A 60,882-nucleotide genomic window follows, 5' to 3' on the forward strand; every position below is an offset into this window, starting at 1 on the left:
GTTTAGCATTTCCAGTGCCTTGATCCTTACGTGATACACCAGAGGCCAAGGCAGAAGCCCTGAGTTCAAGGTCAAAGTCTAACTGTGGAAACAAGTAAAGAGGTAATTACCATGCAGTGTAATATAGACTTCAAGGGGCAGGGGCAGGTCTGCTAGGAAGCGTGGTCCCCTGCCTGGGATTTGCAGATGAGTGAAGAGTTCTCAGGGAAGGGAGCCAGATGGCAAGAGGAACATCAAGAGCTGAGCGATAGGTATGGCAGGGACTGGAGGGCCTCATAAATGCAAACAGACCCCACTGTGAGATCTAGCTGCACATGTGAGCACATTACAAAAACCCAGAAGTCGGGGTATAGAGCTGGAGAGTCAAGTCCAAGGAGGTGAATGCTGAAAGCCCAGAGCCCTCTGCAGGAGCCATGTCACAAAGCCAGTTGTGCTGGGCCCTCATTGGTCTCCTGAGTTTCCAAACAGAGCTCCCTTCCACCCAGCCGCATGCCTGGAAAGATCTCTCGCATGCCTGGAAAGATCTCTCGACACCAGGGGATCTCATTCAGAAGCTGGTGTGGGACCCAGTGCCAGCAGAGGAGACCCGAGAGGATGGACGCCTGCTGGAGGTCTTCAAGGAGCCGTATCTTTAGTGAGAAAAGGGCCTAGGGAACTTGCTTTCCCTACACTCCCTAGATGTCACATCATGATGAGTCATTGCCGTCTCCACGGTCTCATCAGACTGGATGATTAAGCCATTACTGGTGGTGTCATATCCAAGGAGGAGGGAGAAGCTTGGAACCCGATGAGATCAACAAGGAGCTGAATCAGTCCTCCATGAGGCCTTCCTACCATGACATCTTATTAGGAAGCTCAGAACTGTCCCTCGTCACGCCGTTAGGGCTGAGCTTGGTCATGACATTCATGAAGCTATGTCTCATCATATGTTTTAAATAGGGTGGCGATGTCATTCAACGGTACAGCACCCTTCCGATGGGGTGAAGCCATGGGCTCTATTATCAGCACCGCAAAAATGAAACACAAAGGCTTGATTACAGAAATCTACAAAATATTGTGACTATCTAGAGAAGTGTTTTGGGTGAAGAAGCTGTGCCGGTTAGAACACTTTCTGGTGACAGATGTGACTTCACATTCTTAAGAAGAGAGAGGAGAAAGAGGAGAGAGAGAGAGAGAGAGAGAGGAGTGGTAGAGGGGAGGGAGGAGAGAAGAGACTTACTAAGGAAGCTGAGCATGTTGAGAAACGTCTTCAGGAAAGGTTTGATCTAGCACTTTACTGCTGGTTTATCCAGCGTATTTTTTCTTCTGTCTCTCTATTCTTACCATCCTAGATGGCGATTCTACTCACAAACAGGCCTCTTTATTGTGTGTTTCCAAGATGATAACGATCAAATCCTAAGGCTCTATGTGTTCAATCAGGTGAGCAACAAGTCCACTTTCTTCATAGTGTGAGGTTTTAGTGAGTGACGAGGGTTGGGAATATTTACTAAGCCTCAAACCAATCATTGTAATCGGTAAAATGGAGTGTGCTAATTAGAGGAAGGGATTTAAGATCCTACTCCGGAAACAGAAGGCGTGCTATACCATCTAAACTATGCGACTAGGTGTTTCAGAGAACTGTAACAAAGAAAGAACAGCATGCTGGGGCTCTGGGGCACTGGGGTGCTGGGGTGCTGGGGCACTGGGGCTTTGGGGCAGTGGGAGAGGAACACCAGCCAGTGTCCCACTGGTAGCAGGTAAGGATGCTCCTGGGTCTCTGGCTTGTGCATCGTTGGGAGAAGCATATAGTTAACAAGGAGCACTTTTGGAAATCAGGTAAGGTAAGAGACACAGTGAGAGGTAGCTACCGGCTGGATGCTGGATATTTGGATTGAGACAGCAGTTTGGGTACAGATGACAGTGGTTCTAGTCAAGGGACTGGGAGAGGGAGAGACAAAGGCAGCAGTTTGAAGAAGCCTGGAACTAGAGAGCAGAAGAGAGTTATGAGTCACGCTGACAGAAGTTACCTTTTCAAAAATATATGTATAGATATGAGAAATAATCCTCCCTGTCAGCTTGACTAGTTTTAGAGTCAGCCTTAAAAGAGCACTTTCACGGGCTGAACAGATGACTCAGCGGTTAAGAGCATGGACTGCTCTTTCCAAGGTCCTGAGTTCAATTCCCACTAGCCAAGGGTGGCTCACAACCCATCTGTAACAGGATCTGATCCTTTCCTCTGGTGTGTGTGAAGTCAGCTACAGTGTACTCATATAAATAAAATAAGTAAATCTCATTTTTAGGAAAGAATATAGTCTATGGAAACATATTTAAAAATTAAATAACAATTTAAAAAAACATAGTGTTTCTGGTTAATGGAAGAGAGAAGACCAACTCTGAATTGGGGGTAGCATCATCCCATGAGCTGAGATCCTAGGCTAAATAAAAAAGAGAGAGAAAGAAACGAAGTAAATTAAATGCCAACACTCGAAGCGCAAGGCCCTGGGTTCGGTCCCCAGCTCCGAAAAAAAGAACCAAAAAAAAAAAAATGCCAACACTCATCGCTTTCCACATCCTGACACCATGAACTGTATCCCCTCAAACCATGAGCCAATGTTAAAACTTTTCTTCCTGAAGTAATTTCTATTAATTATTTTGTCACAGAATAGCTAATACAGTAGCAGAGTCTTGAGATACTTAAATGCAAGGGAATGGGTGGAAAATACAAGGGAGAGAATACAAGGTCCAGGAGAGAAATGGGATCTTGGATGATATGGGACTCTAGGAGCAACAAGCAGAGGTATCTAGCAAGCAGCTAGATCCACTAACTAATCCTTAAGGGGAACAAGGTACCTTTCCCACTGTGGTGACTGGGGCAATGTGGTGAGGAGAGGTAGGCATGTGTGGCTACCTTCAGTGAGCAAACAGATCTGGAAAACTGAGGGGGACCTGAGAGTCGCTGGGTTTTCCACTGTCTCTCTGAAGTGTTATCTCCTGGCAAGCAGATGAAAAGATCCCATGGAAGGTAGAAGACAGGCCCCAGGAAGAATGGAAGAAATGGTAGATTAGGAAAAGGGGACAAGCCTTGCTGTCTTGGGCCACATCATCTAGAAGGTATGTGGTCCGTTGCCATGACAACCTTAGCCCACCTTAAAATGGTGCAGACATCTAGAAAGCATAAAAAGGTCAGAGCATGGGGACATAGATCTTAGTTTCTGCTATGTCTTGAAGGTCTCCTCCAAAACTCTTCTTGAATGGGTGTGGGAAGAGCATTGAGAGATGAGACCTTGTAGGCTGTGAGAGTTCTACCCTTGTAGGTCGATGACGCTATTCATGAATGCGTTAGTTACTACAGGAGTAGGCTACTGAAAAAGCTGAGTTTGGAGCTGGAAAGGTTAATGGTACAGCCAGTGTTCTACATGCAAAACTCCCTGAGTTTAATTCCCAGTGCTGAATAGCAGTGCCCTCATTTGCTTTCTACTGCCGTGATAAAGTCCGTGGTCCAAGCAACTTGGGACATAAAGGGTGTGATTCATTTTACAATTCGGAGATCACAGTCCATCGCTGAGGGAAGTCGGGGCAGGGGCTCAAGATGGGAACCTTAGAGGCAGAAAAAGAAGCAGAGGCCATAGAAGGATGCAGCTTACCGGCTTGTCGAATGGCTCCTGCTTGTTTTTACAACCCAGGGTACCTCCCCAGGGGTGACACTTTCCATAGTGGCCGGAACCTTCCAATATCAACCGCCAGCCAAGAAAAGGCATTGTCTCAACCGGGATTCCCTCTTTGCAGGTGACGCTACCTGCTGTGGGGTTAACACCGAACTAACTTGCACAAACCGTATGGCTACTTGGATTCTCCCTCTGTGGTACTTTTATGCCTTTGAGCCATGCTACAGGGCAAAAGTTCCCACTCACATGCGGGTGTTAGGTTCATCAGTGCCAAGTTCTGGCCCCATTTCCTCCTAAAAGTTGTGTTTTCAGGAAGTTCCGACCCTCCAGTACTGTGAGCCAAATCGGCTTTGATATTTTATAAATGACCAAGGCTAAGATTTCTGTCATGGCCAAACAGAACACACAGGGCCAATCTGAAATGAAAAGTTATATGCTCCAAGTGAGCTGTGGTAACTCATGTGTGTATTATCAACACTCAGGTGGTGGAGGCAGGAGGATTGCTGCAAGTTTAAAGCCAGCCTGGGATACAAGTTTCAGGACTGCCTCTGTCTCAAACAAACAGAAATCGTTAAATAAGCAGTGTGATATGAAATAGTCGCCTCAATATCTCTGAGGGGAAAAAAAATACATCGGACCTGTAACTTTGACCTTTGACTCTTCCATCCCATGGTTCAGCCTGGAAACTTTCAGGCCCGGAAATGTTTTCAGAGGCGGACTTTGTTCCTGCTTTAGGTTCTCTCTCAGCCCTGTAAGTTAGTAAACTCAAGTCACAAGAAGTGCACCCCGAATAGTTCATCCCTAGGAAGTATAATGGAAACATATTTCTTGCTATCTACTGCCCATGGCTTTAAGTCACATGGCCACACTTAAGTGAATTTAGATCAGAGCTGAACTTCTGTTCTTCATCCCTCAAGCTTCAGGGCAAGGTCTCAGAGTCACATGTGGCTGTTGACAACCACATCACACAGTGAACAGACGTGTCCGCCACCACAAGACGTCCTATCAAAGCACCCTCTGAGAAGCTGGCCTGGGATCACACCAGGCCACCCATGATCTCCCAGTAGGCAGCACTACTTCTGTGCCTGCAAAGATCATCCTTTCGTGTTTAGTTTGCAAGGTGCTCCTTTGGAAGCAAGGGCCCTGTTTACTCTGGTAACAACGCTTGCTGTGACTTTATGGAAGGCATTGTTTGTCACATAGCACAGTGACTCCTCTCAAAGATTCCCAGAAAAAAAAACTCCCATTCTGGGTGTCAAACATAGCTCTGGGTCCCTTAAAGATTAGGTGACTTTCATGATGTAGTCACTGTATATCTAAAGCTGATCTCATTACAGTATTGTCCTTAGATGAACCTTGTTCCAGGTCTGGAGCCATCTTTCTGCCATCAAATAGGATACCACAGTTGCTCCCCTCTCCCTTTTCCTCCTCCTCCTCCTCCTCCTCCTCCTCCTCCTCCTCCTCCTCCTCCTCCTCTCCTTTTCTTTTTCTTCTTCCTCTCTCTCTCTCTCTCTCTCTCTCTCTCTCTCTCTCTCTCTCTTCCTCTCTCCTTCTCTCCAACCCTTGTGGATGCATAAGGGATGGGGGCCATTTTCTAAGCTCACTGCCCCAGGTATTCGTGTTTGGGTTGTGGTTTTTTTTTTTTTAATTTGTAAGTTTTTCCGGAAACAGAAATAAAACACATTCACATACATGCATGGCAATTTAGATCTAGGTTATATGGCTATCATTCTTAACTTCAATGTTGGACCCTCTGAAGCAGTGATACAAAGCAAATCCTTTCTGTCAAAGCACAAAACTCAGATTTCCACCCCAGGTACTGAAAACATGGAGTTTGATTTACACATGGCCTGTGCCTTAGAGCCCTTCACTCTAGGATCCTTTCAACCACCCAGGATGACACCCCAAACCATCACTTTCCATATGCAACAGATTAGTCACTGCCACGGTGACAGACTTTCAAATCTAATCATGTGATAGGGTAGGATTCAGGACGTGAACTATCCAATGGTTGGCGCTACTGGCTGACGGCAGGCAGACTGTTGCAATGAGCCTGATGGTGTCTAGAGTGCCTTCGGTGTGTTTTAGCTAATGGTGTCTTAACATGTATCTATTGTGTGCACGCCCATGGTATGGCACATGTCTGGTGATCAGATGACACCATAGGAGGTAGGACTCAGGTACCTCCTTCCACCATGTAAGACTCAAGGATGACTCAGAACATCAGGCTTGGCAGGAAGTGGTTTCCCCTTAACCCATCTTGCCAGCCCATTGTGTATCTTTTTCCTCAAACATTTAAAAGAACCATCATATTGTCTTGCCTCCGAACTACTAGAATCTTCTTACAAACTATTCTCTCCCACCTTTTGTGTAACATATATTTTGCATACGTCATATACAAATCCATAAATGAGTACTGGGCTTAATTATTTATTTAGTTACCTCTAACATAGTAAGAAACAAAGATGCAAAGAAAAATTGAATAGTATTCTATTCACAAGATCCCAAATCCAAATCTGTGCCTTCTTTCCCATCACAATCCCCCAAAGGGTGAAAGGCTCAATGTCTCGCTTCTTACTGTTCTCTTCCCATTTTAAATGCTGATTACGGCACCTTATATTTACACGATGCCTATCTTTTTGCTATGGTAAAGGCAGGAGGAAAAAAAAGCATTGTCTGCATCAACAAGTCTGTAATCTTTCTTGAGAAGACAAGTGTTGTCTAAATGATAGCTTGTGAAAGCAGGCGAGTGCACAGAGAGCTCTGAAGTGACCTGGCAGGCTCTAGAGACAGGCAGGGCAGGCAGGGGCAACCTGATTGGATGCTGGACACTTTGCAAGTGCTGCGATGGTCCAAGACTTTGCCAAGAGGGAGAGAAGAGATGGGTGTAGTCGATGCAGCAAGGAAGTCAAGTGTAGAGATCCTTCTGTAGACGGTGCACAACCTTTCAGGGGGGTGGATCATTCAGTGTGATGACAGACGGATGCTCAGGCAGAGCTGCTCCGGAACAGCAAAATGACGGGGCCAGGCAGAGGGAAATGGAAGATAAGGAAGGAACTGTGCTAGCCTTATGCCCTTGGCAATCTACCCTAGAGAGTCAGGGAGAAATTACATCCAGGTCTTGGTGGGAGAATCATAGTGAAAGACTGTAGTAGAGTCCTGATGGCACTGGTCCCTCGGCACGAGGAAGAGGCAGTTTTAAATCTTCATCTTTGGACTGTGTCTTAAGCTTTCCAAAGCCCTTGATTAGACACGATTCTTTAGGTCTCACATAAACTCTTCAGGGAGGTTTGCAAGATGACTCCGGGAGTAAAATCAATTTCCGAACAAGCCTGACCACTTGAGTTTGAGCCCTGGATCCTTAGCAGAAGGTAAGGACTGACTTCCGAAAATTGTCAACTTGTTCTCTGGTTATCACACATGCCATAGCATACATACACCTGCACGTTACCCCCTATACATGCGAGCGCGCGCACGCGCGCGCACACACACACACACACACACACACACACACACACACACACGTATAAATGACAAAGGATTAAGTCTGAGAATGTGGGTCACCAAGTCCCAGAGGACTCAAAACTCTTTCTCTGCCTACCCCACGCTGCCCTAAGCCTTCTGACATCTGGAACTGAGAGCCATTGTCGATGCCCCTGACATTTCTCCTGTCACCTCTGCCTTCTGGCATGTACAGCCATCAGGGTGGGAAGAGTGGGCTATTCTGAACTTTCTGACTTGGAGGAGGATTCTGTGCAAATTAGGGTAAACACTTGCCCTTGTGTCTCCATGAATGTCTCAGTCTTAGGAGTCTGGCCTCCTGTGTGGGCCTAATTTGGGTCAGTCTCACCGAAATACAATGACTAAGTGGGGGGCTGAGAGCCACAATGTCTCTGAGTGTTTCTCCTCACTGTTGGCCTGGCTGATGTTGTCGGGAGTCCAGATCTTCTTTAAAGTGTGTGGGGGAGATGAAGTTGGAGGTAAGCAGTTTGCACATGTGGAATAACAATGTAAAAATTTTGTAGACTGCAGCACAACAAGATTAAATACTTTCGCTTGGATAAAAGAATTTCCACCTTCAGCACTTACACGAAGGAGCACATGAACCCAACACAACAACCTCTTTTTGCAGCACGCCTCACAGATCTCTGCACCTCTCAGCACCGCTGGGAGCAGTGTCTCCTATTGTTCTCGGGAAGAGATCTTTCTGCAGCCTGACAGACATGTCCCGTCTATTTCAGTCATTAACTAGGTGAGCCATGTGTGTTCCTTCCTCCCGAACCGTGAAGCAGCTTTCTGTCATTAATTTGCTAGCAATGTCACAGTGACCAGGTTTCCCAAGTTCTAGACCCCATTGCTCTGCCTCTGACCAGCGCCAGCACATAATCTTTAGAGAGCATTTTCCAGGTCTCCTGAAGCCTCGGACTCATGGCTCACTCGGACCTTAGAGACAGAAGAGCTCAGAGAACCACCAGCACGTTAAGATTAACTTCACCTTGGAACCATTCTGACACGCGGGTCTGCCTGAAAAATCTGTTCTAACTTCCAAACTTCTACTCATTTCTGAAATGAACTTCTATGTAGTTCCTTCCTTTTAGAAGGTACCCTAGCATTCTACTTTACAGAGAAAGAGAGAAACCAGTGGAGATGAGCCTTGCACTCCCCTAACACCCAGAAAACAGCTCTCCCCATCTCTTTGTTCTGTTACAAAATTATTGTTACCCCATCCCTGAGCTCTGAATCCTCAACCCTCAGGAAACTACACCATAGCTCCCTGCCTTTTCTCTCACTGAGAGTTGAGAGATACAGACATTAAACTCATAGCACACGATTCTGAATTGCCCCTTTATTTTGAATTTTGTTTTCTCTGTTATTAAACAATTATCAACCCTTTGCATCCTTCGCATAAAGCCAAACTTATGGTTTTATTTCTCATCTTAGATTTTAAAATTTAGCACTAGGGGTTGAAGAGATGACCCAGCAGTTAAGAGTACTTTGTGCATACAGGCCGGACATCCCACATATGCCTGTCATTTCAGCCCCAAATCTGGAAGAGTGAGGAAAGAGGGCTGAGGCTGACTGGCTTCCAGTCTAGAGAAGGGATGAACCCCGGATTCAAAGAGAGACTCTGCCTCAAGGGAGAATGCAGGGAGCACTAAAGGGGACACTTGGCTTCTCTGCTGGCCCTTATGCAAATACATGACGTGTACACCCCCATGCACATGCAGACATACTCAGGTAGACACATACCCACAAAGTCATTAAGTAAACATAAATTTAATTTAAAAAGTTAACACAAGCATTAATTCCTTTCTCTCACTGTGTTTGCCAGAGTAAGGTAACAAAGTCACGGTACTCCATTCAATTCTTTAGGAATATCGTCTACTTTATCCTTCAGGAGAGCACTACGAATAATATTGTATAGAATTTTTTCATTAAATTCCTATGTAACCCTGTTGATGACTTTATGGGAAAATCTTTAACTATGAGCTTGATGGATACATTATCGTAATTACCTTAATCAAAGTGGATATTTCTCTTTGGATTTGTTTTTTTCTGAAATTTCTATGTGTTAGACTCAAGTTTAATGGTGTTTTCTCCTGCCCTAATCGCTCATCTCTAGGGACATCCTCGTAGGACTATTCTCCGTTTGAACCTATAATCCTTCCTGTCATTCATTCACCAACGCGGTGCTTCTGTCTCAGATTTGCTATGCCCCTGCAGGTAATAGACATGGGTGGATAAGTGTGAGCACACTCACACATGCATACAGACACGGTCTCACTTAGCCCAGCCAACACTGTCCTCTGAGCCATCCTCCTGCCTCCACCTCCTGCATGCTGTGTGCAGACTTTCCAATTCACCTACTCTGTCCCCCAATCCCCTTGACCATTACACTTCCATTTAGAGGTCACTCTTCCTCCTAAAGCACATTCTTGTGGGAGGTTCTAAACTTACTTGTCCTGTTTCCCTGGATCTACAGCTCCTCTCTTCACCAAGCGCTTACAGTGAATAGATTGCAGAGTGTTTTCTCAGGGCGCCTCGCGCCTGCTCAGGAGGCTAACGTTAGGCTTACTGTCGCTCCTGTTCATGTGATGTGTCATTTCCCCTGCTTTAACTCTTCCTGACCTTTGTTCTCTTCAGTTGGCTTCTGCTAAGTCTGTGACATTACTTTCCGTAATCGTCTTTTGCTGTTATCAGTATTTTGAATGTGTGGCTTGATGTCCTTCCTTGGGCCTTTGCTTCTTATTCTTCTTCTTATGAATAACAGATTGTAAACTTTGTTTTGATTTTATTTTTTGAGAGTTTCACATGTGACTACTATATCTGCATCATTTATATGCCTTCCTCTCCTCCTCCAACTCCTCTTGTGTCCTTCCTGGTCACTCTCAAATTCATGACTGGCCTATGTTAACTTTTATTTAATTTTTACATATAAATACATTCCACTGAGTCCGCTTAGTATTGTTCATAGATATATGTGTACATATATGTATGCATATGTATATGTGTATATGTGTGTAGGTGTACAGCATTATATGTGTCTAGGTATACAAGTGTATATGTTTGTGTGTTTGTAGTATATATGTATATGTGCATATATGTATAGGTGTGTATGTGTGTATGTGTATAGCTGTATACACATATATGTATTTGTATGTATATATCTGTATGTACATATATATGTATGTATATGTGTATAGGTGCGTAGGTATGTAGGTGTATGGGTATATGATATATGCATTTATGTATATACATGTATATATACATATATGCATATATGTATGTATATATGTACAAGTAAGTATATTATCTATGTATATACATACATATGTATTTATATCTGTATATATGTGTATACATGTTGGATCAGATCACCTATCAGGATGCTTGTCCCAGGAATAAGTGAATTCTTCCTCAGTCACCATAAATTGTTTATATCTCTTCATCTTGGAGTGGGGCCCAATGAGAATTCTCTCATCCATGTTGGCATGTATTAAGATTTCATGATTACAGCTTCTCTGTCATACATAAGAGACACAGCTTGCAGCAGACATCTGATCCTCTGCCTCCTATAGTCTTTGCTTGGTGTTTTTTTCTTAGATGTTGGCATTGTGTTGTATGTGTATCCATTGGAGCTGGGCACTCGAGCTGTTCTCCATGTTAACCAGTTCTGGCTTTCCATAGTGGTCTCTGTCTGCTGCAAAAAGATGTTTTTCTGATGAAGAGCGGCAGCCGCACTTCTTTGTGGGTATAAGGATGAGTACAGAGTGCACTTAGGAATCCTGCTAGTTTATAAACATGGCACTAGTGTGTGTGTTCACTGCTGGTGGGATTGCAAACTGGCATGGGCATTCTGGAAATCACTATGGCGAACTCTCAATCGCTAAGAGTGTCAACCACAGGATCCAACTGTAGCACCCTGCACCGTGTGCCCAACCAACATCCTCGTCCACGGTTTCTTGCTCAGCCATCCTCATTGCCATTTGGGAAACAACCTAAATGGTCTTCAACTGAGGGATGGGTCACAAGCATGTGCTGCATGTACGTGAGTGAGTGAGTCCTAGTCAACTGGAAAGAAAAACGAAGTAGGGAAATGTGCAGGTAAATGGATGGAACTAGAGGATATCGTATAGACTGAGGTGACCCAGAAAATAAAGGTAAGACTCGGTTTTGAAGACGCTACACACTTTGTACACAGGACTTTGAGGAATCAAACTGAAGCTGACCCTGAAGTCTCCTTCCTGGGGACAAGCTCTCATGGTACCCAGAGGTGCTATGCGAACCATCAAAGGAGAGAATCGAACAACAGTCCTACCCAGCTGTGACACCTACAAGCCACCCCAAAGGCCAACATGACAAGGGTGAAGTAGTTGCACTTGTACCTTAGCGTCACCAACAGCTAACTGGATTTAAGGTCCACTCACTAAGAAGGAAAGGTGTCTGGTGCTGTAAAGCCTACCTAACTATCCATGGCTAGGGAGGTCCTGGGGCTTTACTATTAAATCCTGCCTATGCTTCATTCCCTTCCAGCCCTATGGGCACAACGGTATCTTTTAAATGCCTTTGCATCTCAGTGTTGCCTGTGGTTTCCTCTCATTGTGTTGTTTTAAATAATTTCTTTCATGTATCCTTTCATGATGAATTCTCCTTTATCTGAATCTTATCTTCTGTTAATCCCAGAACTGCCATTTTTGTTCACACACATTTTTTATATGCCTAGAATGAATTTGTATTTCCTATATAGTAAAGCAAAATAAACAGATACATGTGTCCATGTACATCTACGCATGCACACGCGCATACACACACACACACACACACACACACACACTGCATAATGATCAAATCTTGTGATTACTGTTTTCATCTTAAAAATTAATCACCTTTTGCAAACAGTTTCAGAATTTTCTACTTATTTTAAAATGTATCCCAAGTCATTATAGACAGTGGCTACCCAATCAGGGTATTTAATGGGTTTTTCTTTCTAGCTTCTTAGGTTATTTTTAAGTTGCTTTCCTCTCTTAGGGATGATTTCATGTTTTATGCTTTGAACTGATAAGTAATGTGTGATGCTTTTATAATCTATGTCTGATAGCTTCTGCACTGCCAATCTCTCCCCTCTGATTCCTGGCATGGCTTATTTCTGCCGCATCTCCATGCATGGCCTTATTTCCCCTTTGCTCTTGCTGGTGTTTGTTTCTTTGTCAGTGTATTGTTTAATATCCTTCCACAAAGCACTGATGGGAGGTTCTCTGAGGGGCACAGTGAACCATCTCTTCACTCTAGAAGTGGGTTTTGTGTTCCAATCGGGCTGTAGGGAGAGCTAACATGTCTAGGTCCGTTTCAGTCACATCACTGTTCCTTGAACAGCGAAGCAGCAACAACCAGGCATGCAAACCCCTGCCAGGGCTAGCTTGTGTCCTGAGGATGCTTGCTTCTCTAACCTTTGTCCCTTCAGCTTCAGTGCAGCTTCCTGTGGCATTTGTGTTGGGGGAGAAACTTCCTTTATGAACCTCTCCTTCTGGAGGTGCATCACACTGAGTCCTGGCTTACAGAGAAGGATGGTTCCCTGTTAGACATCCCATCTTGAGCAATACTAAATGGCTGTCTGGTGTTCACTGTGCTTCCCATCACCAATTCTGACCCAAGAACATGTCTGAAATTGTTAACCTAATGTTTTCATTGCATGTTGTAGATGGAGTGAGTCTCCTAATCCAGCATGCCATAGATGACGACATTAATCTCCATCTCTTCTCCCTACTTCTCTTAAGGAGGGACAGATAAATTCTTAGATGCCCCTTTAAAAAGTTTACTACACACACACACACACACACACACACACACACACACACACACACACATCCTATAGTGAATGTACCTCTGAAAAGAAAGAATAAAGACAGGGGCTGGAGAGATGACTCAGTGGTTAAGAGCACTGACTGCTCGCTCAGAGGTCAGGATTCTGATCTCCATGGTGGCTCACTGTAACTCCTGTTTTTGTCCTCTTCTAGCCTTTTCAGGCACTGAAGACACATGATGCATAGACACTACACACAGGCCAAACACCTATGTACATTATAAAAATTAAAAAGAAAAAGGGATACAGACCAAAGAGTAAGATTGTGAATTATTTGGCCTGAAACTTGACCTTGTTATTTCTGTGTGGTTTGATAAGAATCAGTGGTAGAGGAAAAAAGAAATCAAGAACAAAACAACCAAAGGGGAAGACATAAAGAAGCCAGAAAGGCAACTGTGACCAAATAGACTTCCTTCCCTGAAACTTCGGAGTCTAGCACAGATTGCAGACTTGGGCCCAAAGCCACAGGTGGCCTCTGTCATCATTCAGTGTTGAGGAAAACCCTTGCATTTCAGAGAAGGGTCCAACATAGCATGACCCGCTCCTGGTTCCTGGCTACCTGGACAAAGGTCTGTAAGGTGCCTATGTAAAGCTTACTAAATAGGCACGCAGACCTGGAGCCTGGCTTGAATTTCCCGAGTGAAATGCAGACAAAAAAGATGGGAGAAATTTTCTGGTAGTGTCCTCCATTAAAACAGGAAACAAAAAGTTTGTTGAAATCTACTCCTTTACAGTTTATAAACTTTTTAATGATTATATAAAAATACAGACATACATGCACACACGTGACACATGTGAACCCTACATGAAGAAAAATCATGACTAGATGTACCAGAGTGAAGAGGGAATTTCTGGCTTCCTTGGAGACCCAGCTGTGTCATGTGATATTTCTCTGGAAACGTTCATAGGGGAGGATGTTTGGCTGAAGCAGACACAGGAGAGGATGTTTTGCTGAGACCAGATGGGTGGTGTTTTTCTGAGAGCTGCATGTGATGTTTTGCTGGAGCGGATGCTTGAGAGGACGGGTGATATTTTGAAAGAGTATATCTGAACAGACAGTGGATGACACTCTGGCATTAGTTCACCTTGCTTTCTTCTTTGATCTTCATGTGTGCTAAATTTGTAGAGAGAAATACACCAAAGAACTTTTGGTTGTGTTCCAGCTGCTTTGTGCTGATCTGTGGAGGCTCAGGGGTTTCTTCTGGATCGACCTGCTACTGATGATTCATGTTTGGTGTTTTGCTAGTGGACTGGACTGCAGACAATGAAGATTGGAATCTCCCTAAGAAACTACTTGTAAACTCATCCACATCCCCCTTGTCCTGTTAGCCATCTTCCTCCCCTACCTTTGGTCAGTGGGAGGTTGAATCTATAAGATCCCTTATCAAAGTAGGATTTGAAAAAAATCTGAGCCTACATAAGTGGGGTTTTTTTTTCTGTCCTAGAGATCCAATAATCTTTCTCTTGGAAACTGATTGCTTAACCTCAATTTGGGTCAAAAAGAAGTCTTCCTAAGTGTCCATGGGATTGTTTTTAAAAGATGTGTGTAGCTGATAAAATCCCCTGCATGATCACCAGCTCACATTTCATTATCACCGTGACAGCTGCTCCCACATGGTATCTTACAGTTTATCTAGTTATGCTTACTTGAACACATAGCCCAGACCAGCCTACAGCAAGAGTGCTCAGGGCTCCTTGGGTCTCTGAGCTCGATTTAATATAATAAAGATTTCTGCTCCAGATCCTTCTGGCATCATCTCCTTTGTCCGTCATCATTATGTTTGCAGTTGCTTGAGAAAGGGGTGTTTGGCTTTGTTTGATGCTCTTTCTGCAAAGGTGCAGTGGTTGGTCAGGGTGTTTTTGGAAACTTGGAACATATGTCTTTTCTGGTTACTAGAAAACTTTTATTCTCAGCATATTAAAACTTCAGCATTACACACTGGCTTCCCAGATATGTGTTTGGATGTGGTGGTACACACCCATAATCCCCATTCTTGATCAGCCAAGGCAGACAGATCAAGGGCTTAAAGCCAGCCCATTTCTCCAAAGAAGAAATGAGTGCAAGAGATTATAAGTCTATAAGATTGTTCGAAGACCTTGAGACCTTCCTTTGGATTTTTCTTTTGACTAAGGACATCTCTAGATAGAGGATAAAATGGCGTTTACAGGGGTGTGGCCTGAGGAGGGTGAGTCAAAGAAAGCAAATTTGTGGGATGCAGTGTAGGCTGTGGGTGTGTGTGCGTGGATCCTATCTATGTCACTATTAAATCATGTGAGTCAACAGGTATGTAAGCTTCCTTCACTACAGTACAGTATTACTGTCTGTATTATAGCAGATCATCTTCTGTGCCTTAATGTCATTATGCCTTGGATGTGACATGTCCCCAGAGGCTCATGTGCCCCCTGCTAGTGGTGCCATTTAGGGATGTTGAGGAAACTTTAGGAGATGGAATCACACAGAAGCAAGACAGTGGAGCTTATCCCTGCTCTGTGACTTCTGCGGAGCAGCAGCAGCCTGTCTCCCACGGTGGAGAACAATTCATCCTACTACTGTGCTTTTGCTACCATGACGGACTGTACCCCACACTGTGAACCAAGAAGAACCCACCCTCTCTTCAATCACTTCCTGTCTGCTATTTGCCCATGGCAGGGAGAAAAGCAACTAACACAAGTAAATACAGACAGTAAAATGAGTTTACTGTATACACAGGCAGTCGTGGTAGCACGTGCCTAAAATCCCAATGCTGGGAAAGTAGAGAGAGAATAGATTCAAGTCTAGCTTGAGCTAATGAGTGAGTTCAAGTCCAGCCTTGACTATACAGTGAGTTCAAGTCCAACCTCAGCTAGATTGCAAGTTCAAAAACACCCTTAGCCACATAGTGAGTTTAAGGCCAGACTTGGCTACATAAGGCCCTGTTTCAGGGAGTGAGCAGACCACAATTACCACCTAATTTCCTTCCCACTGTTTAAAGGAACACCCAATCAATCTTAATCTTCACTCTCATTCCCTCACTTGGCACCTCGATTGCTACTTTCCTGACACTACCACATCACAGGCTTTTTTACTTCCTACCTGTGCCCCAGAGTTAGGAGACCAAGCCTTGATCTGGAACTTCCTGGACTTCCTGGTCTCTGACTCTCCCTAGCCATCTTCACTTCTCACCTGTGTCCTGGGATTGATTAGAAAGCTGAAGTGCTCGTCCAGTCCTGCCTGGACCCTCCCAACCTCCGCTCAGCCCGGTTGCTATCATCATCAACTCCACTAGAGATGCCCACCCCCTGATTCTTGGGGCATTCTGTTAGTTCCTCTAGAGACCCTAGAGACTTGGGAGAAAATATTTGGCAGCTCTGTCTAGATCCACTCTGCAGTGTGATTAGGAAACTGCAGCCAAGACAGAAGGTGTTTCTGACTGACAAAGGAAACAATGCAGGGGAAATGGTGCTCCCTGTCTGCTCAGAGGCAGTGATTTACATCTAGAGGAATCTGTCTCCAAGGCAACTGTGACTGACCACTGTTTTGTGAAAACCAAATCTCACAGCCCTGTCCCTTCCTCCTTCCTGCTTTCCAGAAGTCTCTAGCAGATGGCTTATTTGGACCTCCATCTCTAGATTTATAAGCAAGCTGGCTTCAGCACGTGACTTAATGTCATTGTCCTGGGACCTTCTCATATCTTAAAATGGGGTGACAGTGCCCAAGAACCCAGCCCAGAGCCTAGTGTGTAACCCGTTCTTAAGGGATACAAATGAATGACTTTATCCTCTTTTCACTTATTTTCTACCCAGCTTCTCATTCCTGTGCTTTTTTTTTATTATTATAATTGTAAATTGTGGCCCAAATTGATCAAATATCAAATGCAACTGGGGGCAGTTCGAGACTGTGAAGACTGCATAGGTCTGGATCCTATAATGCTATGTCCCCTCTATCTCTGAGCATGTTTCAACTTTTCCAAAATATTTTCCAAAATGCCCAGCATAGAGGGTTCACACCTTTCCACGCCCTCCAAAGCTCCCAGCTTCCTTGAATACCCTCTGGGAAACTGTCCTCAGGACACATGGGGGGCTCTCAGACTGTGTACCAGAGGAGTGCCGTACACTGTCAGCCGCCACATTAGCATTTGGACAGACACTCTTCCTGACCCCAGATGGCGTCCCAGCATCCTCCGGCTGAGCCTGTCAGCATGCTTACCTAGGCGCCTGACTCTTGAATGTAGCAGCAACGGAACCAACCAGGGTGATTTGTCTGGTCCCCTCCGAAGCAGGTAGGCTCCATTCTGATGTCATAGGCCTACTGAGCGAGGTGTTTCCAAGAGTTCTAGAGCGAACACTCGTGTCTCTTGACCACCAGTTCATACTCTTTTTCCTCCCCAAATTAGCTTGGCTTGTTATGTTCAAATGCACTAAAATCTTCCTGAGGTGGGTTGGCCAGAGTTGTTCGGCAGCAGGCAAAGCCAACATCTACGAGGCTCCAACACTGAGGATCTCTCTGCCTGTCAGAATCCGGGCAGCATTTACTGCATTTAGGACGAAGATGGTAAGAGTTACGACCCTGCCCGGTCTGCAGCACTGAACGGAAGCACAAGCCTTGCTCTCTGCTAGGAGTTGCTGTCCTTCTAGGCAAGAACGCAGCATGGGCGGGCGGCTGGTTCATCTCCAACCCTGGTAACTCTCACTGTGCACTATTTAGAAATCTAGATGCAATGTTGTACTCCAAAATCCATGCCCTTCTTCCCCTTTACCTTTCCTTTCTTTAGATAATGTGTGTTGAGAAAGTCACCAACTGGTGCAAGGTTCTATTTTACTTTCTCCCCAGAATAAAAATTATAATGAGCATCCAACCAACGTAAGAATCTGCATCTTCCATTCCGAGGCAAAAGAGACAGCCTGGTGTCCCGCTGATGCTGATGGGCGTCATCCCCCTGAGCTTTGCTTTGCTTCAGGCTTCCTGAGGAAACCTAGAGTACACTCTTGGTCAAGTAACCATCTTCAGAACTCAGGGGTATAGCACCATCAGTCACCCTTGGAGCTGCTTCAGTAAGCCAATGGCCTCAGCAACTCCTTCCTCAGCCAGCGGGGGAACCTCCCACAGACACCAGACACCAGTTGGGTAGAGGTGACACCTTTCAGCTGCGTGCCCCTGTTCCCTCTGTAGCTAAATTCTCCTCTCCTCCCAGTTATGACATATCTCTCAGGACACTGCTTAAACCTGTCTTCTCCACCTAGTTTTTCCAGGGCCCCTCCTAAATTCTATAGCAGGCTCCCTGGCTTTGATCACAGACAACGCAACCGTCATCCTGATGATGAGCAAAAGAATCCAGACAAAGCACAATTTCAGATGGTTTTCTTCACTCTCTCTTGTCTCTCTGGGGAGCCCTGGGAAAGCAGCTAAGCTCTCTGAATTTCAGTTTCATGCACTAGGGCTTTACATAAAAGTTGCCTGATTTGTGTATAAACGATTGGATGTGAAAGCCAATTGGAAAATACAGAGGACAGTATAGATGCTAGTTTAATATTTATGGTATCACCATTAAATATAAATTACTAAGCCAGACTCTGGGAGAGGAAAAAAAAATCTGCTGTAAAGAAACTCTCCCAAAAGTTTGGCAGAGCTGAATTGACAACAAGGCCGTGGAAAGTGCTAGAAGTGTGCAGAAAAGGATTAAAGGGATTATGGTCAAAGAGCTTGGAGACAGCAGTAGCAACAGTCTGGAAAACAGGAGAAGATGGGGACTGAGATGTGGCTCTGGAAAAGCCAGAGGGACTCTGGTGACAGGGTAACAGTGGTGACAGGGTGACAGCGGTGACAGCAGCCGGTTGCAGGAAGGAGTGCTGTGACTCAGTTCAGCTGCATTAGAGGCTCACAAACTCAGGCTCTATGTGAGAAGCAGCACACCTCTTGGAAACTGTTTGAACACAGAGGCAAAATGCAAGGTGTGTGTGGGAGGTTTCCCCCGCTGGCTGAGGAAGGAGTTGCTGAGGCCATTGGCTTACTGAAGCAGCTCCAAGGGTGACCTGATGGTGCTACACCCCTGAGTTCTGAAGATGGTCACTTGCCCAAGAGCGTGCTCTAGGTTTCCTCAGGAAGCCTGAAGCAAAGCAAAGCTCAGGGGGATGACGCCCATCAGCATCAGTGAGACACCAGGCTGTCTGTCTTTTGCCTGGGAATGCAAGATGCAGATTCTTACGTTTGTTGGACGCTCGCTTTTATTTTCTTTCTGGGGAAGAAGTAAAATAGAACCTTGCACCCCTCGTGACTGGTGAAGTAGCCTGGGGTGATTCCCGGAGGGCATTTGCAAAGCATTGATCTGCATTCAGCATCCTTTTGACAGCCTGCAAAGCCTCTCCCGCAGAGAGAACAGAGAAGCATTTTCTCTCCTGCACAAGTCAACAGGGAATCTCCTCCAAGGATAGGGCTCCCCCAAGCCCCACGTTTTCTTGCTCAGACCTTACCAGGCCTTCCCTGAAAACAAAAGGGACCTAAGGATGTCCCAGTCTGTCCTCATTTCACTGAAACTTCATTTGTCCAGAGGGGAGGGAGGCAGTCTGCTCCCTGCCGCAGGACCTGGCCTGGCTTCTTCAGACCTTGTGTTCCTCCTGTTAGCTCAGCTCCCTGAATGGCTGCCAGTTATACAAATGAAGATGAGGTCAACTTCTCCTCCCTGCCCTACACCTTGCCCAGGAGCCACTGTGCCTTAGCACAACAGCTGGAGAATTGACAGTTTAGAAAGGAACAATGAAGGAGTTCTGAGTGTCCATCCATAGAATGCAGTGAGGACCTGCTGGTCACTGGGAATACCACATCCCAGGTGGAACCCTGCTTTGAGAGGTGTGGTCGGCAGACACAGCACCAGTATCTTCTGGGAGCATTGGAGATGCTCAGAGTCTCAGGCCACAGCCGACCTTTCCAGATGAGCAGGCTTGGAAGTCCCTCTCATGGTCTAGTTAGAGTTGAGCAGGAACTTTAGAGTCAGACACCCAGAGCTGAGGTTCTGGGGCCTGCCATGTGAACTGAGAATTCCTAGAAAGAAGCTATGTCTGCAGCCACTGACTGATTGGAGGCTGCCCAGTGTTGGCTTCCCCTTGGGGTAGCCAGGCCCCTTGCACACCAATCTAGACTGGATGGAGGGAACTTAGCTGGAACCAGATGAGTGTAATGCAGGATCTCTGTAGGCTATGAGTGTGTGGGCAATGAACACACCAGCTTCAAAAGACCAGTCCCATGGGTATTGGGAGGCAGGGGTGGTATTTATGTTCCTCTGGAGGTGGCCAAGGTCTCTGGGGGTAAGGTTTGTACGGTCCAGTACTACTCCAGGGCCAGGGTGTTGGTGGATGTTTCATCTACATTGGTGTAGGGGACACTTTATAAGGTCAAACAAAGAGTGAAGCCTTTTAACTGTCAGGGGATTGGGCTCTTACTAGGGTTGAGGCTGAGGGAGCTGGCTTTATGGCTATGGTGCTAAGTTGGAAGTGTCGAGGTAGCCAAACCCTACTGTTCTCATGTTTGAAGTCTCCTGGGTTGAAGCTCCCTGGACCTTTCCTCTGTAACCCTGGGCTCTTAAGGTCCCACAGTTAGACCTGCAGTAGTGGAGTGGAGTTGGAATGTTGTAGACCCAGAGCCTGAGCACAGTTTGCCTCAGGCTAGTTCTATCCTGCTAAAAGCCATTCCTTGCCTACGTCGGTGTCAGACCTAACATCCTGTGACCACCATAGAATCCATTTTGAATGGGTTACCTTAGTAGACCACTAGCTTGCACCAACCGAAAAGCTAAGGAAGTGTGCAGCAGTCAGCATCTGAGGCTCTGGGATGAGATTTCTCTGCTTTGCTCTGACCTGCCTCTCTGATGTTTCCCCCAGAGTGTTTGAAAACCGTCTTGGTTTGTGACTTCCTTTGTTCTGTTACTATAAAAACCTCATGAAACTGCTTCCATGCTGGAACATGGGATTCAAGATGACCTAAATCTATGTTCCTGGCCATGGTCACTCCTATTGACTCTGCAATGAACTGTCTCTTGTCCTCTTGGAAATGGGAGCTGTCCTTAGCACCAAACACTTCTTTACCATGAAGTTCCGGGCTATTCCTTAGATCCCTGGCCTGCTTTTCTGGTTTTTGGTTTGTTTTTTTTTACTACAAAACGGGGATTAGGGGGAATGCTTGCACATCTCTGAGTACTGCTGAGGGGGTGTGGGAGAAAACTGGATGAGACGGGATGAGGGGGCTTTGCACAGTGCCTGGTAGAGTGGCCTCTTGTGAAGGAGGTGATTGTGTGAGTGCTTGTGGCTACTACAGGAGCTTCTGCCAGGGAGTCACCATACTGCAGATCACAGTCACTGGACATGCCTCGTGGCTAGAGGTGATGAGGATAATGATATGCTGTCGGTGGTGATGGTGATGGTGGTGGTGGTGGTGGTGGTGGTGGTGGTGGTGGTGGTGGTGGTGGTAGTGGTGGTGATGGTGGTGGTGGTGATGGTGGTGATGGTGGTGATGGTGGTGGTGGTGATGATGATGGTGGTGGTGGTGGTGATGGTGGTGGTGATGGTGGTGATGGTGGTGGTGGTGGTGATGGTGGTGGTGATGATGGTGGTGATGGTGATTAGAAGCATGAAGATGGTGATGAGGATGAGGATGATGGTGGTTGTGGTGGTGGTGGTGGTGGTGGTGGTGGTGGTGGTGATGTTATAAAGAACAAAGATGTTGCTCATGACCATGACAGCCAAGTTTGCTGTCTAAGGAAAGAGAAGTCAGGTGCACAGCAATCCCAGCACCAGCGTGACTGAGGCAGGAGAATCGTGAATCCCAGGTCAGCCTGGCATAGTTAGTGAAACTTTATCTTAAATTGGTTAATTAAAAAGAAAGTAAAATAAGAGAAAAATAGAAATCTGTATATAAGAACCCCATAGAGAGTGCTGCTTTTGTGAAGGTAGAGGGTGAGTGTGGGAGGAGTCACAGGGTCTCCATGCCTACAAACTGTGTCTGGGCTGAGCACGCAGACTTTGTGTTTCCTACTTATGTTTCACTAAGCAGTAAAGTGTGACGACCACTCAGACAGCATGAACACTGTCCTGTAGGGATTTGAGTTCATGGGAGGAGGAAGGTGGGCATTTGCTAATTCTGCAGGACGTTATGTGAGAGACCGGAACATCTGTCAGTTTTGTCTCCAATGTCGTGGAACAAATCTCCTGTGTGTTCTGCAGGGCAGCCACGCACACCCACCCAAAGATGCCTAAAACTCTTACTCAGCCACTCCCCACTGATTCCATTGTATCTTGTAGAGGAATGGGAGCGACTGGCTTGGGATATGATCCAAGCTCTCCTACACTCCGTTTAGTTTTTGCTGCTTAACCTGTCAGTAGTTTGTTTATTTCTGAAACCCTAATTCCTAGGTATTGAGAAAGCCTGTGCTCTCAGAAACAGATCTTGTTACCTAGGAGTGGGAAGGCCAACTGGTGGGAATGTCCACCATTGCGCATATGGCTTGTTTTTGCTGAGCTCAGGAGGAAGAGGTCACCGTGTCACAGGGGTGACTGGGTTGGGATCTGGGCTGGGCGATTTGCTGGTTCTTGGTGTCGTATTTAAGAATGAAAGAAAGGTGCATACAGATTACAAAGTCACAAGAATTCTTAACTCAAAGTCTAGTATAGGTGGGAAGGAAGTGCACTGTCAAGATTGACAGTGAACTACCCAAGTGTGTGTTCTCAAAGATCCCCAGTTATTACACAGGGCTTCTTTTCAACAGGGTACAAAAGAAGGAGGAGTTTGTTTGCTAAAGGGCACAGTGTAAAAAGTTCATTACTTGATTGACACAGGCTTAGATTAGGTAAGCTTTCGCTCGGTGTGCATATCCCTCCCATAATGCACTTGCTTTTTAATCATATGCATGTCAAGTTATGCATAACTATGAGGTGGCAACTGAAAGAGTCTCCCTAAAAGTTCACTTTGAGGACAAAGTTTGCCTTGCTGTGTATGTACTCAGAACCAGTTCAGGCCAGATCAGCCCTCCTACTCTCGTCTCTTGCCCAGACATAAGCAAGGTGTGAATAAATAGAATTGTTTAAGTTTGAGGGTCTTTATAGGAAAGGGAATTTCAGAGCAACGCTGCATTGCTCAGAGTAGAGTGTGTGCGGCTGGATGTGGGGAGGGAGGGCTCACAGTTGCTAACAGGTTGCTAGGTATATTATTCTAAGAGGGATGTGTGTGGAAAGTACATAGTCTCAACTAAGCACATTATTAGAAGTGTGTATAGCCCAAGCCAAGTGGAGTCCCAGGTTGTTAAACTGTCCCCTATGCTTGCCTGTCTCAAAGGGGACACATAAATGAACTTTGGACCATTAAAATGCACAGGAGAAAGCAAAGAAAGATGTCAGGATCCTGTTGTGTTTCTGATGGACAGAAGGGCTGGAAGAGGAGAATGCTTACAACCCCTTAGGAAGAGTGTTTTACAGTGGATCTAAGACCCTAGATGTCCGGGGTCTGCCTCTGGGAAGAATAAAGGAGTTGATAGTGGCCAAGGCCACTTCTAGAGCCATACCATATTGCTCCTCACTCCTCTTCAGTTGCTACCGTTTGTCCTCACGGAGGCCCTTCTCATTGTCCCCGTGACCTGGTCATTATCCTAGCAGTGAGTCTCTTAATGTCCCAGAGTTTCCTGTGAAATGATCCATTCCAGCGACCCACGCTAGTGTACATTAAGCATCCCCCACCCCTCCTAGACAAAATTTATTCCTAATACTCAGGAAATAAGAAAAAGAGCTCTTTCATGAAGAACACTTTTTTAAAAAAAATAAAGAAAGAAATAAAAAGACAAATAACAGTAATAATGTATGCCTGGTTCTGGCTAATGTATAAATAAATAAATTATATATATACATATATATATGTATGTATGTATACATGTGTACATATGTATGTATGTATATATGTGTGTATGTATATATATGTATATGTGTGTGTGTATATATATATATATATATATATATATATATATATATATATATATATATATACCAGTCCCAAACAGACATTTTTAACAGCATATACAGCTCTTGGATTTTATATTTCATTTATGCTGTCATCTGTAAATCTGTTAGGTCCCAGCCCCAAGTTAGACATTGAACAATTAAACATGCTTTCCAGAGACCAAAAACCGCAAGTATGGCCATTTGGAACAAATAGGAGATTTGCACAGCAGAGATACCGACACATGTGTTTTCGGAGTTCACTAGTGTTGTTCTTCTTCAATGGCTGTCACTCAGGGTTATCCTGTCCCTGGCGGTTATGTTCTTCCCAATAAGAGTAGCGCTGTCATCCACCCAGACTGGAAGAATTACACTCTCCCTGTCAGGTAAGAGAAGCAGGGCTTACAGGACTGAGAGGTGAACCAGGATTTAATGTGTGCCTGTCACCCGGGACCAACCACTACAGACTGTTTGGTTCAGGCAGGCTCTGTTCTTTGATAGGGCATGGTCATTAATGGCCAACAGTGAACTGGGCTGTTTCCTTTTGCCGTGGGAATAGGGCCTAACCCGTAGCAATAGAACTGCACGAATCTTAACAGAAACAGATTCTCCTCAAACCTACTCTTCAAGCATGTAAGGGGTACAAACTTTTCTCCCTACGGTTTCTGATAAGTCAAGTTAGAAAGCGACAAGTCACATTAGAGACCCCTCTGCCTAAATTCTATCCGTGTAACCTATGTTTCCTAAGCAGTTTTTTTATTCCTCTCTAACACTAATTCCCTGCTTCCAGATTACCCTCCACAATTTCCCCTTTAGGCCTCTACCAGATTCTATCGTTTGCATAGCCTCTAGCTTCATTCAGCGTACACCTAGCTCATTTCAGCGCACCTTGCTCAGACCCTGGTGTGTGCTACACTCTGGAGAGGATCTAATTTACTGTTTCCACTCTGTAGCCCCATAAGCAAGTCATTTCAGACTAGTTGAAGCTTCGGGGTGACTCCTATCTGTGCTACAGAACCTGGAGCTATTAAAAGGCAGATTCAATGGGGTTTCAATGCCATTCAGTCTTATTTGGGAAGCAAACATAAATGCAGTGTGAAGAAATTAGGTTAGACACAGGGAAGAATGTTCCAGATAGGAAAGAAAGACTCCTCAGACCTGCATTCCAGCCCTCAGCAAGAGCTAATTCTTCTTAAACTGGCTTTTACAAAGAAAACCTGTCTGCCTTGATAGTGGGGTGTCCCTTCCCAGGGGACAAATGGCTAGATCAGCTGACCTTTGGATATCCCAGCCACTCCAACCATTGTTGTTTGTGGTATGATGTTCCAACAAAGCAGAGAAAGATGGAAATTAATCACTTAGTGAAAAGAAAAAAGAAAGAGCTTCCAGAAGGAACAAACCTCTGGGCTCTGCAAAGCCGGGAGCCTCTGCCTCCCTCCCGGCTCACCCAGACTGCAACACCTTGCATTTTCTTTGTTATTGTTCTTGCCACAAGGCACCAGCTCATTTATCTTCTGCTGCTCGAGTTTTATTATAGGAAGGACATTTCAAGGAATATTCACAGGTAAGGAATCCAAAAGATATCCCTCCAAGCCACTCTGTCTCTGATATCCCGTCTCTGGCTTCTGCAGCATTATCCACGATGATCAGGAGAATGAACTTGACATTGAAACTTCTTCAGGTTGTTTTGTTGTTGTTTTTGTTTTCCCTCTCTTCCTTCAGGCTCCTTCCCCAAACGGCTTCTCTCAAACTGCGTGTTACACAGTTCACACGTTCCTAATTCATGCTCACAATCTTCCTCACTGCAGGGTGCAGGTTGTGCTCGATAACACAGAAATGAAACAGGTATTAGCACTTGCCATTTTCATCTCATATCACAAACATACACACACACACATACACACACGCACACACACACACACACACACACACACACACACACACACACACACACACACCTGTTTTCCTCCCCGTGAAGCTGGGGTTTGAATGCAAGACCCGTACCTGAACAGCCTTCAGTGAACCCCACTCCAGCCCTCACATTCACTGAGCTCTGCTGACTCTGCCTCCTTTGTCTCTTTTCTGCCCCTCTATTCTCACAACCACCACTCTTCTGAGAGATTCCCAGTGCCCAGCCATACACTGCAATACTGTCCCTGTAACATAAGTGTTTCTTTGCTCTCCATGTGTTTTATTTACTGAGACTTATCAGTGAGATACAAGCTGATCTAATGGATTTCTTTCAGTTGTTTGATAGTACCTAATTCGTAACTAAGTAACAAGCCGCCTATCATATGTTACTGCCTAGATACATGTGATAGCTAGATGTTGCAACGACTTTAGAAATGGTAAACCCCATGACTTACAATTTGTATTCACTGGCTCTCTTTTTGTTCTCTCTTCCAGTTAGACTTTCTTTGTAAGGGCGAGCAGCTTTTTCTTCCTTCCCAGACATCTTCCTTTTACTTGTTTTCCACATAAGCGCCACACTGAAGTGGGAATAGCAAACATCGCATCTTCTACCTGGTTCTCGGGACAATGTTTGTTAGATGGAACTGTTAGATACGTTTGCTGTTACTGTTTATGAATACATGGTATGTGTGTTTTACTGCATGTATGTCTGTGCACCACGTGTGTGCCATGCCCGGGAGGTCAGAAGAGGGTCCCCTGGAACTGGAATGACAGATAGTTCATTGATGTTGGAACTGGGAACCAAACTTCAGTTCTCTGCCAGTGCTCAACTCGGAAACATCTCTCTGTCCCTGTTAGATAGATGTTGGGGGGGGGGGGGGTGGCATCTGTCTTTTAAGTAGCTCTGATTGTCCTGGAACTTGCTATATAGACCAGGATGGCCTTGAATTTGCAGACCTCCACCTGCCTTTGTCTCCCAAATGTTAGGAGATAAGGTGTGTGCCACCATGCCCAGCATCCATTTAGATGAGAATTTACTGAAGAGTCTTGGTGAGCACTGTCTATTCGGGTTAAATAAATCCCTTGTAATTCCCAATTTGTTAAGGTGGGTTTTTGTTGGTGGTGCTTGTCTTGGTTTTTTTTTTTTTGTTTGTTTTTTTTTTTTTTTTTTTGATCTGGCATGTGGGTATATACACTTGTAACCCCTACAGGAGGATTACTAAGAGTGCAAAGCCAGTTTGGGATGCATAGTAAAACACTGCCTTGGGGGGGAAAGTGGGAAAAAGTGACTTTTGAAATACTATTTAACTATCTGTGAGGTTGAAATAGGTTTCTACGCTAATTTGTTAACATGCTTAATTACATTAATATTATTAAAGTCACTATGGTTAAATTCCAGAGATAAATCCTGCATGATCACGATCTAGTTTCCTGGTACGCTGATGGATTTGATTAATGATGTTTATCTTGGGCTATTCACGTTTATTTAAAAGCCAGATCGGTCTATAATCTGCCTGCCTTCCATGATTCTGATATGAAAGCTTATAGTTTGCTCATTAATGGTTAGAAGAAGTCTGCATAAGACAGGAATTTCTGCTTGAATGTTCCCTTACTTGAGACTGCACTGTGAAGCCATGTGGGACAGCTCACTGCTCTTTGCCTGCTCTGTTTAAGAGGGAGCCCTTAATTGCTTTCACGAATAGTTTGGTGCTTCTTCAGATCTTTCAGAGTCCACGTCCTGGTGACCCATATCCTGTCTGTGTTTTCCAATGCATGAAGCCCACCACAGCTATTTCATAAAGCTGAAGTGGCCCCATTTCTGTTCAGTTTTTGTGCATTCTTTTATTCTCAAAATATTTCCTGGAGATTTTTTTATTTCGTCACTATTCTTTGGAGAAACAATGTTTTTAGTCTTCCCTTCCTATTTTTCTTGTATTGGCCACTTCGTTCCCATCTTTCTTGTTGCCTTTGTCTGCTCCCACTGGACTTAACTCTCTCTAGTGTTTTAGACGTCACGAATTTCAGCAGTTTTCAAAATTCCTAATGCAAGTTGCTGGTCAGGGTCCTGGGATTTCAGAGGGAGCATGTGCACATTCAGACGGTGGTCTGCTGACTCCTCTCAGCTTTCTGGATGAGATGGAGTATTAAAGTGTACTGATAAGTTGCGTGCTTGATAAGTTGACTCTTACAGTGAAATGGAGCATCACATCAAACTTAATCGTCTTTGGGTTGTTGCTGCCTCGAATGAGAACTGTTCCCCGTAGGCCCCAGTATTGAATACTTACTTCCTAGTTGGTGGAGCTGCTTAATATGGGTGAGGAGGGAGGGTGGTTGGAGGGGAGGGTGTCGGAGGCATGGCCTTGCTCGAGGAAATATGTAACTGAGAGCAAGTCATGAAGCAGGACCAAGGACCTCCGTGGTCCTTGTGGCATTCTGTTGCAGTTCATCATGGGAGGAAGGCAAGGCAGGAACCGGAAGCAGAGACCGTGAAGGGACACTGCTCCCTGACTTACTTCAAGGCTGATGGTCAACCACCTTGTTTAAACAGTTAAGGCCCCGTGTGCCCTAAGTAGGGTACCCACAGTGGGCCAGGCCCTTCCACATCCATCAGCAGTCAAGAAAATGCCCCCACAAATGGGCCTACAGGCTGGTCTGAAGGAGTCAATTCTTGAGTGTATTTTCCCTCTTTCCAGGTATGTCAGCTTGACAACCAAGATTCGCCATCGCAGCAGGTAAGCAATAAATTAAAAGATGGAAGTCAGTCAACTGGCATTTATATCTAAAAAGCAGCTATGGTTAACCCGCAACTGGTTAAAGTGCAGAGAATAAGTACCCGCGTCTCGCTCAGCCACAAGTGGGATATCCGCGTCACCCCAACAAGCCAGGGCTCCAGGGACATCCTGAAAGATGGGCAAAAGATTGTAAGAAGGACCGGGGAAGATGACCCAGTGTATAAAAGGACTCGCTGGTCATACAGGAGACCCGGAGCTAGCTCCCAGCACGCACGTGGCAGCCCACGACCACTTATAACTCCAGTTCCAAGGAATTGTACGCCCTCTTCTGGCCTCCTTGGGTACTGCAAGCACATGGTGCACAGGCATAAAAGCGGGCAAAACATTTATACTTAGAAAATAGAAATGAGTAATTGTAAGATAGAAAATAAAAACTGTAAGATCCGAGGCTGAGGACTGTGCCTTCTGGAAGAACCAGGTCTCCTCCGCTTATGAACTTTTGATTGTCTGCACAAGACATGCATAAAACCTGAATGCAATCCAGCTATCGGCCGTCCAGCACAGAGAGGAGAAGAGAATTCCACCCCTCTCACCCCTAGTTGAGGAGCTCTGGCAAATGGATGAATTCTTGAGAAAGGAGACTCATTTTAAGGGTGTGGTCCCTGGTAAATCCACCATGATCCAGTGGACGGTCCCATCTTGTTGAGAATATGGGCTGCAGGGGTCATGAAGAAGAGGAGGAGGTGGAGGAAAAGAAGAAGGGAGAGGACACAGGGTTAGGGGTAGATGGAGGTGGATAAGAGACACACAGAGAAAGGAGTGTGGTGCATTTGATCGAAATACACTGTATGCCCGTGGGACATATTGATGAATTAGTAAAATAGTATACTTAAAGGGAAATATTCCCCCAAACCTAAAACAGTCAGCAAATTGAAAAGCAAACGACAACCATAGGAAAGTTAGCTCTTGGTCTCTTGGTCTGTGTTTGATTAAAAATACTAACTTCTCTGATTTGGGGTGTAGGATTACACACGTATGTGTCATCAGGAAGATATCATTAATCGTGCTGTTCGAAGAGCATGACTGAACATAGCTTAGGAGGAGAGTACTTGTTAGCACGCACAAGGCATTGGGTTCAATGTTCCGCAATGCAAAACAAAATGGACTATTTTTGTGTCCTTAGTGTATCCAGTTTGAAAAAGATTTAGGAAGGGATGGGGGCCAGCTCGTTTGGCAAAGTGCTCACCTTGCCAGCATGAACATCTGAGTTCAGATCCCCGAACAAACCTTTAAAAACAGGGGTGGGGTGTGACTGTAGCACAGAAATCCCAAGCTGTAATCCCAATGCTGAGAAGATTGAGAAGGAAGATCACTGGAGCTCTCCGTCCAGCTACGCTGGGTGAGCTCCAGGTCCAGTGAGAGACCCCTTCTCAAATAGCAAGGTGGAGACTGCCAAAGGAAGACAGCTAGAGGATGTCACACAGGTGAGGGCAAGTACAAGATAAAAGGAGGCCTGTCATTGGACGAGAAGGAAGGATGGGCAGGAGAAAAAGTTTGAGAGAAGAGGAGGAAACTGGAACGGAAGGAGACTAGAGAAGAAGCCACCGAGAGAACATGAAGGCAGACGTTAAGATTCCACTCTGGGGCTGGAGAGATGGCTCAGCCATTAAAAAGGCTAGGCTCACAACCAAATATATAAGATTCCACTCTGTACCTATACAGGTTGCTATGAATGTTCTTAAGGGATGGATGTGTACTGGGCTTTGTATGTTTAGGTGGGCAAATATGTCTTATCAATTGGATCAGAGGTTATTGTGTTGTGTGTTCTTTTAAGTTTGAGAGAGAGTGTGGCGGCTGGGACACTAAGCCGTCACAGAATTGAGATGAATATTTCTGGCATGGTGATAACCTGCCTTGGGAACTAGATGGGTAGAGAGATTGCTGCCAGGCTCAGAGAGGGGTCTTCGGCAGTGTGATATGGGATGGAGCAGAGCAGGTGAGACACTTTGCTGACTGAGATTAAGGTCTCTACCAGATATCTTGGGACACTGCGGTGCTGGATCTAGAGGGGGTAAAAGACAGCATTTTATTTTTCATAATTTTACAGCAACAGACAGCTTATGTCAATCTCTGACCTCACGTACACATGTGCACACATGAACACATATAACCATATCCCACACATACATAAGAAAAGTGTGTATTAAAATGTATTTGTCAACAGTCTAGTGCTACTAGTGTCTAGCTGGACAGTACAGACCCAGAAGTCACAATTTAGCTTACAATTTCTGTATACTACTGAACCATTTCTCTAGGAAAGCCTTTTTTCTTCTGTATTTTCTTGCTGGTTTTTTTCCGATCATCCTGGTTTTTCTCTTATTTATTATCTGCATTGTCCGAGTGTTTCCATTCCTTCTCCCTCAACCTGATCCCTCAATACAATTTTCTGTAACTCTGTTCTTTCCCTGACTAATTCTTCTCTAACAACTTATAGGACATACCCATCCAACACGGGAAGACATTAGCTAGGAGCTTGGCGGTGATTGGAGGTTGGTGTGGTTGAGTTAGAGCCCTGTGATCTCACCTGAAGACAGAGGAGCAGACAGCAGGAGTCATGCAGGCATCACCAGCCTGTCGTGGGGATACAGATAATGTTCAGTGGCCAAACCAGAGCCAGGAAGATCCTGCTGTAAAGTGTCATCACAGGCAGTTCTGTCTCTGATATTTATAGCTCCATGTAGGTGGGGATGATGCTCCTCAGAACACAGAGAAGGTCTCAGCCCAGAGAACCACTCTTGGTTGAACGCTATCCTGCAGTCTCAAATTCAAGGCCATCCTGGTCTATATAGCAAGTTCCAGGACAATCAGAGTAGAGGATGCTTCAGAGATGGGAGCCAGGTCTCAGTTCCTGACTGCATTGAAGGAGACAAAGACACAGCGTCTTACAGAGTGTGCTCCGCTGGTGCCAAAGCTTTGCTCATAAAAAGAAGTCCAGTGTCCTCCCTTTGCATAATACCCCTCCTGAAATGATCTGTCTGAAACATTATCCCAAACTTTTGCCCAACATGGAGGGCCTGTGGGCTCTTAGTGAACCCTACTTTCCTGTTTAAGATCCTCAAAATAAATAGCCTGTCTTCCATAGTACAGAAATGTGAAGAGAGAAATAAAGATGGGGAGTCTTGGGCTTCGGTGAGAGGTTCCACTTCCAAGACAAGCTAAACCAATCAAGGCTGAGATACTGGCTACACATCATCTCCAGCTGTACAGCCTAAGGAAAAATGACCTTAGAAAGCACTTTAGAGGACTTATGGGTGTCGTGAGGGTAGTCCTAGATTGACCATTTCTTTTATTTGGGCCTCAGTTTAGCCATCTGTAAAGCAAGATGTGTACAACAGATCAGCATCTACATTCATTTTGTTAGTCGCCGTTCGGATGTATCTTTGAGCCAACTTTAATCACTGCCAGTGTCCTGTACATCGGTTTTCGTTTACTTAAGCACTTTCCTCGTCTTAATCAATACCACTTGTAGACTGATGGTCTTGACATGATGGTTGGAAAGTTCCTTCTAAGCCACGTTTAATTGAGTGCATAAGTAGTATTCATTTTTTGACATACTTAGGGCTCCCAGAATCCCCTTACATGGAGATACAATCGATCATGTCTGAAAGTTTGCAAGTGATAAGTCTCTTCCCTATCGAAAGGGGGTTAGCATGAAAGAAACTTTTAACTGTATCCCCAAATGCCAAAGGTATCGGCAGGAAGACAAGAAAAGTGTTAGCCCAGGATCTAAGCAGGCTTTTTCTTCTCTGGTTCATTCTTCCCATTTCTTAGAAAAGGTAGACAGGAAGCTCTAAGAGAGACAAAGACATGGTTATTCCAAATTTGGCATAAAACCACATCCCAGAGGAGAGCTGGGATGCTGCAAGATTCACGGTGGCTACCATCGGGGCTGGAATCAGCATGCATTACTTGTCTGATTATAAGCTCTGGGTTCCCCTTGTCCTCCCAACAGGACTTCTCCCTGACATTCTTCACTGTTGACATCAACTGGAGTATTCACATCCTACTCTTCTTTCACACAGCAGACATCACCTTTCTCCCTCTCAGAGCTGGGAACACGTGTCTTACGCTACGCAAACAAGACTTCTGAGTGACAATGATGAACAGCTCAGGGAGAAGCTCCAGAAAGCTATAATAATACCTGTAAATTATCCATGACCTAGATCCTTTCAGGGCTGTTCTTCTGACTTTTGGTCTTCCTGAAGAATTTTGCAAGATTGGGCCTGCTCGTACCCTCTCTACATGAAGGGATGCGGTAGACCTCATAGCCAAGCACAGGGGAAGAAAGGGATGGCCTAGAATTAGGATGTCTGTGCACAGAAATAAAGTTGGAGTTCTTTGGAATGTCATTTATGTTCATGCCCACGTGATATAGCTAGAAGTCAGTTTATAACCTCCCAGACATATTAGAGCATCGTGTTATTGTCCACTTATTGAATGGCGAATGCTGGCACATGAATCTGAGACCCGGGGAAGAGGGAAGAGGAGACCCAGAGGCTGTAGAACCCGGAAGTTGAGTGTGACAATGGCAAGAACACTAAATGAAGACCTAGTCCCTGTGTCGGCACTGTGTTGTTAGGCTGGGCAAGCTTCTTGACAGGGGCAGGGCACTCGTCTGATCAGTGGACAGATCCAAGGGCCAAGTCTGCTCTCAGTGGAGTGGACATGATTTATTGTCCCAACTAGAAACTTCCAACAGTGAAGTAGGTGCTGTGAATGATTCTGATAGGATCAACCCAGGGCTATCCTGGCCGACAATGAGGAGAACTACCCTACTCCTTAGAGGGATGTAGTGGGAGGCGTTTCCCTTCATAGCCATGGATGTATTTATGCAGTTTGGTTTCGTACTAGAAAAGCAATGCTGGACATGTATGGAATGTCTTGCAGAAATGAGAGGACTGGCGACCTGAGTCTACAGGGAGTTGTTAGATTCAATGGGTCACTTGGTCTCTTCTTCCCCGGGTCTCAGATTCATGTGCCAGCATTCACATAAGCAGACAATAACACACGGCTCTAATATGTCTGGGAGGTTATAAAGCATGACTTGTATTTATCTCACATGGGCCACAAAGATAAGTGACCCAATTCAATAGGCCTAATTCCTTACAAAGAGTCACCTACCCAAAGGTCCTCAGAAGTCATTGATGCCTCTGAAATATCTGGATCTCTGTCCAAATGTCCCCAGTGAATTACTCAGTGCTATAGGTGACTACCGTGCGACCACCCACCGAAGGTTCTGTTCATGAAGTACCAGTCTCACAAGGATGTCCCAGTGCTGAAGACAGGCTGCTACCAGAACTAGGTGGCTTTGTCGTGCAGCACTGGTCCCGGCAGCGTGCAGGAACTGGCCAGAGGAGCCTGGCAGCCCTGATGTAATGTCTTGTTACCACAGGGCGCTTTTTCAGCCTGTGTCTGTAGGGGGCACCCTAGAGCACATCACCTCACCACCAGCTGTCAATGCACAAAGGACTCCTAGAGACCCCAGGACATGGGGTCTGGGTCAGGAACACTGATATATATATCCCCACCCCCTTCTCCTCTGAGTGTGTGGGGCCCACTGGGTATCTCTACACCCTGGCACTTCAAGTCTCTGTGAGGCTAGGCACTTCCTCTCCTCCTGGTGCCAGACGAGGCAGCCCAGCTAGAACATATTCCACTTACAGGCAACAGCTTTTGGGGTAGCCCCCACTCTGTTTGGGACCCACATGAAGACCAAGCTACACATCTGCTACATGTGTTTATGAAGGCCTAGGTCCAGCCCATGTATGTTCTTTGGTTGGTGGTTCAGCACTGTTTGGCTGTGGGTGTCTGCATCTGTCTGAGCCAGCTGCTGGGTGGTGCTTCTCAGAGGACAAGCTGCTGTCGTGCACGTCCTTTTGGGAATGCCACTGATGCTTTCTAAGCTTTTGGATCCTGGTCTTGCTTCCAGTTAAACAGAGCTGTATGTTGACTAGAGGCAATACAAGGTATAGTTTGTGTCATTTCTAAGGTTAATCCCTAAGAATCTTCCAGGCATCCCTCTCTTACCTTCTACCCACAAGCAGTGGGATGATGTAGGGGCTGGGAAATGCCAGGACTTGACCCTCTGAAAGACTCCATGGGACAGTACCCCTTCCCCAGGCCTCTTTCAACAGCTCACAGTCACTGTGATGTGAGCACAGGCAGAGTTGGGCGCTGAGGGTTGGGTGGAGTTTAACTGCCCTGACGTCACCACCCACAGGGCCATAAAGACTCGGTGCCCATGTGTGTGGCCAGGAGCTGCTGTGGACCTCACCTTTAACAGGTGAGGACTTGTAGGGTCTTTGGAAGCTTCTCTACAAGTCGTGTCTTCTTTCCTCGTCCCTGGATCACTGCAGTACAAAACCTTCCTTCCCTGATGTGTCTGTCTTACTTCAGCAGAAGACAAGACAACAGTGGAGATAGAATGTTACCCCAACAGTAAGTCTGTTTCACATCTATTTCCTCACTGCTGCTGAACCCTCCTCTCTGGTCACTGTCTTGAATGTCTCATCCATGGGAGACTCCAGTCAGGCCACTCTTTGCCCTGGTTCCAGAAGTGACCAATCGCTCCCATGCATGCTCCCATCACAATGAGCTGTCTGTTATCCACTGCCTTCAACAGCGGCCAAGCCATTGAAGCTGCCTGATCTAAACCATGAGCTTATAAACGTTTTCTCTTCATAAGTCAGCTGCCACAGGTTTCTACACTTGTCACCTGATGCATAATGTTAATCTACTGAGAGTCGTTCGGTAATCTGCACTGTCTCTCCTGGCCATTACGCAATGGAGGTCATTTTCCTTTTTTTAAGATTTATTTATTTATTGTATATAAGTACACTGTTGCTGCCTTCAGACACACCAGAGGAGGGCATTGGATCCCATTACAAATGGTTGTGAGCCACCACCTGGTTGCTGGGATTTGAACCCAGGACCTCTGGAAGAGCAGTCAGTGCTCTTAACCACTGAGCCATCTCTCCAGCTTATAATTTTTTAAATTAGCCAAAACCAGAATAATAGAGAGAGCACCCTACTGTCAAAAGAAAATGGCTTCAGGTTGTCTACTACTCTTCTGGATGTTCAGGTGCCGTGGTGGTATTGAACTAAGAAACTTTAGACCTATGGTCATACCTGTGTCCCCGAAAGCATTCAGGGGTTCAAGCCTATCCCAATTTTCTTCCCTTGCTCAAATGGAATGAATCTGAGTCTCAGGGAAATAATATGGAGTCTGGGAGGTGGTCACATTCATCTGTCATCTCCCTTAATAATGCCATTCCATCCCTGCCCCCACCTCACCCCCATGTCACCTACCCCTCACCTACCCCTCACTCCTGCCCTACTCCTACCTTATCCACACCCCACCTCCACCTCACTCCCACCTCACCCACATCCCACCCCTACCTCACCCACACCTCGCCTCACCTCCACCCTACCCTCACCCCACCTCCACCTCACCCACATCTCACTCCTACATCACTCCTACCCCACCCCACCCCACCCCAGAATGCTCCTCATGGCCTCTGAGCACTGAGTTCACACTTCCTTCTATCCCTCGTCTCTTCTAAAGAGGAAGTGTCCCGAGCTGTCTCATCTCAACCTCTTTTTTGACAGTAAAATAAAAGACAAACTTTCACTCATGCCTGTCCTGCATCCAGCCACCCCTGGCCTTCCTCAGCCCCCCTCCCAGGTGTGTGGTGGGGGTGGGGGTGGGGGAGTGAGACAATGGTGTCCTGCTCTGAGCCCTTGCCTTCTCTCCCCTGCTGTGTTCCTGGGCAAGCAGCAGGTCTGGAGGGAGCAGGGAGGCAGTGTGAGCTTCAGCTAAGGCCTTCCCTTCAACAGGGCTGTGCTGTTCAGATGGCGACTCATATAAACAAGAAGCCCCTGTTCTCCATCCCAGTGTCAGCTAGTGCCTGGCTCTCGGGCAGCTGAGAGCTGGGCTGTGATCTCCGTTTATACTTGGGACGTCCTCTGAGAGCTAGAAATGTGTCCTGTGTAAACATTAGCACATGCCCTGACAGACACATGGCTGGAGAGTGAACACTTGCTCCTGTGATGCCGTGGGCGCAAAAGCGACATCACTTGCCTTCTTCCACTCCAGTCCATCAGTCACGAGGGACACATTCGGCTGATTCTCTAGCCAGGCTTCCTGAACCTGTGTTCAGTTGCTGTTCTCTCCTTTCCACTGGCACTGTAACCTAGCAGCTGTGTGACCCTGGGCAAGTGAGTTAACCTCTCTGGGCACTGATGTTCTCATATGAATAATGTAATAACCTAGAGATGCACCCCCCCCGGTCATTAGTACTTCAGAACCTATGTGTAGGGACCCTCACGTGATGGTTAGTGGCCTCTGAGGTGTCTCTAACAAGCATTAATTCCTTTCCTTCGCCTTGATCCCCCCTAGTATCTGACACTATCTCCTACTGCCACAGAAGGCTATAAAGGACCCAGTGACCCTCTGCCATCTTCACATCAGGTCCGCCCTGAGCAAGTTTTCCTGCTGCTGCTGAGGCCTCTCCCCAGCCTTTGCCCTGGGCTTCCCATCCATTGGCCCTCGAAACTCTACTGACTGCTCACTCTTCATGACCAACGGCTGCCTCTGCCCATGACCTCTGCTCCCACACGGGGTCACACAGCTGTTAGGTTACGGTGCCAGTGGAACGGAGAGAACAGCAATTGAACACAGGTTCAGGAAGCCCGGCCAGAGAATCAGCTGAGTGTGTCCTTCCTGACTGATGGACTGGAGTGGAAGAAGGTAAGGACCCTTCTCCAGCTGGACTTCCTCTTTGAGTAGGAAGGCAAGGGTCAGTAGCCCAGTAGCCTGACTTGCTGTATCATCTCCCTCTCCGGCTCTGTGCTTGCCTCCTTGGGTTTTTGGGGTTTTTTTTTTTTTTGGTTTGGTTTGGTTTGGTTTGGTTTTTGGTTTTTGGGGGTTTTTTTTAGTTTTTTTTTTTGTCACCTTGAATTCCAAGAAGAAGGGGACCCCATGGGCACCCTCTTGTGAGCAATGGAGATGTGCGTGCTTCTGCCTGTCCATGGCTTCAGAATTTACTGAGTGGCTATGTTAGTTGTATTGGGTACAATTTGTCAAGTAGACCGAATTCCCTTTGCCCGACAGCCATTGGAAAACACACTGAGATTTTTTTATTCCGATATTAGCTAATATTGGAACTCTCTCAGATTACACATCACAATCTATGTGCAATATATATAAACATGTGTATATGTGTACTGTGTGTGTATGTGTGTCTGCGTGCATGTGTGTGTGTGACAGAATGCCACGAGAGGGCTCAAGAGACTGCTACAGAGTTGAAGGCCCTTTAAAGGCCTCGGGGGCTGACAGAAATTCAAGGCAAGTCTCTTCAGGCATGAGGTAATCCATCCTCTTGGTGGTACTAGGGGCCCCAGTGTAGAGTCAAGCCATGGGGTCAGAGTTCAGCTGGGCCTCAGGGTTGAGCTATCCTGTCCTGGTGAAAGGCTGTGAAATTGATACAAAGTGCAGAACAGGATCCAGGTGGTTAGACAGACAGACAGGCAGGCAGGCAGGCAGACAGACAGACAGACAGGTGATGGCCATTAGAGCCGGTCAACTCAGTCAAGCTGAGACTCCTGGTAGAGTCAGGCTTTCTCTGCTTGTCAGACCCTTGGCATATATACTATGGATCAGCTGACAGGTTGTCTGGGGCCATCACCACTCCAGTGTCTTCCTGCTTATGGGGTCTGCAGCCCTCTTCCTTGGTCTTGAGTGTTTGATATATTTGGTCCTAGTTTTCCTAATAAAATTTTAATTATACTCGTGTGCTCCTAAGGTCTAGGTTTATGTGGGTAAATTTAGAGAGGGCATCCTTTCATGAAAAAGTCATTTATCAGTCTGTGCCTTGTGGGTGGCAGTGGCCAGATGGTGTTATTTATACGTCCACCAAGGTACAGAGTCATCTGCCTCTGGGATCGCCCTCAAGATGGTGTCAAATGCTGCTTCTGAAATGGAGTCTCCCAAAGCAAGACAGCTGAACCAGGTGGCTTCCCTAAAGCGACAAGAGCTAACTTCCAACAACTTCTCACCAGCAACTTCTCCGGCCCACCTTACAGAACCGAAAGACAATGACGAAGCAGACTATGTCTTACCCAGGACTGCTTCATGATGCATAGCTCTTGCCCCTGTCCTTGTTCTTCCTCCATTTAAACCTGAACACCCCAGAGGCAGACCTTCTTGTTTGCTTCTCTTTCCCACGGGGCTGCATTAATAAATCTCCATGCTTTTCTTCATTGTGTATCTCCTTTTTCTATTGGATTGGGGGTGGGGGTGGTTGTTGTTGTTCTCCTCCTCCTTCTCCTCTTCTTCCTCCTTCTCCCTCCCCTCCCCCTTCTTCCTCTCCTCCTTCACCTTCAAGGGAAGGTCTAATGAAGCCTACAATGACCTCAAACTCACTACGTGACCTGGACTAGCCTTGCACCTCCTGCTTTCACCTCCCAAGGGCTGGGATTACAAGCATGTGTCTCCATGGCCCGCTCGGTTGATTCTTTAACTGGCATGCTGAGAGTGTAGTCTTTGGGGCACTTCTGAACCCTGGGCTTCTGCCCTTAAATCTTCAATTTTTCAGTACCCGAGGATGTCGCTCTTCTGGAGCTGACCATCCCAACATCTGAGCTCCCCACCCATATCAAGTGAGTGACTAAATCAGTCACCAAATGAGTGAGTGAGTGAATATGTGCCCCATATAAATTAAAACAGTGTTTAATATCCCTGCAGACCCTCTGACTCAAACCCCCTGAGTCATTGCAGGGGACCTATACTGACTAGCACTAATTTGTGACATTGCGTTTTGAGCTCCAGACAGAGGTTGTGGTTGACCCGTGTGTCTTAAAAGTCAGAGAGGGACTGCATGGATGGTTCAGCAGCTAAGAGCACTGCTGCTCTTAGAAAGGCCCCAGGTTCAGTTCCCAGCACCCACAAGCCAGCCCCCACCCATCTGTAACTCTAGCTCCAGATGACCCAATGTCCTCTGCTGGACTCTTCAGGCACAGCATGCTGTGGTACACAGACATACGTGCACACGGAACATCCAGACACACACACACACACACACACACACACACACACACACACACACACACACACACAAATTAAATCTGTTTTTTTAATCAGAAGAAAAATTTGCTGTTACCTCTCTTTGGGAGAGGGACCAGGCAGAGATGGAGTTTCAACTGTATGACAGAACCTCCAGAAACTTCCAGAGGCCCTAGAGCCAAAATGCTGCTTCCTGGGCTTCAGTGTCATGAGGAGAATCTGTGGCCAGGGCAAGCATTGTTACTCCTCTTTTCAAAGCCCTCTGGGAGCTCCTGCCTGCCTGGGTGAATATAGGCCTGGGTGTCGTCGTGTGTCACACAAGGGTGTGCTGGGGCCAGCTTGCGCTAACTTCCTAGAACTAAATGTCAACTTTGAGGATGTCTGTGATGCAGGTGACATCATGCCGGGACCTTAAAATAGCCCACAGTGGGAGTATTCACAAGGGAGACTAGCAAAGGCTTCAGATAAGGGCTTCTAGCCCAGAGGATGTACATTCACCGACAGACACCCACTACTCCCTCACCTCTGGGTGCTTTGGGAAACTGTCATGGTTAGTTTTAATCAGCAGCTTGCTACATTCAGGCAGGAAAACAAGTCTCAAAGGTGGATTTTCTAGATCAGATTATCCTATGGGCACGTCCATGGAGGCTTGACTATATTAACTGATGGGAGAAGACACAGTAGTGCATCCCACTGCTCCCTGGGTTTGGGCCCTGGACTGTAGAAAAATGGAAGAAACAAGCTGAGCACTGGGAATGCACACATCCATTTGTGTGCTCTTGACTGCGTGCAAGGCAATTGCCAGTTTAACAGTTTTAAGTTCCTGCTAACATGTCTTCTCTGCCTTGAAGAATATAGCCTGGAATCAGAAGCTCAAACAAGCCCTTTCGCTGGACCTCGGCCTCCCTGACAAATGTAAGAGATATGCAGCTTGGTCTTCGTGTGGGTCCGAAAGAACTGGAGTGAGGCTATCCCTAAAGCTGTTGCCTACACAGGGGTTATGTTCTTCTCGATGGGCTGCCTTGTCTGGCCTCAGTGGGAGAGGATGCACCTAGCCTCCCAGAGACTTGATGTGACAGAGTAGGGTGGACATCCAAGAGTCCCTCATCTGCTCAGAGGAGGAGGAGGAGTGGGAGGATTGTGGGAGCAGGTGACTTGGAAGGGGCAGTGAGAAGGATGTAAAGTGAATAAGTAAAACTAACAACAACAACAATAATAATAATGGTGAGAAAAAATAAGCTCTTTTTCCTCTAAGTTGATTTTTGTTGGAGGTATTTTCTCACAGCAACAGAAATTAAACTAGGACAAAAGCCACCACACACACACACACACACACACACACACACACACACACAATCTCAACTGGGTAAGAAGAGAGACTCCCTTCATAATTCACGCTTTGATTAGCACAGCGTAAGTTTCATTGTGTCATTTTATGTGCATAGCCTTTGCTCCCCATTCATTTCCTGTTATTGTCTCTTGCTCTCCCCTTGCCATTGCTCTCTTCTCTCTACTTCTCAATAACTCCCTTTCCACATCTGCATATATACCTCAGGTATAGAGATCCAGATTCTGAATACGAGAGGAGATGTGAGATGCATGTCTATCTGTATCTGACTCGTATTGCATAACACAGCCTGTTCATTTCCCTTATGAACCACCACTGTGCACACAGATCACAGCTTACTCATGACATCATCTGTAACGGGCATTCAGGTTGGTTCCATTTTTCAGCCCCTGTGGATGGCGCAGCAGTAAACCTGGGTGTGCAAGTGTCTCTGTGCCATGCTGACTTAGAGCCCTCCTGGTGCATAACCACGAATGGTATAGCTGGATCTTTCTCTGTGTTTGATTTTTGAAGGATGAATGAGGGAAGTGTATGGCCTTCTATCCACGGGTGTGTACTATCTCTTGCATGGAGGAAGAGAGGACCCTCCTAGTTGTGTGGCAGGAAGGGATGTGGGTAAGATTGCCCCATCCAGCTCTTACCACTGCAGATCCCTTTCTGATGCCCAATTCTGGTCTTGCTAGTTTCTTTGCTCAACAGCTTCTGATGGCTCCTCCTGACCTCTCAGGCACAGTCAAGTCCTGATCTTCATTACCTGACAGCCCACTTCCCTAGCTCCTTCTGCAAGTAGGTATGGAAGCCATGGAAACAGATGTTGCTGAAGGACTGGACTCTAGAGAAAGACCTTTTACATGTGGAGATGAAGTCCTACCCTTCACCTGAAAGAGGATCTCAAGAAGTTACCTAACTGTTGCTGTAAAATAATTTTAAAAAGGTTTCTTTTACCCCATGCTAGGTCTAGCACCATAGTGTCCCAAGATATCTGGTAGACATCTTCATCTCAGTCAGCAAAGCCTCTCACCTGCTTTGCTCTATCCTATATCACACTGCTAATGGCTTCTCTCTGAGCCTGGCAACAATCTCTCTACCCAAGACAGGTTGCCACCATGCCAGAAATATACATCCCAATTCCATAGCAGCCTAGTGTCTCTAGCCACCCACCACATACTCCCTTAAATTCAATTAAATCACACAACGCAATAACCTCTGATCTAATTGATAATATACAATTGCCCACCTAGACATACAAAGCCCTGTACATGTCCATCCCTTAAGAATATTCATAACAACCTGTAAATGTGCGGAGAGAAATCTTAACATCTGCTTCCATGTTCTCTCCTCTCTCTCTCTCTCTCTCTCTCTCTCTCTCTCTCTCTCTCTCTCTCCCTCCCTCCCTCCTTCCCTCTCTCTCTCTTTCTCTCTCTCTCTCTCTCTCTCTCTCTCTCTCTCTGTCTCTGTCTCTCTCTCTCTCTCTCTCTCTCTCACTCACTCTCGGCTGCCTCTCCTTCCCCTCCAGTCTCCTCCCTTCTCTCTAAAACTTTTCTCCCACCCATCCTTCCTTCTCATCCAATGACAGGCCTCATTCTATCTTGTACCTGTATGACATCATCCTACACTTAACCTCTTGGATCCTCTGCTTTTTTATCAGCAGAATGGAAAGACACTCACCACTTACAGTATAGGTAGGTGTTAAGCAGCAATTTTATCCAATCTGAAACATTCCATTTCAGAGGGAAACTCCTTAAGACTCAGAAAGTTCTACAGGTATTCTCCTTATGTCTTAGGGAGCAACTAACTCAGAAGTCTCAAGAAGTCCATGAAACTTACCAAATTGAAACCCTACCCTCAACACACCCAAAGTTAAATAAGCCACAGAGAAAAGGCACTCCATCTTGTCAAACTGCCAGCAAACTGTGCAGGGAGCTCCAGGCTCAAGCTTTCATGAGTTGTCACCAAGGATGGCCTTCAGTGACATGGCTGCCTTTGAGTTGTCCCTGTTCCTATAAGTAACTCCTGAACCCAGCTCCTATAACTAACTCCAACAAACTCAGTGATTCGTCAAATTGAGCTTGGATAGTATCATTACCTTGATTTGTGGTTTTCTTATTTAGGATAAATAAATGTTTGTTCACATATCCCTAGGAATAGTGTCCCACAACAGAGTGGCAACCGTGAAGGTCAAGGGCCCAATATGGTGCCCAGTATATACTTAGTATATAATAACTATTAGCTGACTCTGTGGTCCTTATTCTCAGCTGCTGACTGTCACAACTGCCTTCTTATTCCCATAAACACACTAGAGTATAACAGGGAAGTCTCTGTTCATTCACCTTTTTGAGTTCTTCTTTCCTTTGTGGAATCTCTACAAATCATGAACGGTTTTGAAAATAAGCCCCAGCCAGCCTTTCAGTCTCACCTCTCAATACTGGTAAAGTTGGACTTTAGAGCCTTCCAGAACCTCCCAGAGACTCCCAGAGCCCCCAAGAGCCTTCCAGAGACAGACAGCCAGTGTGCTCACTTTCCACATCCTTTATTACAACCCTATACTATGATCAAATAAATAAATAAATATCAGAATAAGAAAATCATGCTTGCAACATACTGAGCCAAATTGGATGCTCACACCTGAGCAGGGCAGCAAAACCTGGTTATCTATATCACAGGAGATATAAGGGCAAATGTGATAGGTCCCCAGAAAAGCAGATGTGTTGTGGGAATAGTAAGAAGTGCTCCAGGTCATAAGACAGAAGTGCTGCCTTCTTGAAGGCCCAGCTTTGGGCATATGACATAACAGCTCCCGAGCGTGCCCCCTCCTTTCCTGATCTGACACATCTCAAAACATCCTTTTGAGAGTTCAGACTGGGCTCTCTGGGCTCTCAGGTGCATGTGTGAGGACCTGAAAGAGAGACAGAGAAGAATCTAAGCCATCGGGTGGGTGGTTTTGTAAAAGGAACCAACACCTGCAAAAAGCAAGACAACTCTAGAATGGACTCCTGCTACATTTAGGGGCCGGAGGGAAACAGGGTCCCTACTGTGTGGCCCAGGCTTCCTTGAGCTCACTGTATAACCCAGACTGGGCTCAAATTCCTGATCCTACAGCCTCTACTGTCTAAAGGCTGGAACTGCACACACAAGCCACTTTGCATGTATAGACACACTTTCTACCTGGAGCAAAGAACACACCAGACAGGTGGGATGGAATCTGAGTGAAACATTTAGTCTTCTGCAGCGACTATAACCCAGAGGCCCACCCAGACCTGTGGCAGGTTTGCCCCAGACTCCTGCTCAACAGGAGGAGGCAAGAGAATGCACTGATGTTGAAAATGCAAGCAATCGCTTCTCGGCCTTTTGGCTAAGATCAAGTGTAGAAAATGCAAGCAAATCCCACTTTCCGTTCAGGGTACAGATGAGATTTTTTTAAATCAAGCAGCAGGGTCAGAGCCTGAGTGGTTTCTCTGGGTTCTCTGGGACTCTGCTTTCTCATCTACAGTAGCCCCCACTTTCAGGGTAGTTGTGAGGTTGGGGAGCTAGGGTATGCAAAGGTCTCGGAGAAATCCCAGCATGAAGAAGACTGTGCCTGGTACATCTCCGCCACAAGCAGCAACAGCAGCCCAGAGTGGAAGCCTAGAAGCCTGGAATGGACTCCTAACCCCAAATGACCCACCTTTCCCAGCTTCGATGGCTCAGATGTCCACAGTCAATGCTCCCATCTCTGTCTTCATTTTCCACAACTCTCCCTACCTTTGCCACTCCATCGTGAGTCTCCAGAGGATACCTGTCCCCAGGCAGTATAGGCAATTACATCTCAAGGTGATTAGCTGAATTACAGCTGCAGAGAGCCTGCACCCCAGCATCCCTCCTCCTCGCTGACTGTTAGACTCTGCCAATTTACTTCTCCGCGCCTCGTTTCTCCCTGTCATCAGAACAATGCACACATCACTTCTTCGGGTTCCCGGGGACTCAGTGCCCATAAAGAAGATTTATATCCAATTCACAGGAAGCAGTAGGTAGGTGACTGGGGTGGGTAATCTTGGTTGTCAACATCTGAAAAGAGAGACCCCCAATTGAAGAATTGTCTCCATTCGATTGTCCTGTGGACATATCTATAGAGTATTTTTTTTGATTGCTAATTTATGTAAGAGAGCCTAACTCGCTGTGTCTAGGTAGGTGGGCCTGGGCTACACATACACACACACACACACACACACACACACACACACACACACACCACACACACACACAGAGAGAGAGAGAAATAGCTCACATATACACATTATATATTACACACATACACACTGTATTTATTACACACATAAACAATATATACACACACACTGCTTTGCTCCCTTCAGATTGTTCATCATGTATATATACATATGTATATATGTGTGTGTGCATGTATGTCATATATATAATATATATGTATAATATATGTATGTATGTAATATATATTACATCATATACACATATACGTGAATGCACATATACATTCACACATGCACACACACACACACACACACACACACGTGCACACACACACACACGTGCACACACTTATATATACACAAAAGTCAGGGCAGGAACTCAAGGTGAGAACCTGGAGTCAGGAACTGAAGCAGACTGCGGAGGAACACTGCTCACCAGCCAAGCACGGCTTCTGGACAAGGGACAAGGATGGGCTTTCTGTGTAGGAAGAGCAGGCTGAGGGGAGCTGACAGCACCATGATTTGCTCTGTCATTGCTGAAGGGTCAACGTCTTACGGCCTTGGGAGCTTCAACAAAGACGCCCATTCTCTCACATCTCTGGAAGTCAGACTTCAGAAACCAAACACCATCATGGCCATCTTCTCCACAAAGACTGTAGGGAGGAGAGCCCTTCCTTACCTCTTCCAGCTCCTGATGGCCTGGAGATCTATGACTGGCACTGCCAGCTCCACTGCCATCTTCCCTGGGTGTCTCCTCCTCTGCCACTCCACTGTGAGTCTTTTAGATGAGTCCTTGTTCTCACATTGCAGGGGCCACTTGCACTCGAGATGAATAACTGAATTACATCTACAGAGCACCTGTTTCCAGATAAGATCACACCTTTGGCTCCCAGGAGACAGTCTGATCTCAGCAGATATCAGGATTTACAGGCCACCACCTTTAATGGCTTCGAGGTTCTTATGCCATGGAAGAAGGAGATGCTCCATTGTGTCGAACACAGACATAATTAATTAGGAGAAGACACACTTCCTGGGGGGAGAGGCCGGAGTAGGGGGAAAGGTTTTAACAACCCAAGGGGCTGGTGCATAAAGGGCTGACCTGATGTCATGGGCTTCTCTGAGGATGCTTGAACTGTGTTATGTTGCTCTCGCTACAGCCTCGTACACTGTGGGTCTCATCAGCATCCTTAATTTTCACCCAGAGATGTGCTTCTTATTGTTAGCATGGGGCATAGGTCATTGCCGAATACTCTTAAGGACCTTTGTGGTCAGAGGGTACTAGTAGCTGAAGGGGAATATCGTAGCAGATTTAAATGGTTCCCAGTTTCTGAACAACGCTACCCAAATAACCCCCTGGCTGTGATTGTAATTGTGTCCATGGAGGTAAGGCAGGTCAAGGGAGAATCCTTGCTGAGTCTGTTTTCAAACCAGTGATTTGGTCAATCCTTCTCTATCTGTTTATACGAGTGACTTCGTTCACTTTGGGGGTGAGGCAGTGCTGCTCTACTCATCCCAGAGTCCTGAGGGATTCCATTCAACATTTCAGGGAGAGTTACAGAAAATTGGGAATCAAGGGTCCCACCTCCCGGGTGTTTGGGCCCACAGTCATGATAGTGACAATGTGGCCCGATTACATAGGCACATCATAGAAAAGCAAGAGGCTTATGATCAGATTGATTTCTCCACAAGTACCTCAAAAACACCCCTACGAAGCTTCCAGGCTTTAAGCCCTTTAGTCCCTTAAAGCATCTTTTTCTTTTTGTTGGGCATAATGGCTGCTGTGGCCTTCCTCTTTGTCATTTTGACAGTGTCCAAGGTTGTGGCGAACTGCTTCTAGACTAAGTGTCAAAATGCATCTTAGACATCTAAGAAATAAAAAAGGGGCATGGCAGGCTCATTTGACATGAGAGTGGCCCTGCCAAGGACATGTGTCTTGGCCCCATGTGAGTGTCAAAGTCTTCCCTGGATGAGCCTCTGAGGAATGGCAGAGCAGCCCTCCAGTCCGAGTACAAATATTGACAGTGCGCGCAGAGAATGTCTCCATAGCTTTCTCCTCTGGATGAGAACACCTCCGACAGGGTCTGCTCCTACTAAGAAGCACTGGACGTCCCTCCTTGTTCAGTTGTACACCAGACATCATAAGCCCCGCCTCCCTGCTTAACTGTATATGATAAACATGCTGAACTTCCGGGGTGCTGTGGCTTCTCCATCCAAGAGCCTAACCCACTTGAACCCTGCTTCTCTGTGACATGTCAGTTCTTCCTTCATTTCCTGGTTGCCTCAGTCAGATCAATCCCTGGGTTCGAGAAACAATGCCGCAAATGAATTCTCTTGATGCATCAGGAAAGCTCTTGCCTCCCTGGCCTAGGAAATAAATTGCATCCCCCATGACTTTAGCTGAGAGAGATCAGAGGTCATTTGAGTGCCTGAAGCAATTAGAGGCAGGGAACAGAGAACCTGCTCCCTACCCGCTGTCACTAACAAGCTGTGACACCATGAATCACCATGACCTTGACGGTTTAGACATCAGGTCCTCCTTATGCCTGGATGTAGGGCTTATGTTTGATGGTTATCACTCTCCTGTTCTGACATGTGGGGAGAGGGGAAACAATGTCTCTCATGCCCTGGAGCCTGGAGCAGATCCGCTCTGTGTGAGAAGGACACTCACTTCCTTGTTACCTTCTTGGGAAAACAACCTACATTCCTCTGCTCTCGAACCAACCACAAAGGCCAGCATGCAACTCTGTAACCTTGGAAGAAATGGACATTTCTCCCCAGCAGGAGGCAGTAAAGCGACTTCAGACAGCAGCTGGGGTGCTCGAATCCACACCAGATCTGACACCACCCACCCGTAAATACCATAAGACTCACTGTGGGAGGTTCTGTCTGTAGACCGTCACATGGAATGCAGGTCACAAGTTCTGCTTGCCTTACCTGTGACTCTGATCCACCTGCCTTGCCTTAAGGTCCCTCCAACACCCTCCTCAGCTTTGATGAATTAACCTGATTGGCTCCCAGACTTCAGGGAAACTACTGGCTGGTATAAAGAACATGGCCAAGGATCTTGACAAAGAGCTGCACGTGCCATGGGAGGAGGGGCAGGTAAAGAGAAGTATGTGGAGGGGGTTCTGTGTCCTATGTGGCCACACCAGATCCAGACACCTCCACATGTTCAGTTACTCAATGTTCTTGGCCCTTCGGAGATTTTTTTTTAAGAGTGTGAAATAGAATTACATTGCTTTATTACATTATTTTGCCATCTTCTTTTGTCCCTCCAGCCCCTCCTAGCTACCCTTCCCCAGACCCTCCCTTTGCCCCCTCTCAAGGTGCTACCTTCTTTTTTTCTTGCTACATTTGTTACACATATATATGTACCTGTATGCGTACATGGGCACACATGCACACGCACATCCACACAACGAAGTCCGTCTTTGTTGTTTGTGTGTTTAGGGCTTCAAAGCTGCACTCTCACCCTGCACGCTCATCCCATACAACCAGTAAGGGATCTCAGATGGCTGGAAGTTCTTTGTTTAGGAGTAAGCGTCCTGTGAAACTTCCCACCTTCCACATCAACATACTGCTATTATCTAGTCTGGTTTATGCAGCCATTTCTAGGAGAGACTGGTTCACAGCAGACTCCTGGTATTCTGGTTCTTGTGGCGTTTCAGCCCTCTCTTGCACAATATTTTCTGAGCTATGGATGCAGGAGCTGTGACATGCATGTATCCATTGGGGCTGGGCTCCCCCTGATCCACTGATCTCTGCACTGTGTCCGGTTGTGGCTGTCTGTGATGGTCTCCCTTTGTTGTAAAGGAAGTCTTATTGACTAATGGGTACTAACTCCACATATCCAGGAAAGATGGCCCCCACCCATCCCTCTGGAGTTTTAGGGAATTTGGTAACATCGCTATGAGTGATGTCTTCATCGGAAGTTGGTGACCGACTCCATCTTGAGTCCCAGGGGGCTGGTAGGCTCTTCCTTCCCATCTCGCCTTGTCTTTCCTGTATCTATCCTCACTCTGAAGCAAAGGTGAGCCAAACGTGACCTCATTAGCATAAAAATGGTGCAGCCATTCCAAAACTTCTAGGATTGCTAGAAGTTGGTTATCAAGAGAGGGGACCAAACTGAATACAGACTTCACCCCATCCTTTCCTCCCTGTATCTCCACTTTGCTGAAGCCTCCAGCAAGGGTCAGGAAAAGGTGTCCGAGGGTCACTTGTGTATGTCATCATGTACTTTGCTGCTACCTATTCATGCTACAACCGCCTACTTACTTAGGCAACAATGGTCTGTGCACACCAGTGTTGACTCATGGCCAAAATAAACAAAAATCCCATTCCTCCTGGGATGCTGTGTTAGAGGACAGCCATAAGTAGAGTGATCACACATGGTGACAAAGTTAGGAAATGTGGGAAAGGGAGGAACTTTCACCATACGCTACCTGTCAGTAAAGTCAGGTTGTTCTGGAAATGGATTCTAGTATGTGGAACAGGAATTCGTAATGTGAGCAAGAGTAGAGTGTAGAGCAGAATTTCTGAGTGTGTGTTGGGATCTAGAGTATGTGCTGAGATCCAGAGTGTGGGTTGGGATCCAAAGTGTCTGTTTGGAGTATAGAGTGTGGGTTGAGATCTAGAGTGTGTGTTGGGAGTCTAGAGTGTGTGTTGGGAGTCTAGGGTATGGGTTGGGATCCAGAGTGTAGATTGAGAGTCTAGAGTGTGGGTTGGAAGTCTAGTGTGGGTTGGGATCCAAAGTGTAGGTTGGGATCCAGAGTATGGGTTGGGATCCAGAGTGTGGGTTGGGAGTCTAGAGTGTATGTTGGGAGTCTAGAGTAAGGGTTAGGATCCAGAGTGTGTGTTGGGAGTCTAGAGTGTGGGTTGGGAGTCTAGTGTGGGTTGGGATCCAAAGTGTAGGTTGGGATCCAGAGTATGGGTTGGGATCCAGAGTGTGGGTTGAGAGTCTAGAGTGTGGGTTGGGAGTCTAGAGTATGGGTTGAGAGTCTAGAGTATAGGTTGGGAATCTAGAGTGTGTGTTGGGAGTCTAGAGTATGGGTTGGGATCCAGAGTGTGGGTTGAGAGTCTAGAGTGTGGGTTAGGATCCAAAGTATTGGTTGGGATCCAGGGTATGGGTTGGGATCCAGAGTGTACATTGGAAGTCTAGACTGTGGGTTGGGAGTTTAGAGTGTAGGTTGGGATCCAGAGTATTGTTTGGGAGTCTAGAGTATGGATTGGGACCCAGAGTATGTGATAAGAATCTAGAGTGTAGAGTGGCATCCATAGTGTGAGCTTAGAGTCCTGGCAACCATGAGTCCTTCAGAGACTGATGGAAGCAACAACAACAATGTGGACAGACACTTGCGGGGATGGTGAATAACAAAGAGAAACTTCAGAGGGACACAGGGCTCTGGCATTGCCCACATCTGCTGATGGAGGCTGGGAGGACAGGCTGCCCCTAACTGTGCACAGTACTGACAGTGCTGGTCCCCAGGCCAGCTTCACCACAGGAGGATTGCCTCACCCAGAAGCCCTAGCAACACCACAGGGCCACTGCAGCACCCTCAGCCTGTGCTGGTCTCGGAGAACAGTGTGACAGTCTGCTGATGGGTCAGGATGCAAGCGTCCCTCTCTCCCTGTCTCTTTCTATGTACGATATAAAGGAACTCCCAATCCAGTGGTAGAAGTAAAAGTGGAGACAGGCACAGTGAACTCCCAGAAAAGGAGGGAAAAGAGCGGTTGGAGAAAAGGCTAGACCTAGGCTTCTCACTGCCAGAGGATAGAGCCAAAGTCTTATCAGCATGTTGGAGTGGTCTGGGGACATGAGCGTTGTTAGTCTTTAGGGTTTTTATTTACTCTGGGTGCACACACACACACACACACACACACACACACACACACATATGCACGCACACACATGCATGCTTACTCACAGAGGCCAAAAGAGGACATTGGGTGTCCTCTCCATCACTCCCTGCCTATTCTTCTGAGGCAGGTCCTTTTCCTAAATCCAAGGCTCAAAGTCTGGGCTAGGCTAGAAGACAGCAAGCCCCCGTCATCCTCCTGTCTTCACCCTCCTTGAGGCTGGAGTTGCAAGCATTTGTAAAGATGGCCAACTTATTACACAAAAACTGGTCTCTGAACTCCGATCCTCATGATGAGTAAGCACTCTTAACTGCTGAGTCATTCCTCCAGCCCTGACATGGTATTATTCTAAGAAATCTTGTAGCTCTTGCAATCCTGGTATCCCCATACTCAGTAGGCTTTCTCCCTTGTGGTGAAGGCAACAAAGATGCGTATGGTACGTATTATTAACAAAGGAAGAGAGGTATTGTGGGTAATTGATTTATGTATTAAGGGAGTGAGGAGTGGTTGCCTCTTGTCGCTATGAGGGTCTCCATGTCTATCTCGTCTTCTCCTCACTCCTTGCCCTACTAGAGTTTAGAAGAGGAACAGGCAGAGCAGGGTGACATCAAGAGCCCTGGTCAGTTTCAAGGAAGACATGGCCACAGGGACTGAATTTTATGAGGAGAGAGGAAGGAAGGTCATGTGAGGCCAACTGGTGAGGTAGCTGCCAGGCTTCCAGCTAGGCCATCCCCTCCATCCATTGTGTGCAAAGCAGAAACAAGGAAGTCTTTAGGTTCAGTCTATAGCATTGTCATCGTCTAGAATTTTCTGCCCTACTGCCCTCCTCCATTCAAGGCCTGTGAAACCTGCTTCCAAATATGGCCATTGGTGACAGGCTCAGGGAGACAGAAGAAAAGGACCCTGTGCAACCACTCTGAGGAGGACCTAGCGCACATTTGTCAGTCCCCTTCCCTTCTCTAAAGCCAGATCCCTTTGTCCTGCAGCGTGCCATCCCCTTGTACCTTCGCCAGCATGTTGGCACACATAGCACCCACCCACACACCCAGGTCTTTAACTCTACCTGCTCAGTGTTGGTTTCACGCTCAGCACAACGTGGTCAGACCAAAGGAAGACCCAGAGCTATGATACCCAGAGAAAAGACAAGGTGATAAACTCAGTCAGTGGCAGTGTCCTCTCCACTGCTAGGTGCCGGCATTTGTAACACTAGGACTGGAGACTTGGGAGCTTGACGCAGAGGCGGATAGGCTCTTACTCTTGTGTCCTGTGTGAAAGCAGCTTGATCCTGTTTTGTCTTCACCCACCCTCCTAAGCTTTCCTGTCTACCCCACAGTTGCAGGCAGGCACCCCTACCCGCTGTCCTAGCCTCTCCCACCTTGCTCTCGCAAATCTGCAGGAGGAACCCTTGGTTATTTGGCCTCCGTAAGGGCTTTAAAAATAGATGTGGATCCCCTATTTTTTTAAAAGTCCCTAGCTAAAAATAGCTCTCAGCATCTAGGGGAGAAAAAAAAAAAAGAAAGAAACTGCAGCAAAATTCAATTGGAGCAGTGACTTTCTTGCCTCTGATGTTCCAGGCCAGTTGCAGGGTAGAAAAGGCTTCAAGGGAGGGCAGGGGGCAGGGTTCTTTCAAGGACAGAGCCAGTGAGGGATGGAAGGCAAGAGATCCGCTGCAAAGTCCTCTTGATATCCTCTGGAATCTGGTCACTAATGCTCTCATGATCCAAACATCCAGGCAGCGATGGAGGGAAAGCTCAGAGCAGCAGCAGATGCCCCAGTGGCTGATGGGAGCCTGGGGATGAGAGCTCAGGGACAGGCACTCCTGAGACATCCCTCAAAAGACTCATGTCTGGGGGAGCCATAGAACAGAGCCGTCCTGTGCTGTCCAGCAGCAAGGAGAAGACTGGGGTGAGACGCTCTAGACTCCAAGGGAGTGAGGGACTCTTAGGAAATGGACTCTTGGAAAGCTGAGTTCCTATCTAGGACATGGATACACGGGGATGGGGATAGCCAGCCGTCTTTTGTGCCAGATTCTCTTGGTGGTTTGTGGTGAGGAGAGAGATTGTGGAGATGTGGTTTCACTTCCCCAAAGGGAGCATGTTTGAGATAGAAGGCAAACAAGTTCTCTACCCTCACACTCATTCGTACACACACAAGCACACAAATATCTTAGCTCACATCCACACACTTCACACGTGCACACACGCACACACACACACACACAGTACAGACACACCATGAACACATCTACACAGTACACACATGCACACTCATGTATGTTTGTGCCTATGAGTGTTCATAGACGCACCATGTATACACACATAGTACACACATGCACATAGACAGGCACTCATATACACATACACACATACATACCATACACTCATATACACTCTCATACTTAACATACAGCACATACACACATTCATATGCATACACTCATCTATACTCATATTCTAACACACACACATACACACACACACACACACACACACACACACACACACACACCTCATTTCAAAGCATTTAAAGGGATTTCTCCCGTGAACAGCCTTCATGGTGGCCTGGAGAAACACTTAACTGAGACCACAGTGAAAATGCTCTGGTCACTGGTAAGCTCTCGGATACTCTTAACATGTGCTTTGCACACGTTGGTCACAAGGCATGAGCATGCTGAAAAGCCCACTAAGGGTCCTCTGTTAGGAAAACCATTGGAGCTTCTGAGAAATATGCAAGTCCCCAAACTAAAGTCTTACAGACCATCCCTGTTTCTACAGCTTGTCACAGAGGCTGCACAAGTACAGCCGATGCATGTGGTGGAAACTGGTCCCTCAGATAAATTAGAGCGTCACGTGTTCCAGTGTTGCCTGAGCTCGTTTTTTTGATCTTCTCTCTGAAGTTACAGGATGGCTGCTGTCCTTCCTAGGAAGAGCATGGAGAGGGAGCCCTCAGCGACTGATATAGGAGCTGCTCTGAAGTGCCTTGAGGAATATGATGCTGTGTATAATGCTCACACATGCTCGGATGGAGAGGAAAAGGTTGAATGAGTAAAGTCCACGCAGAAAGAAGAGGGCTGAGAATGCTCACGGCGAGAGAGGGTAGCCAAGTGTATGCTGCTCGTGTGGAGAACAGAGGGCTGGATGCTGGGTACTCGTGTGGATGAGAGAAGGCTAGGTACAGTGTGCTCGTGGGGAGAGGGGCTTCCACACCTGATGCTCCTGTGGAGAGGAAAGGGTTGAGAACCTGACATCACCTCACTCGGAAAAGACGGGGCTGACGAGTGTCGAGTGTCACAGAAGCTGAGTGGTTAGTTCCTGGTCACACGATCTAGATCTGTCCCTCTGCCCCGGTGCTGTTCAACGTGTGGGCATCCTCTAAAGAGATGAGCTAAGGGGTGTACGGTGTGGACCATGGGCTTTTGCAAATTCAAGGCAGGTAAAGTACTCTCTGGATTATTTGTCCTCTTAACTCGAGGTTTGACTTAAATCTTTTTTACTACAGAATCCCTGGTTCTTCTCATCATGAGGACATGTACACAGACCTCAAACTAGCCTTTCCTTTTGCAGATTTATGTCCCCACACACCTGGGCGGGAAATGTCCTGGGCCAGCCAGTCCAAGTCCCCTGTCATCTCTCACAAACCACACACACACACACACACACACACACACGCACACACACACACACACACACACACACACACACCACTTTTATAAGCCACTTTCTTCGGCCCAAAACAACACAGCATCTTCATTTCTTCTCATAACTGCAGCCAGGCACCTATTGCATAACAGAATTGATGTAAGGCACTTTGAGGAACGGAAGGAAAACCAAGTGACTTGGGAAATAAACAGCCCCTCCCCTCCTCACCAGGCCCGTGGTTCCTGATGGCATCTGTGCGCATCCAGATTGCAGTGCAGTGCTTTGCTGCGGCCCTGGAACAGTGAGCTTTGTTGCCGATGTTCTCAAAGGCTTTGCTCAGCGTGCCTCAGTACTTTTCCTCTTCTCCGCTGCTCAGGCCGGTAAAACAATAACCTTGTCTCCCCCTAGTGGCCGAAACTCGCAAGCGCTGACCTGGGAGCCTTCTCCCAATCCTGGTAATTAACCAAGGCTCCGTTGCCTTGGAGACTAACTACTCGCTCATCTGTGGGGCTGCCTCTTGCCTACAAGCTTAGAAGCCCATAGGTTATGATTTTAGAAGTCCCTGAAACGGATGTAGGTGACACATGGCTGAGACTGTGTTTCGGGCTGGAGAGAAGGCTAGGCTCACAACCAAGTGTTTCAAGTTTAATAGCGCAGAGTATCAGTCCCCTGACCTAAAGAACGACCTTTGCCTGGGAAGGATATGCTCATTCTTGGACCCTTTTTAGCCGAGGTTATTTGATAAGATGCTTATCCAGCACAAATCCCTAAATTCTATCCCAAGCACCATGTAAACCTGGAGTAGGTGCAGGTCTGCAGCCCCAGTGAATTCCAGGGCAAGCCAAGCCACTTGAGACCTTGTCTTTTAAAACAAAAACAAAAAACACCCCCCCCCCCCAACTTTCTCATACCTGTGCATTCAGCAACTCTTCGTTGCAGCCCAGGAACCTACCTCGTCTGTCTGTCCTAGGTCTGTCTGTCCTAGCATCTGACTTTGTATAGCACAGGCTGTCCTTTAGTTTTTGGTTCCCCTGCCTCAGCTTCCTGTCTGCTGTGATTACAGGTACAAACCTCCACACTGAGGTAGGAATTCCCATTTAATACATCCTCTAGATGACTCTGGCCCACAATGGGTTACCACAGCGTAGCCCACATACACCAAGTGTCCTTGGCGTTTCGTTCCTGTTCATTTTCAGAAGCCTTGTGTGAGCACCAAAGAGCTGACCAAAACAAACGTGGGAGATACTTGTCTCAACCAGTCATTACTGGCAATGCTTCAATTCGAATGAGAATCCTTTCTTCTGGCTCCCCACCCCCGCCCTGCTCCTCCCTGTTATCTTCAGAACCCATCTCGGAAACCGGGATGCAGTTCAGTTGGTAGGTTGCCAACTGCACAAACCCCAGCACTGCAGACACTGGGCATGGTGGTGCCTGCATGCAATCCCAGCACTCAGAAGACAGAGGTAGAAAGAACAGGAGTTCAAGGCCATCCCTGGTTACAAAGAGAGTTTAAGGCCAACGTGGGATACATTAGACCCTGTTTCGAACCTTAAAAGGGGGAGGGACCAAACCTTAAAGGGGGAGGGGCCAAACCTTAAAAGGGGGAGGGGCCAAACCTTAAAAGGGGAGGGGCCATGATGATGCACACCTTTGCTCTACCTAGGCCAGTCAGTACTGTATAGTGAGACTTTGTCTCAAAAAACAACCAGATAGCAGTCATTTAAAGACAGCTTGAGTGCAGGTGAGGCCGCCAGAGCCCCTGTGAAACACACCACTCGGAATCTGAGAGGAGTGAAGATCTGACCCCTCGCAGGGTCAGGCTCCGTACCAAAGCTCACTAATGGGCACCATCTTGCAAAGACTAAGGATGTCTGGAGAGGCAGCCAGACCGGGCAGGAGATGAGGGGTTGGTGTTTTGAAAAGACACCTTTGTGCGGGCCATTTTTAATGGGCTCCTTTACAAACTTCAGGAAGCAGGGGACTGGTAAGATCAAACACACATCCGTTATAAGAAGGAACTTGGAGGCATTTGATGCGGCTCCCTGCTTGACAAGGGGGGAAGCTGAGGACACGACCCAAAGACTGGCCCTGGAGTCCTCTCTCTCAGACCCCTCGTAACTCAGGTCCAGTTGCCGGGTAGGAGTTCTCAATGATTTGACTTTGCTGCTTAGCCCGTTTAGAGCCCATAAAATGTGACCGACTGGTATTTGTGCTGGAGGATTGTTTTCCCAAGAGACACCTGGTTTTTTGCTTTGTCATCTCCTGGTTCCTGGGGATAGTCCTTCTCCACAGAGAGCAAACTGAACCCAAGTCCGCTGGCCACCAGGCTTCTGTTAGGAATTTCCTCCACGGTGTCATAACTGATTCCTAATATTCCCTTGGCCCTTCCAGGAGGTTAAGAGCAACCCACAGGTAAGGGCTCCAGAAATTACTCACCTGCTTTCACAGGCCAGAGAATGAGGGGCCTTTGGTGCCCTGGCTGCTTCCCTATTGGCACACGATGTGTAAGCAGTCATGTTTACCAGAGCACACAGCAACCCCACGGGTGGCTGTCACCCATTTACCTCTGGTCATGGGCAACCTCAGGGCAGCTGTACTACATCAGGGAAGCTCTGACACATCCCCACCAAGGAGAGAGCCTAACAGTCCCAGCTGAATGACTATGCAGACTGTGAACCCCGAATAGATTTACACAAGAGGGCTTTGGTTGGTCCTTCCAAACCGGAGTGGCTAACTCAGGGGCTGCAGCCGCGAGCCTGCATTCGGGAAGGAAAGTGACTGTAGCTCCCTCTAGTGGACTGTTGGCAGAAATCCGAATGGAGAAGGGTAGGAGAAGGCACCTGACCTTGCTGCTGCTGCTGGGTGTCACTGTAATGAGTCTGGTCTTCAGAGGAAGTTACTCTCTTCACACCCAATACAGAATGCCTTGGAGACAGGTCACGAGGCTGTCCTCATGATCGAGTAGCAGGCCCAGGAGCCATTACCACTCAGCTGTGAATAGGCCAGAGGCATTTCTCTCTGAGGTTACTTTTCTCCCATTTGCCAGAATGTTTAGAGAGCATTCAACCCGCCCAACTTCCATCCCTGTGGTGCTTTGAAATGCTGGGTGGCCGTGACAGTGTCTCTGTGAACTCACAATCGATAGCTTGTCAAAAGAGCATGGGTGCAGGGAGTCTGACTGCAAGCATGTTCTCCAACTTCACCACGCCTTGCCACAGCCATCAGTCATGGTTCCTTTTCCACATTTTACCCACTGTACCCCAGTAAACCAGGTAATACTCTGACGTCAAGCTGAGAAAGAGAACAGTCCTCTTCTGTGACTGAACAGACAAAGACGCCAAGCTGAAGCAGCCATCAGGACTAGCAGATATTATAAAGATGGGACTGAGCAACTCATAGCGAAGGAAGAGCACAGCCACAGGACCCATCCCATAGCGAGGAGAGTAAAGAAAGGTGATGGCTGGAACTTACACAGGCTCACAGCCAGTGAGTCAACACTCTACTTATATTAACCCGTTTAATCATCACAAAAGCCTTGTGTCATCGGCAATCTATAAAACTGCCATTCTTGCCTGGGTACCAGACGCATCTGAATGCTAGCCAAAGCCGTCTGGTTATTATAACTGCCTGCTGCTGAGTGTGGAGTCTCAACAAGAGCCGAACCAGTGCGGGTCTCCCTAGGCAGGAGATGGCTTCGGTCCCCATCGTGTGCCTGTACCTGGAATCGAGTTCATCATGGATGAAGGCCTAAACCTCAGAGCTATGAATCAAGAAGAGACACTGGGTGTCACAGGTCATGTTGCCCATTTCCCAGATGGGCTTAGGGCAGAGTGAGGACACGAGGAGTCTTGGCACATGTCACAGAGAGTTGATGTCAGTGTTCAGATGTTCATCCTAAAGCTCTTTGCCCTTCACCAGACTATAAAGCTACCCAGGAACGTGAATGGATGACCAGAACTGAGGTTTCACCACATCCCAGGGAGTTCTCTAGTCACCCAAGACTGTCTTGTTGTATCAACTCACCCCACAAACAGAAATCACCCCTGCAATGGTGCATGACCCATGCTGTTCTAGGACCATGGATTTGGCATACGCTCTCTATACCCACAATGCTCTGGGGCTCTCCAGTTACTTCTCTAGGCTGTGTTCTGCCACTTGACTGAAAAACAGTCTCACCGGACTCTAGGTCTGATAGAAGCGAGGGAAACGTGAGGAGAAGTGTGAAGAACTGAGAGGGAGACTGTGTGGGGGAGGAGAGTGAGAGACAGGGAATGACTCATGAAAAATCAGATGTATCCCATCCCCGGCCCAGGGTCAGGACAACAGATGGGCACGATGACAACAGCTGCCCCCTCCCACTGGCTTCCTGGAGAAAAAGGGGTGGAGCTGTCAAATACTTAGACTCTAATGCACCTGCTCTGAACACTGGGGAGGAAACAGAAGCCACTCTGCTGGTAGGGAGTCAATCAGAGCCCGGGCACTGTGACTACATGTATGTCTGTCCTTTAGTGGCAGCCCAGGAGCGGGGCCAGACAGTGGGGCCCAGTGCTGAAGTGCTGGCTTGGCTGCCTTCCTTCTCCACATCACCTCAAGCTCACGGCCTTGGCGTCATGTCATCCTTGCTGTCCACCCTCAAATATCCTGCATCCGGCCTCTCTTGTTGGCACTGCTTTCCCTGAGGATGGGATCTGCCCATGTCTCACCCGCTCCACTGTGACAGCCCATCCCAAACCATCCACTCTCTAATGTGTTCAGGCTCATCACTGGTATGTTTTCAGATAAAATTAAAATGTGATCAATCATGTCTCAAAATCCTGCGGGGATAGATTCCCACTGTCTCAGAGCACAAAGTCCTCTAAGTCCCTGACTGGCCTGCTCCGTCTCTCTGCCCCTCAGCTCTCTCTACATCATCTGCTTCCCTGCTGATGGCCTCCAGACTCTCCTCCCTCTGCCTGCCACACAGCAGCCACGCTCCTACCTTTGTATGTGCACCGAGTGGATAGTTTTCTCCTGTTCTCTTACCCGATGACCTTCTGCACTTTAGTCAAGCACCACCTCCTCCATTAGCCTCTCCCTGCCTCTCTTTTCTCAATATTCCTACACTGCAGATGAACTCACCTACTGTACAAATATCTAATCGTTTCTTTTACCAAGTGCCTGCCTTTGTCATGCACGGAACCCAGTCTTATCACTTGCATTCATTAGTGAATCTCTGGCAACTAGAAAAGAAGTTGCCCCAAATGTAGCAGATGCACGGGAAACAGTGAATGAACAAACCATCAAATGCTAGACAACGACTGGAGAATTAGAGGCTTACTGGGATCCGTTAGCAGGAAGAGAAGTCTGGTTGTAAAAAGGATGTGTGTGTCTCCGTGTGCGTGCGTTGGAGATGTTTGACAGCCATCTTCACTTGGAATCAACAGTTTATGAGCACTTGATCATTTGAATGTACATTCTTTGACTATAATTATCAGCCAGAGCCTACGCTTATCCATTCAAGCTCTCTGTCACTGGTCCAGCTGATACTCATCAATGGTCCTTCCATACTGGGTGTCCTGCTGAACAACAGATAGGCTGTGGTTCAGTCCATAGAGTAGGGTGACAAGCCCGGCCATGAAAAAAGAATCTAGAAGGATTTTAACATTATGGAAGGCTCCCATGTGCACACACCCCTCCCCGCTCACCACCTAATTAGGAATTAAATTTAGCTCAACAGGGATGAATACTTGGGTGTGTGGATATTGGTGAGGATGGCCCTCTCCAGAAACCCCAGAATTGGATGGGAGTGTTCGTTGGGGGACATCACTGTTACTTTTCATGAGGGAAAGCAATCGACTACAGGTTTCAAGGACAGCAACAAGAGTCACTAGAAGCACTTGCATGATGGCGCGTACACACAAACACACATGCGCGCATGCGTGCACACACATGCGGGTGCTGTCATCTCAGCACTGAAGAGGCCAAGACAGGAAAATCAAGAGTTCAACTTCATCTTTGCCTCTACAGAGAGCAGGAGGGCAGCCTGGGCTACATGAGAAAGCCTGTTCCAAATAAGGGAAGCAGAGACCAGTCTCGCTACCCAGAGAGGCCTGTGTGTGCTCTCGGGAGGCCCCGG

The 60,882-nt window shown here is 46.8% G+C and overlaps 1 long non-coding RNA gene and 1 pseudogene across 1 annotated transcript; both read left to right on the top strand.

The window, feature by feature from the left end:
* The first annotated feature begins 17,331 nt into the window (after positions 1 to 17,331).
* On the top strand, positions 17,332 to 38,918 carry LOC108350764 (uncharacterized). Its single transcript, XR_015686142.1, has 3 exons — positions 17,332 to 17,536; positions 28,560 to 28,598; positions 38,577 to 38,918. It is a non-coding gene; the product is annotated as an uncharacterized LOC108350764 (long non-coding RNA).
* A 5,482-nt stretch (positions 38,919 to 44,400) lies between these two features.
* On the top strand, positions 44,401 to 44,573 carry LOC120102765 (U2 spliceosomal RNA; annotated as a pseudogene).
* The last annotated feature ends 16,309 nt before the right edge of the window (positions 44,574 to 60,882 follow it).

Source organism: Rattus norvegicus, chromosome 4 (genome assembly GCF_021556685.1).
Source record: "Rattus norvegicus strain SHRSP/BbbUtx chromosome 4, alternate assembly SHRSP_T2T, whole genome shotgun sequence".
In the NCBI taxonomy this organism is placed as follows: domain Eukaryota; kingdom Metazoa; phylum Chordata; class Mammalia; order Rodentia; family Muridae; genus Rattus; species Rattus norvegicus.